Below are 72,089 nucleotides of genomic sequence, written 5' to 3' on the forward strand. Positions count from 1 at the left end.
GGTGGCTGTGCATCTCTAAGAAGCATCTCAATACTACCCTTCCCTCCTCCGTAAAGCAGAAGCATGTGGATGAAGGTCCATAGTAATGATTCATTGAGTTCCTTCAATGTATTTAATAAATGTGTTGTTTCAGTTTTACTCCAGTTTAATTTTGCCGCCAACATTTTGCATTCTGACGACCCCTGACCGCTTGACGTGATGACGTAGACGCAAAGTAATCGGTTTAACTCGTTTACATGGCAGACTTTTTATTTTGTTCAGTTTATAGAAAGGTTTATCCCACCTCTCTCAAACCGATTACAATTTCATTCGGTTTGGGCATTTTTATTCTGATTGAGGTGTTTATATGGTGTTCATTTTCATTCGGATTGGACTTTTAAACCGATTACAATGCTCCATGTAAACGTGGCTAGTGTTGGGGGGATGGGAAATCGAGTGCCAAATAAACACAGAGATGGACAGGAAAAGGTCAAAGCCATCAGGTTCCCAATTTAGAAAAAAAAAGAAAAGAAGAAGAGGAGAAACGAGCAAAAGATAAAGGTATGCAACTATGTTCTCTCTGTATGATTATTACAGTATCCATGTCATGAACGAAGGGCTAATGTTAATTGGTGGGTATAACTCTTAAGTTTGTTAGCCTTTTTGCTATGATGCTTGCTATGCTTGCTTATACAACAATAATTTGGTTTTAACTCAACAAACACGAGATCTAATTTCACCATAATATTCAGGGCTCTCAAGTCTCACGCATTCACCGTGAGACACACGCATTTCAACCATTTCACACGCTCACACGCCACACCTTGTATTGCTCACGCTGAGAAGTAAGGGATAACTTGTCCCTCTATATACAATTATAGGAGGAGGCTATTATACATCGCTCGTTGAACTATTATAAGCACCAAGTTCCCGTACGAACGGAACGGACCAATTATCTGCGCAACATGACCGAAGCCCAGTTTATTTAATTGTGCATGCGTGGCGCGCGAATGGCTGTATACTCTGCGCGCGTTCACCAGTGCGCTTCAAAAGTTTGATAAGATTTGATAAGATTTCCTATCGCGACGCTGAGAAAATATCATCCTGCACCAACATAAAATAGAAAGACCTCCTATACTAGAATTTACCTATTGTATTTATTGTGGTAAATTGACTAACTTGTAGAATTTATAATAGATTATCTGTTAAGGGAATAGATTTTTACCAAAGATTTATATTACAACTGTGGCATACTGTGCTATAGTTACTATGTGTATAGGCTGCTTTTACCTGTAATTATATCCTTATTGTAACAAATTCTATAAATATGTTACAAGACAATTACAAGAACTATAGTTTTTCAAAAGGCCAAGTACAAGTTAGAATTAAGACAAGAGCACAATTGATTTTCCCCATGTGTAAAATGTGTTCTGCTAATAATTACAGATATTAGGAAAAACCTAGCAGATGACAGGAAATTAACATTTTCAATAGAACCGTTTAAGTAATGTTCTTTAAGTAAAATTCTGTCAAAATGCTTAAGATTTTAGATGCTTAAATATAAAATACATGCAGCTATGTTAACCAACTTTGTATGTGGATGTAACCACAAAAAAGACCATTTTGCAAAAATAAACAAATAAGCGCACAAATAAATCTCATGAGGGAGCATGCCCTGTGACCCCACTAAACCCCCCAATGTTCAAACCAAAACTACACCCAACCCCTTCATTTTTTTTTTTAGCATTTTGATTTTACAATTCCTAGAAGAAAACACTTGCCTGTGATCAAAAATAGTGAGAGCTGATGTTGGGGAATATAGCCAAATTCATGCTAAATTATTATTGATGCCATCAAAAACTCTCCCAACTGCTTTAGCTTAGTTTGGCTATCTGAAACTAAGGAAAGTACTAGAGATGTATTTCATTATTTTATTTCAAATTCTACTGTATTAATACTCTTTTCAGCAATGTTAAGACTACATCTCTTAAAGCAGAGCTCTCTGGCTATCATTTCAGTAATATTTAATTTACTGGCAATGCATACATTAATCATTGCATTTGTCTGTTTCAAAGATGTCAGAGAAAAAGCAAAAGAGTATTATTTCATTCTGGGCACCAAAGGGTCAGCCCCCTAAAAAGGTTGCTAGATCAGAGCAGGAGACAGTGGAAGAGGTGGAGGCAGAGACAGTGGAGAAGATAGTAAGAGTGACAGTTGGAGAGAAAGTAGAAGAGACCATAGAGGAGACAGTGGACAAGACAGGGAAGAAGAAGAAAGCATTAAGTGGAGCAGCCACCAGGTGTACTTTAAAAAGTGAGTGGTCAACCAAATGGCCATTCATTACCATAGGCACCAGCAGCTCCTACAACTGGTGCTCTGTTTGCAGACAGGAGAACTCAGGTGTGAACAGGCATATAAAACATAAAGGTCATCAGGCCAAAGAACAGGCACTTCAGTCAACAAGCACCATAATTTCTATTTGTGCCGGTCAATTGTGAACAACACTGTAGGTAAAATTAAACTGCTAGCAAAAACTTGAGAGAATTTGGTGGGGCAGAGGGGCCGCTGCTGCAAATATTTGAGTGGCTCCTCCCCTAATAGATGTAATCTCACTCCAAACTTTTAATAAAACTTGAGAGCTCTGATAATATTGTGCTTTGCAACAAAACTGTTGAACACACACAACGACTTCAAGACTCCACAGCAAGTCATGTAGTCTGAACAGCACAGCGATCTGCCGACTTTTAAAGTCCTGTAGTGTAAACTTGGCTTAAGCAAACGCCATGATCCACACTCCAGTCCAGTCGGTGGCGGTAATGCACCAGTAAGTCGGGTTGCCAACCGCCAATAAACACCAAAGAAGAAGAAGGGCGTGCGGAAAGAAACATGGCAGCGCTGTACGAGGGATACACGTTGTGTGGAGTTGGACCAGCACAAAATTCCTCAATTTCAGGGATTCTGGGGATTGAACTGGGCAGAGATATCGATCATGTCCTCGTCACTGACTCTTCGAGATCTGTTACTGTTTACAAGGTAAAATGAGTTAGATATAAATACGGTTTGTCTTGTAAGAAACAATTGCACGCGGTGCTGGGTTAAATTCTAGCGTGTAAGCATGAGCGTTACATCACAAACAGGATTCTCCAACGATATCAAATGTTATTTAGTAAGAGATGTATTAGCTGTTTGTGTTACTGTTTATTACTAGGTGTCTGATCAGAAGCCTACGGGCAGTTGGACAGTAAAACAGGGGCAGATAATCACCTGCCCCGCTGTTTTTAACACGCAGTCCCAGGAATATGTGGTCGTAACTGATAATAAGGTAAGAAGACATGATGTTTCCCATAAGAATAATTTACTTTCACATGCCGGGAACTTACCCATGCTTTTTATGTTTTAGGTTGTCAGAGTTTGGAAAGAAGATGATGTCTACATGGAAAGGGCTTTCAAAGCTACAGTAAGTGAAGTTAAAATTCATAAGGTTTGAATTGAGTGGATGGTAGCTGCCAGGGGCAGATAAACGCATAGGCTAACCTACACTGTAGCCTAGGGGCCCACGTGATTAGGGTGCCTCCCCACCCAGCAAAAACTAGTTGAAAAGGCAACTTTGCAAGATGTCTCAAAAACGTTGAGATTTGGGTGAAAGGTGAAATCTTTTTCTGGTCAAAAGACGTCGATAAAAAGACATGCCTCTATATCTAAATTTAGTTGCTGCATGAAGTTTTTTTTAGGCTGTTTGAGCTTTAATTTAACCTAATTTCAACCATGAATTCTTGCTTGTTTTTTGTTTTATATTCATTATATTATCATATTCATAATTCCTGTCAAAAAAACAGTTGACAAAAGAGTAATACCACCCCACTCATAATTGCCATCTCTATTTTTTTTTATTTTATATATTTTTTTTTAATCTTGACCAGACTTGAGTTTATGTATAACAGTATTTTACGACCACAACACATGGGATACTTCTCAGGTGCACACAATAATTTCGCCTCAGTGCCAGGCGCAAATAAAACAAGAGCGTGGAAGGAAAAAAAAACACTGGTGCCGAGGGAGACTCTGCGTCCTTTGACGGAATGTCTGACGGCCCCCAACGCAGCTGACGTGAGGCGACAACTAGGAATGGGCATTTTAAGCAATTTTTAATTTAGATCATCGATAGGTTTCAAAAACGAGTAATCAAGTACTCGGGGGGGCGGGGCATGGCCTTCATGGAAGTAGTAGTAGTGGTAATAATAATAATAATAATAATAATATTTGAAGACTGTTATGAAAATGAATGTTAAAAATAAAAATGACATAACTTGTCTATGAAAACATGAACACGTGATTAGAACACTGTTAGATTATGATTATGATGCAGCAATGTTATTAATAAAGAATATTATGCCAATAAACTGAAGCCTGTTCTATGATACATCCTAGGGCTGGGTGATACAGCTAAAAAAAATTATCATGATATAATGTTTCATATTGATTGGTACTGATAATTATTGAGAAAAATAGGAAAAAAAAATGTCCTAGCCAATGCACTTAAGGCAAACAACAAATCATTTTAAAACAAAGCAAAATAAAATGTAAACAAATCTTTCTGATTTTATATGAAGATTAATAAGTGTTAAAGAAACTTAGAGCTGCACAATTCTGGATAAATTGAGAAACTTTGTTTCAAACTGAGATCACGATTCTGAATGACAACAAAAACAAAATAACATTTAATTTACTAGAGGTTCTGACAAAATATTAATTGCTGCAATCTATTTTAAAATTTTACATTTATTTGAATTATTGAAAGAAAAATCTGTATGATTCAATTACATGTAAGTACTCTTACATGAGTACTCTCATAAGTACTCTTGTTTTATTACTAGATGAATCGGTGTATTTGAAAGAGTTTGTTGAATGAAGAGTCAACGTCAAATACATTTAACAGTCACTTGTCGCCACCTGGTGGTGAAACAATGTAATTGATAACTTGGCGCTGAAAACGACGCATTTTCTTTCAAAAGCTGGTTTGCTCTATTTTGATCGATAACATAGACACTAGTGTTTTATCTGAACTATAAACTTTTATCTCAGTTCTTCTGTGATAATTTGAATATTTGTAACACAGAAATAAAGATACTGTGTTGTTGAAAGCCCTGTTTGTGCAGCTGTTAATACCGACATAACTGTTCTCTAAAGACGAACTTTGAAGTAGATCAACTGTAAGACGTAAGGAAACCATGAAACTGCCACACTGAGGAGCTTTTTTATTCACAATCTCCTTGTCGCCGGCAGGTACAGCATTCGTTTTCATGTGTTTGTGTGTTCTGATCTCACGTGGCGATTGCGCAACTGAACGCCACAGCAACTTGTTTGCGTGTCACTTGTAGCGCGTCTGTTTGTGATCCAGGGACGGAGTGAGCTTGAGAGTTGTTCATGCAACCGAACTTCATGTCTGTTTACATTTTAATGCATTTAAGTGAAACTATATCGAGAGTTATATCGCACATTTTTTCTATCGTTATCGATTAAGACGTACCGTCAATAAATATCAATACCGTTTTATCGCCCAGGCCTAACACATCCTATGATATTAATCAGATAACTTAGATACATAACATAGACGTAACATAACAACTGGTATCTTCAAAAAAGCATGCAAATGCCAGTGAACTTTAAGTTACACGCTATAGCGAGAGTGAGAGCTCCCGCCGTGATGCACTTTCATGACAGCGCGCTGAAACACGGGCAAGGACAGAATTTACTATAGATTTCTATAAAGTTCTCATTATAATGCTATGTTTATGGCAGATTTGTGCTATATTTTCATCTACATTATTAATGATTCCATAAATCGCCTGTGCGTTTTTGAAGCCATAGGAATTAGCCTATGCCATTGAACAAATATGACGAAAAAGCACTGCTGCATTATTATAACATCTGTATTTTTATTCAGCATGTTAATAAATGTTGATATCCCAATACATCCTATATTAGATTAATCAGATGTAGCTATTACATCTGCAAAAAGTTCGCGAATGCAAACGTGAGCTTGAAAGTGTAACTCCAACTGTGCTTTAAAAATGCAGCCAACGAAAGCACAACAAATGCAATATCTATTAGGATACATTACTGTCACTATTGTAAATTTTTTTTTTTTTTTTTTTTTTTTTTAACTCTAAAATTTCAGCAATATTTTGGATTCAATTTGCACTTTCTGAACAACCAAAATGTTTTACCATATGAAAATCACTGATGGTTATCGCTTAATTAACTATGAATAGAATTTAAAAAGGATATTTTCAGCACAAGATAAAAGCTTGGCGCTGCACAGCTTGCATTGAACTGTATTTTCATCTATCTTGTCAAAGTGAAGCCAGACATCACTACGTGATTTCGAGGCCATTCTCTTTTGACGCATGCTGTGTAGGGTTGGGTATCGAGAACCAGTTCCATTTTAGAACCGGTTCCAAATTTCAAAGAACCGGGGATTCGATACGACGCGCGCATTTCGATTCTGTTTATCGATTCCTGACTTTTTTCAGTCATTCTCGCACGGCGAACGGCAGTGAGCATTTTACAGTTATTTCTATCTGCTAGGACCTGCGACAAAGACCTTATCTCATTACACGCGGTTCATTACAATCGGCACTGACTTTTGCTTCAACACTGCATTAATCTGAAGGGAGCCGTTCACATGTCGTGTCTAAAAATGCGTGGAAAGCGCTCCCGCGGCGTCTGTCGTTGCTATGCAACCATGAACTTCGCTCAAGATGAAAGGAAGTATCAGCAAAGAATTAATGGATTTCTAGCCCTGGCATTAGCTTTACAACTAGATATATTTATGGAGATGAGATATAAAACCCGTCCTGTACAGCTATGATCAGCTGTTCGGCTGAGCTTTCGATGTTGTTACGGAAAGGCCGAAGCTGATCGGTTGGTTCTTGTCACATGACCTGCGGTGCGCTTGCAGCATTCTGAAAAGTTGAGATGTTTTCATCTCGCCAAGGTATAGGCGCACCTGGAAACATTTGAAATAACACGCCTACATTTGAAATAACGAACTTGCACGTGCAAAAGACGCGATATGTGAACAGCCCCTAACTCTCCCAGCCGCGAGTCCTGCTACAAAGCACCAGATACAGCTACAAAACGCAGATGAAAAGGTACAAAACACAGATGAAAAGACATTCACCTTTGAATTAGAGCTGCATAATTCTGGATAAACTGACAATCAGCTTTGTTTACTTTATTTTTTTTTTTAAATGGTGATCACGACTAAATGCATTCGGGCAGCTACAGGACATGTTTGTTTATTTAAAATTATTAATTTGAATCATTCATTCAATCACTTTTTAAAAATTTAATTCTGTTTTCATATACTTGTTTAGTTAATAGACATTTTGAACGACTCTTGAATGAAGGATTAAATGAAAAATTAATTTTTAAACAGTCACTTTTTGCCACCTAGTGGAGTACTAATGTATTCAATATTACTGACTTTGCATTTTAATCTCTTACGTTACTGCCTCCAATAGCAACTGCCTGCATGTTTTTTATTTTGTTTTTTGTTTTTTATTTAAGTTGCATTTTTTTTATACTTAAATAGTTTTGGTTTGTATTTGCTTCTGATCATTCCTTATTGAAAGCAGGGCTCTGAACCGGTTCAAGGAACGAAAACGAAAACCGGAAACGAACGAAATTTTGACCGGAACATAATTAGAAACGGAAACAAAATCAAATTTAATCATTCTGAACAGAGACGCTAATTTGAAATGGCCATTAACCGGTTAATAATGTTATTTTATCGTTCTGTTTAATATTTTGATTTGGCAGTCAACCAATCACAAATTCAAATAGTACAGCCTATGCAAATATGACGCTGATGCATCCAACGTGTGTGAAATGCCCGGTTAGGTAAGTCGCAAAGCTCTGCCATTAGTTTTTCTGATGATATGTCACCAATGGTCAAGCATTAGGCCTACATTTAAGTGAAAATGAATGTCAAGTAGGCTAATAGCTTGTTGTGCGTTTTGAAACCAGCGAAATCATGCACCTGCAGCGCTTCTGTGAATGGAGAACAAATGGAGAATGGAGAAACTTCTGTGAATGGAGAAACAAAATAAATATATAGGCCTACATAACACAAAATAAAAGAATATTTAAGCCTATAGGCTACGCAAAATATTTCAGGTCTACAGATTAACAAAACGAAAGTGGTTCATTGTGGCGCACTCCAAAGATCTAGGAAAGGAAACGGACATTCTGCTTGTTTTCGTTATTTAAGTGTCTTTTGTAAATGTATGAATTATGTCTTGCTTTTACCTGTATGACCATAAATTACGGAGTAGAGTTTACTGTCTTATGGGGCGTCACAGCAGACGCGACTTGCGTGAATAAATTGCGCTATTCGCGCGTAGTTTGACACTTGAACATTTTGAGTTTACTCGCTTCATTCGCGCGTGAAATTCACTTCACAACAGACGAGAATTCGCGTCATGAGAGGGGCTTCTGCCAGGTGGCTCGTCTCGTTTCTGCGCACTTCCTCTGAATAAACACATCAACTCGTCAGCGGGAAAGTAGTTGTAAAATACGGCGAATAAGCTCAATTTGCCGGCTTTAGCTAGCTTGTAGTCTCTCTCTCTCTCTCTCTCTCTCATATATATATATATATATATATATATATATATATATATATATATATATATATATATATATATATATATATATATAATGTGTGTGTGTGTGTATAATCTCAAATTGATTAAGGAGCGTTTTTTACAACTTACCAGATTGTCCGACCTCCTCACTCGCTTTCTTCCAAGCAAGATCCTTTTTATTCCTGTATCTATAAAAGTATGAAAATGGATCGTACAGCGATGATGGTTTTGTCCTCCATTCCCAGCCGGCATTTCAACGTTGATTCACCGGTGAATCAACGTCGGGTACCATGGTTGAATCAACGTTGGATTACCTTTCGGTTTTGCAAATTGGATCAACGTTAATATTGTGACGTTGTTTCATCGTTGAAATTACGACGTTGTTTCACCGTTGATATCGCGTCGTGCTTTCACCGTCTTATGGTTGAATTAATGTTGGATTACCTTTCGATTTTGCAAATTGGATCAACGTTGAAAATGCGACGTTGTTTCACCCTCTTACCTTCAACATGGATGAATACACTATTTTACATGAAATTACAATCTAGTTTGCGTTTGTACTAACATGACAATACTAAATAATTACTGTACATGCACTAATAAATACTAAAAATACTGTATAAAACAAATAAACATCTCAACTTTGCAATGTTTAGAGGTAATATTAAAAACCTGTAGCATACAATATGAAAATGAAAGGGTTATTCTTCTACAATTACAGCACAAACCTTAAATCAAGGCTTTTCTAGCTCAAAATGATGCAGAAGTAAAATCTGTATTATGTACCCACATTCATGTGTACTATACCTTCAACTAGATTAAAAAAAAAAAAACTCTTTACAAGCACAAATTCTTAAATATTTTAATTATTTTTTTATTTTATTTTGAGAACATCATATGCAGTGTCTTTTTGTAAGACCGATAGACCTCAGTCCGTCTAGAGAGGGATTGCACTCCATAAGAAAACTGTCAATTTTAAAGATAAATCAAGAAATGCAGTATTCATCTTCCTACAAAGATGGTTGATGCTGTGGACCAGGGACCTTGACTTGCGTTGACTGTGGTGGTTGTGAATGTGATGACTGGCGAAGGATGTCGAAGAGGGAGGGTACCGATATTTCTGACCTGGAACTGCCCTTTGTGCAGTGGAGGTGCGTGGAACAGTTTGAGAATGGACACGGGCCAGGAGCCTGCAACAGAACTGTGTTGGTGGAAAAGGGGTATGGGAGCATGTGACTGCCTGCCTGAGTTTTGTTAATAGCTAGAGACAGCATTAGATTTGACAGAGGCAGCCACCTAGTAATTCACTATGCAGGAAAAATAAAACCCTGCCTTAAATTAAATACATTTAATATTTAAGGAGAAAAGCCTTGTTCAGTGCTTGGACACATAGTGTAGTTGTGGTTTGGGTGATCCAAGACAGTCGTAAGCTCAAGGTCCTTTCTGATGCCGTCCCCTCCACTCTCTTCACTTGTCCACTGTCTTTACTGCTGTGTATATTAAAAACAAACATACATCAAAACATATTATCATTTTTAATACTTACACTTTACAGTTCATTCAGTTGCATCTACCAATGCAGGTTTATATTGTTTCCTCTGGGGGCTCCATATATTACTAATTATATGGAGAAACATTACACAAAGTAATCGAAAATCACAAAATGTTAATAAATCAATTAGAAAAAGAAGTGACAGTGATATAGACAACAATCTCCTACCAAATTGCCAGTAATCAGCCAGATGTTTGGTGAATCTACATAAAGGAAAGAAATGGTTCACTGAAAAGTCCTTAAAATCAGGAATTAAATTTTTACTATAGACCTTTTCATATTTCCGGGTTTCTCAGAAGTGGAAGTCGTTATAGTTGGGTAAAAGTCTGCGGTGAATGAGGGAATAAATTAAATATATTTTTTGTGTTCCAGTTTTCTCAAATAGCAAAAGAAAAACTAAACAGTGTTTTCACAACTTTCAAAAAGATGAAAAAATAGAGAGATTGATAACGGCAGTCAGTAGAGAGAAAGATGTCAACTTTACCGTCACTCCCATAGCTGCTACAGGAAATCGTATTGGCTATAAGTGAAATACACTAGAAAGTCTTTCAACAAACAAAGGTGGATCTTTAATTTCTTTATAATGTAAATGTATGTTTCAGAATGGGGCATTTGTATGATTTGTACATATAAATAACCCAGTCTGTCTAACTGCATCACTATATACAGACATTACAGCTCAAACCATTCTGATGTTCTTTTTATCTAAATAAACAACATATTATATGACTCTTAAAGGGTTAGTGCACCCAAAAATGAAATTTCTGTCATTAATTACTCACCCTCATGTCATTCCAAACCCATAAGACATTAAGTAAGTTCATATAATAAGTTCATATAATCTACAGAACACAAATGAAGATATTTTTGCAGGCCCAGAAAGATAGTAAAGACATTGTTAAAATAGCCCATGTGACTACAGTGGTTCAACCTTAATGTTATAAAGCGACCACAATACTTTTTGTGTGCAAAAAATAAAGCCGTTTTTTTTTCTGCACACAAAAAGTATTCTCATCGCTTCATAACATTAAGGTTGAACCCCTGTAGTCACGTAGACTATTTTAACGAAGTCTTTACTACCTTTCTGGGCCATAAAAAGGTAATAACGTTGCAGTCTATGGAGGGTTAGAAAGCGCTCAGATTTCATCAAAAATATCTTCATTTGTGTTCCGAAGATGAACAAAGGTCTTACGAGTTTGGAACAACATGATTAATTAATTAATGACAGAAATTTTTGGGTGAAACTAACCCTTTAAGATACATGGCATAAAAAAAATCAGTGTTATATTTCATATACCTCAACGGAATTGAGGTAATTTGTTTTATTTGTTCTTATTTTATTAATGTCTGTTTACTTGTCTTTTTTGTAAATTCAATTCAGTTTGAAATCAAGCTTTCTTGTGCTGCATGTGAGCTATTGCAACAAAGTTACCCTACTGTAAAGAGACAAATACACAGAGTGAGCAAATATTTAAGTGAGAATGGTAATTGTAATTGAGCAATGTTTAAATATGTAAACAAAAGCCTATATTAAAATCTGTTCATCATATAAAGCGGACGTGTCTCTTCAGAAGACTTGAATTAAACCGCTCCATTCAAATTGATTACTATACTATAATTCATGCACTTCATAAATAAGGTGAAAGTGCTTTATTGAAAGTAGCAATTTTCTACTTAGATCTATGATTTGATTGAATATTGTTTGGTAATTCATTAAATATCGCCGGCTAAAAAGTAATTAGTAATTTGTAATTTGAGTAGTTTTTGAGAAGAGTAATTTGTACTTTTTACTCGAGTACTTTTTGACACCAGTACTCTTACATTGCTGAAATAATACTCAATTACAAGTAAAAGTACTTGTACTTAAGTACACATTTTCAGTACCCTTTCCACCACTGAAAGTCTCTAACGATAGACATTTTATTTCATGGTAACGATATATAACGTTATATCGCCCAGTCCTAAGCAATAATAAATGTCCAAGCTTATCGATACTGTGGCATTTCATAATTTAGCCCCAGGGCCCATTTAATAACAGGTTTTGGTACCCTCCCTACATATAAGTATATAAAGGATGAAAACCTGTTGTGTCAGTCTCTTGATTTGTGACTGTGCAGCTATTGTGAAACTCACCATCTTCATGTACTGAGTGTGAATGGCATCAAGACCTTGTCCTGAAGAATCTCAGCACCAAACGCTAGAGATTACATCTCATCTGGTAACAAGAGTAAACATAATTTTAAGAACTCTGATATCTTTACCCCCTGATATTGCATTGGTGATATAATTCAAACATATCAGAGGCAAAGAGTATGAGCAATGAGTAAGTTGGCCAAATTTCTGTCGAAAATAACTTACATGCTTAAAGTTGTCGACCCCCTGAACCACAGTCAGCATCTATAAGTAAAAAAAGTATTTAAGTAAAAAATAAAAAAATGCATGTATACAAACAAATAAATAAATACATTTGAGTGGAACAGTATGGCGTCTGTCTCACTAGCAAACATAACTACAAACAGACATAGAGAAATACAATAAAATAGATTAATGACCATGATATCCTGTTATATTAGTTAAATAAATGATTATAACTACAAGCATTATAACATTTTATTTGTCACCAATGTTCCCCCATTTAGCTGATTATTTAGCCTACAGGCCTTTCAAGGACAATCTCACTGAAACAACCTGGGGTTAATGATTTTAAAATGTGAGACTTCTTTCAAAAACATGTAAAAATCTTACAGGCCCACAACTTTTCAACAGTAGTGTACTGTATGATTGAGGTTTTGCTTACTATTATCATCTGGTTCATAGCCTTTGACAGGAGGTCGCTTAGCTCTGCTGGGGTGCAGGAGGCCATCAGCATGGAAGGATCTAGGAACATAACATGCAATTTGTCACAGAGCCAACATTATTTAGTATAAAATGCCAGGTTTATTACAAGGAACCATGCTAGAGCAGAGGTGGAATGCAGAAAAGAGAAAGAATAATATACATAATAAAAAAATAAAAAAATAAAAAAATTATATATATATATATATATATATATATATATATATATATATATATATATATATATATATATATATATATATATATCTATCTCTTAAGATAACATTTATATTTTTAGTTTTCGAATTCAGTATCGTACATGTAGTGTCACTTACGTTTGGATGTCGAAGACTTAACTAATAAGAAAATTGTAGATGCATGGTGATATAGGTTAGATATATTGTGAAATAAATGCATTTTAATGTATTTAATGAGCTTTCTCAGTTCACCTGTGTTTCCTCCTCCTCTGTCAGCTTCCCCTTTGTCGTAGAGGGGGTATTCTGTCGCCCCTGAAATTGCAGAACATTTTTTATCCATATTTGTTTACCATTAGAGATCAAAACGTGTTTGAAATAGTTTAATTTTCGCGCTCCATGTAAGTGACGTCACAGATTAACGGCACAGCAACTTTAACATTAAATAAATTAGTTTACTATCATCCATTAACAATTTGCCAGCAAAACCTTTACAAAACTATTATAACATCTCATCTACACATAAAGATGCGATTAAAAGCCCAAACTTTCATTAAACAAGAGCTCAAAATACAGAGTTTGTTAGCCAACCGCTTCTGAAAACGGTTGAGATGCTAACGGACTTTTTCGATGACACTAAATAATTTCTTTTAAGTAAATATTCAACAGAAGTGTATCAATTACACGTAAGAAAGGTATCAGGAACAGTTTTATATATTATTTGTGTGATTTTATGGACTAAACTTACCTAAAATCAGTGAAAACAACAGCGAGACGGAGTCTTGCTGCTTGACGTTTCCCCGTTTCCATGGTAACTCAGATCTGCTCCAGGCTCTGGTGTTTGCCTCGTGGTAGTCTCGTGTAATCTCGCGATATCTCTTCAGACCGCAAAAAATGAAAATGAGCACATAATTTCTATTTTCTGAAATAGACGTACCAACAAACTGACACAGAAGTGGCAAAATAGGCCTAAATGACACATTTTTATTTCATATACATTATTACTATTATTATTATTATTATTATTATTATTATTATTATTATTATATAATATGGTTACACTTGTTTTTTTTTAAGGTACAGTGGGTACGGAAAATATTCAGACCCCCTTAAATTTTTCACTCTTTGTTATATTGCAGCCATTTGCTAAAATCATTTCATTTTTTTCCTCAATGTACACACAGCACCCCATATTGACAGAAAAACACAGAATTGTTGACATTTTTGCAGATTTATTAAAAAAGAAAAACTGAAATATCACATGGTCCTAAGTATTCAGACCCTTTGCTCAGTATTTAGTAGAAGCACCCTTTTGATCTAATACAGCCATGAGTCTTTTTGGGAAAGATGCAACAAGTTTTTCACACCTGGATTTGGGGATCCTCTGCCATTCCTCCTTGCAGATCCTCTCCAGTTCTGTCAGGTTGGATGGTAAACGTTGGTGGACAGCCATTTTTAGGTCTCTCCAGAGATGCTCAATTGGGTTTAAGTCAGGGCTCTGGCTGGGCCATTCAAGAACAGTCACAGAGTTGTGAAGCCACTCCTTATTAAAATAATCCTTATACGTTATTTTAGCTGTGTGCTTAGGGTCATTGTCTTGTTGGAAGGTAAACCTTCCGCCCAGTCTGAGGTCCTGAGCACTCTGGAGAAGGTTTTCGTCCAGGATATCCCTGTACTTGGCCGAATTCATCTTTCCCTCGATTGCAACCAGTCGTCCTGTCCCTGCAGCTGAAAAACACCCCCACAGCATGATGCTGCCACCACCATGCTTCACTGTTGGGACTGTATTGGACAGGCGATGAGCAGTGCCTGGTTTTCCACACATACCGCTTAGAATTAAGGCCAAAAAGTTCTATCTTGGTCTCATCAGACCAGAGAATCTATTTCTCACCATCTTGGAGTCCTTCAGGTGTTTTTTCATGTGTCTTGCACTGAGAGGCTTCCGTCGGGCCACTCTGCCATAAAGCCCCGACTGGTGGAGGGCTGCAATGATGGTTGACTTTCTACAACTTTCTCCCATCTCCCGACTGCATCTCTGGAGCTCAGCCACAGTGATCTTTGAGTTCTTCTTTACCTCTCTCACCAAGGCTCTTCTCCCCCGATAGCTCAGTTTGGCCGGACGGCCAGCTCTAGGAAGGGTTCTGGTTGTCCCAAACGTCTTCCATTTAAGGATTATGGAGGCCACTGTGCTCTTAGGAACCTTAAGTGCAGCAGAATTTTTTTTTTTTGTAACCTTGGCCAGATCTGTGCCTTGCCACAATTCTGTCTCTGAGCTCTTCAGGCAGTTCCTTTTGACCTCATGATTCTCATTTGCTCTGACATGCACTGTGAGCTGTAAGGTCTTATATAGACAGGTGTGTGGCTTTCCTAATCAAGTCCAATCAGTATAATCAAACACAGCTGGACTCAAATGAAGGTGTAGAACCATCTCAAGGATGATCAGAAGAAATGGACAGCACCTGAGTTAAATATATGAGTGTCACAGCAAAGGGTCTGAATACTTAGGACAATGTGATATTTCAGTTTTTCTTTTTTAATAAATCTGCAAAAATGTCAACAATTCTGTGTTTTTCTGTCCATATTGGGTGCTATGTGTACATTAATGAGGAAAAAAAATGAACTTAAATGATTTTAGCAAATGGCTGCAATATAACAAAGAGTGAAAAATTTAAGTGGCTCTAAATACTTTCCGTACCCACTGTATAGTCTGAGCTTATTTCAGCATTGATTTATGTGATTTTTCTTAACCTATTTCAACCATTTTACATTTAATAATTGTTTCACTGTTGAAACATCAACTGACATTACTTCAACCATATTTCAACGTTGAATTTCGGTCATGTGTTGACTGGGCTTCAACCGTTTAGCATTCAATGTTGTATCAACGTTGTTTCACCGTTGAAAAAACAACTGACCTTATTTCAACCACATTTCAACGTTGAAGGTCGGTCATGTGCCGGCTGGGGTAGGCTATATGCAAACAAAAAAAAGTAAAAAAAAAAAAAAAAGTTAACCGTTATTTTTTTTTCTAAACAAACCGGTTTCGGAACGTTAACGATACAGAAGGAACGCTGGAACAGAAAAGTTTAAATACTAGTTCTGCTCGGAGTGAAACGATTATTTTATTTTATTTTTTTTCATTTTAAGCCCTAATTGAAAGTGTTATTTATTTCATTATTAGACGAATTATCACAGTTAACAGTTACAGCCTACTGGTTTTAGCCTAAATGTGGCAACAATAAAAGGTAAAAACATTATTCTTGAAGTTTTATTTATTTATTTATTTTTCTCTCCATAAAAAAAAATTGGAATTGGAACCGAGAATTGATAAGAACCGGATTCGATAAGCAGAATAGGAATTGCTAAAATTAAAACGATACCCAACCCTAATGCTGTGGCAAGCTAAACAATCAGAGCTCAGGGCGCCGCCCAAAGTGCTACTAACCAATCAGGAGTGGAGAAAAAAACCAAAAAACCCAAAAAACATTTTGAACATCATTTACATGATTGATCGTCGCTGTCACGGTCGAGTGCTCGATTGCTGTTGCACATCCCTAGCGACAACACCGTCGGCTTTTGTTGCCGCTAGTTCTTTGACATTGTGTTGGTGTGTCCCGGCCTTAAGACGTTTCTTACATTTACCGGATAAGAAATGACAGTAATAGGTTACTGTGTCCAGAGTGAATGTGGAACATTCCTCTCATCTGTTAACACTGAGTTTGTGTTTTTATTTTTCTTTATTATTTTTAATATTATCTTCATTTTTAATGTAGGGATTTAAACTTTTTGCTTTATAGCTCTTTTGCATATAGCATAGATAAATTCATTATATGTTTTCATAGCATTCAGTTGGCACGTTTGCCAAAATCGATCCATCGATGCATCGCGATTCTCTCTTAAACGATTCTGGATCGATTCTGAGCTAATAGTTTTTATTCAGATGTGCGGTGACGCTGAGTGTGCTTTACAAATACCCGGACTCTGCTTGCTTCCAATTCCTCACACACATACACCACTCGAACCCTCTGTAAAATAATCTTTCATAAAGTTGAAGCAAATGACAATGACTTTCGCGGGCTTCACTGCACAGGATGAGCTGTGAGAGACGCGCTTTGTTTGATGTTGCTGTGCACTGTCTCGACCGTCTGTATTTTCATTACAATTGATCTACGAAGGCATGTCGTTTGGAATGCAGTGGACTTATATATTTAAAATATGAAATTCACGTACAGAAGGCTGCTTTCAATTTCAAATACTGATGCGTTGTTTGTGAAGAGTGCTCATGCATGCGGCTGTGTGCGACTCCGTGTAAGTGGTTTAATGTACTTGCATCTCAAAATGGATTTTGCAAATTAATTGAAACACAGCCAGTTTTGTCTTAAGGGATTAAATGGACAGGACAAACCGCATTACTTATTATATTTCAAAAGAGATCCGTGCGTGAATGCAACTTATTAGATCTCCTTCTGTCTGGTAACAATCAAACGACAGTAAACATGAAAAGGAAAACGTTCAGATAATCTTAAATACTGAAAGCACTCTTTGTTTATTGCTTGTAATATGTTTTGTTGCTCCTCTTTATTATTTGCTACTTGCTTGTATGTTTTGAAGTTATATTAGGCCTAGTTTAAAATTCTTAACATACAATTGTTTTAATTTGTTAATTTTTTTTCAGTTTGTAATTATTTTAAAAAGTAGGCCTACATATAAGTACTTATGTAAGGATATGTAAATACTAATTTAGTTTACCAACTTAACCTTAAAATCCTGTATAAGAAAAAAAAAAGTAGATCAAGAATCATTTTGGAATCGGATTGTGACTCTCAGAATCGGATCGGATCGTGAGGTGACTAAAGATTCCCACCCTCTATATATATATATATATATATATATATATATATATATATATATATATATATATATATAAATTACTCACACACATATATACAGTATACCCCTCACATTTTTGTAAATATTTTATTATATCTACAGAAATGACACTTTGCTACAATGTAAAGTAGTGAGTGTACAGCTTGTATAATAGTGTAAATTTGCTGTCCCCTCAAAATAACTCAACACACAGCCAATAATGTCTAAACCGCTGGCCACAAAAGTTAGTACACCCGTAAGTGAAAATGTCCAAATGGGGCCCAGTTAGCTATTTTCTCTTCTCGGTGTCATGTGACTCATTAGTGTTACAAGGTCTCAGGTGTGAATGGGGAGCAGGTGTGTTAAGTTTGGTGTTATCGCTCTCATTCTCTCATACTGGTCACTGGAAGTTCAACATGGCACCTCATGGCAAAGAACTCTCTGAGGATCTGAAAAATAGAATTGTTGCTCTACATAAAGATGGCGCAGGCTATAAGAAGATTGCCAAGACCCTGAAACTGAGCTGCAGCACAGTGGTCAAGACCATACAGTGGTTTAACAGGACAGGTTCCACTCAGAACAGGCCTCGCCATGGTCGACCAAAGAAGTTGAGTGCACGTGCTCAGCGTCATATCCAGAGGTTGTGTTTGGGAAATAGACATGAGTGCTGTCAGCATTGCTGCAGAGGTTGAAGGGATGGGGGGGTCAGCCTGTCAGTGCTCAGACCATACGCCGCACACTGCATCAAATTAGTCTGCATGGCTGTCGTCCCAGAAGGAAGCCTCTTCTAAAGATGATGCACAAGAAAGCCCGCAAACAGTTTGCTGAAGACAAGCAGACTAAGGACATGGATTACTGGAACCATGTCCTGTGGTCTGATGAGACCAAAATAAACTTATTTGGTTCAGATGGTGTCAAGCGTGTGGTGGCAACCAGGTGAGGAGTACAAAGATAAGTGTGTCTTGCCTACAGTCAAGCATGGTGGTGAGAGTGTCATGGTCTGGGGCTGCGTGAGTGCTGCTGGCACTGGGGAGCTACAGTTCATTGAGGGAACCATGAATGCCAACATGTACTGTGACATACTGAAGCAGAGCACGATCCTCTCCCTTCAGAGACTGGGCCGCAGGGCAGTATTCCAGCATAACGACCCCAAACACACCTATTGAGCATCTGTGGGGCATCCTCAAACGGAAGGTGAAGGAGTGCAAGGTCTCTAACATCCACTAGCTCCATGATGTCGTCATGGAGGAGTGGAAGAGGACTCCAGTGGCAACCTGTGAAGCTCTGGTGAACTCCATGTCCAAGAGAGTTAAGGCAGTGCTGGAAAATAATGGTGGCCACACAAAATATTAACACTTTGGGCCCAATTTGGACATTTTCATTTAGGGTGTACTCACTTTTGTGGCCAGCAGTTTAGACATTAATGGCTGTGTGTTGAGTTATTTTGAAGGGACAGCAAATTTACACTGTTATACAAGCTGTACACTCACTACTTCACATCGTAGCAAAGTGTAATTTCTTCAGTGTTGTCACATGAAAAGATATAATAAAATATTTACAAAAATGTGAGGGGTGTACTCACTTCTATGAGATACTGTGTATATACAGGTGCTGGTCATTATAATTAGAATATCATCAAAAAGTTGATTTATTTCACTAATTCCATTCAAAAAGTGAAACTTGTATATTTTCATTCATTACACACAGACTGATATATTTCAAATGTTTATTTCTTTTAATTTTGATGATTATAACTGACAACTAAGGAAAATCCCAAATTCAGTATCTCAGAAAATTAGAATATTGTGAAAAGGTTCAATATTGAAGACACCTGGTGCCACACTCTAATCAGCTAATTAACTCAAAACACCTACAAAGGCCTTTAAATGGCCTCTCAGTCTAGTTCTGTAGGCTACACAATCATGGGGAAGACTGCTGACTTGACAGTTGTCCAAAAGACGACCATTAACACCTTGCACAAGGAGGGCAAGACACAAAAGGTCATTGCAAAAGAGGCTGGCTGTTCACAGAGCTCTGTGTCCAAGCACATTCATAGAGAGGCGAAGGGAAGGAAAAGATGTGGTAGAAAAAAAGTGTACAAGCAATAGGTATAACCGCACCCTGGAGAGGATTGTGAAACAAAACCCATTCAAAAATGTGGGGGAGATTCACAAAGAGTGGACTGCAGCTGGAATCAGTGCTTCAAGAACCACTACGCACAGACGCATGCAAGACATGGGTTTCAGCTGTCGCATTCCTTGTGTCAAGCCACTCTTGAACAACAGACAGCGTCAGAAGCGTCTCGCCTGGGCTAAAGACAAAAAGGACTGGACTGCTGCTGAGTGGTCCAAAGTTATGTTCTCTGATGAAAGTAAATTTTGCATTGCCTTTGGAAATCAGGGTCCCAGAGTCTGGAGGAAGAGAGGAGAGGCACACAATCCACGTTGCTTGAGGTGAAGTGTAAAGTTTCCACAGTCAGTGATGGTTTGGGGTGCCATGTCATCTGCTGGTGTTGGTCCACTGTGTTTTCTGAGATCCAAGGTCAACGCAGCCGTATACCAGGAAGTTTTACAGCACTTCATGCTTCCTGCTGCTGACCAACTTTATGGAGATGCAGATTTCATTTTCCAACAGGACTTGGCACCTGCACACACTGCCAAAGCTACCAGTACCTGGTTTAAGGACCATGGTATCCCTGTCCTTAATTGGCCAGCAAACTCGCCTGACCTTAACCCCATAGAAAATCTATGGGGTATTGTGAAGAGGAAGATGCGATATGCCAGACCCAACAATGCAGAAGAGCTGAAGGCCACTATCAGAGCAACCTGGGCTCTTATAACACCTGAGCAGTGCCACAGACTGATCGACTCCATGCCACGCCACATTGCTGCAGTAATTCAGGCAAAAGGAGCCCCAACTAAGTATTGAGTGCTGTACATGCTCATACTTTTCATGTTCATACTTTTCAGTTGGCCAAGATTTCTAAAAATCCTTTCTTTGTATTGGTCTTAAGTAATATTCTAATTTTAGTTATCAGATATAATCATCAAAATTAAAAGAAATAAACATTTGAAATATATCAGTCTGTGTGTAATGAATGAATATAATATACAAGTTTCACTTTTTGAATGGAATTAGTGAATAAATCAACTTTTTGATGATATTCTAATTATGACCAGCACCTGTATACAGTATCTCACAAAAATGAGTACACCCCTCACATTTCAGCAACCTTTTTATTAAATGTTCTCAAGGGACAATACTATAGAAATGAAAATTGGATATACTTTAGGGTAGACAGTGTGTTGCTTGTATAGCAGTACAGATTTACTGTCTAAAAATAACTCAACATACAGCCATTATTGTCTAAATAACTGGCAACAAAAGTGAGTACACCCTAAGTGAACATGTCAACTGTGTCCAAAGTGTCAGTATTTTGTGTGAGCACCATTGTTATTTAGCACTGCCTTAATCCTCCTGGGTATGGAATTCACCAGAGCTGCACAGGTTGTTGCTGGGATCCTCTTCCACTCCTCCATAATGACATCACGGAGCTGCTGGATGTTAGACACATGGCGCTTTTCTACCTTCCGCTTGAGGATGCCCCGCAGGTGCTCAATAGGGTTCAGGTCTGGAGACATACTTGGTCACTCCATCACCTTCAGCTTCCTCAGCAAGGCACTTGTCATCTTGCCAGTGTTTTTGGGGTCATTATCATGCTGTTCGGCCCAGTTTCTGCAGGGAGGGCATCATGTTCTGCTTCAGAATGTCACAGTACATGCTGGAATCCATGTTTCCCTCAATGAAGCGCAGTTCCCCAGTACCAGCAGCAATCAGGCAGCCCCAGACCATGATGATACCACCACCATGCTTGACTGTAGGCAAGACACAATTTTCTTTATACTCCTCACCAGGGTGTCGCCACACATGCTGGACACCATCTGCGCCAAACAAGTTTATCTTAGTCTCATCAGACCACAGGACATGGTTCCAGTAATTCATGCTCTTGGACAGGTTGTCTTCAGCAAAACTGTTTGCGGGCTTTCTTGTGAGCCAGAGGCTTCCTTCTAGGACGACGGTCATGCAAACCTTGTTGCAGTGTGTGCTGTATGGTCTGAGCACTGTCAAGTTGACCTTCTGCTTCTGCAACCTCTAAAGCAATGCTGCCAGCACTCATGCATCGTTTTTTTTTTTTTTTTTTTTAAAGCCAGCTTCTGCACCTGACGCACAGCACAAGGTCTCAACTTCTTTGATTCAACTTCTTTGGCCTGTTCTGAGTGGAACCCGTCTTGGAAAACCTCTCTGACCCTGGCCACTGTGTTGTAACTCAGTTTCATGGTGTTATCGATCTTCTTATAGCTTAGGCCATCTTTGTGGAGAGCAACAATTCTAATTTTCAAATCCTCAGAGTTCTTTGCCATGAGGTGCCATGTTGAATATCCAGTGATCAGTATGAGAGGATTGTACTCAAAGCACCAAATTTTAACTGTTCTAATACAAGATCCACACATTTGTATGGTCCTGTCAAGCAGACAAAAACATGAACATGATGAACAGGACATGTGGCTTTGCATGGTTAAACGACATACAGCTGTTATCACTTGGGGTGTACTCGCTTTTGTTGGCAGCTATTTTGACTAATGGCTGTAAAGTTATTTTCAGAGGACAGTAAATCTATACTGCTATACAGCACATTGACTACTCTAGAAATGAAACTTGAATATATTTTATAGTATTGTCCTTTGAGAAGATATACTAAAATGGTTGCTGAAATGTGAGGGGTGTACTCACTTTTGTGAGATACTGTGTGTGTGTGTGTGTGTGTATATATATGTGTGTGTGTATATATATGTGTGTGTGTATATATATATATATATAAAATAAAACATTGTAAGGACAAATGAAAATGAGAAGTAATCAAATCAGCTCAAAGCTAACAATTAAAAATGTAATCAAATCACAATTTTATTATATTATTAGTACTTATTATTAATATAATTAAAGTTTTACTGTGTAATTTTCAATGAAGACCTTTGAATTTTGCGTTTTAATAAACTGAATTATCACTATTAATTAGAGGTCGACCGATATATCGGGCCGATATTTATCTTTTTTTAATATATCGGCATCGGCCGATATCCGTGTTTAATAGCACCGATTTAAAGCCAGGCACGTCCGCGGGCAGCCCTGTGTTGTTGCGGTGAAATGTGCTGCTGCCGCATGTGAATTGAAACTTTTGGAAGATTCAGCAACAGTACTGGGAGATAAAGGTAGCCTAAGGCTTAAATTCTGATATTTCAAAGTCCTATGGCCATATATTTACTATATATTACTAGTAAACTATGAAGTGTTGCTTCACTTAGTGAAAGAAACAACGGATAGCATAGATCCGTCGGGAACTGGTATAATGCTACAGCTGGTTGAAGGTTCGCTTACTTGTAGTTAACTTTAAGGACTGTAGTCCAAAACTACCAGCAGCTTGCTTGCTAACATATTAGCCCCAATGTTATAAGTTCTGTTTTATTTTTCCTGTATCGGAGTCAGAGAATTTCACTCTGTGCTTGGGGTAGAGAAGGCGGCAGCTCTCACAAACACTGCAGCGTGATTGAGAGCTACGTTACTCTGACAAATATTGGCAATATTAAGAGGATTTGGCATTTCCAATTAATGTAAGCCTGTTACATTCTTCTAGTCTATTATTATTACTATTAGGTAAGCTACTTTTATTATTAAATTAATATTATAATAAATTTGCCCTGCAATAATTTCACAGCGCATCACCGCATAACTGACGTGCTGTGAGGATAATAAAAGATTAGGCTATCAGCTCCTCTTTGAAAATGTTTTAAACATTTTTTAGGTCTATTATACAATGAATTAGACCTATAATTATAAACAGTCTATAATATTTCCTAACACTACAGTCATAAATGGAAATTAAGAGCAGCTTTAGGCTAGCTACTTCAAGCACCAACTTTAAAAAAACAAAACAAAAAAAAAACAAGCTGTTTAACACGAAATACTACTAATTTGTTTCACTATATGTACGGGCAACAAGAGAAATAATGGAATAAATTAAGACAGTTATATACCATTATCAGCATATTATGTTGAAATTCGTCTCTGAGAGAAAATGCTCCGTTAATGCAGCGTCAGGCAGCTCCGTCACTTTTACTTTCACTTTGAATACTGATCGAGGTTAAGCTTTTACCTGCATAACTTTTCCGCAAAGTTTGCACGTTGCTTTTTGTGTGATATCCATTGGCTCCCCTTCTTGGCTAAACCCCCGCGGATTTGTGCTACGCCACTGCGCAGAAGTGTATGACATTTGTTCGGAAGCATGGTTTGATGCAGACAATAACCGGGTTTCCATCCAACTTTGCATTAATGAAAATTCAGCTCAAGAATATGCGCATGCGTGTGTTTCCATCAACTGTGTAGTGCGAAATGGACATCAGCCTAATAAAGTGATGTGTTCCGACCAACGACTATATATATATATATATATATATATATATATATATATATATATATATATATATATATATATATATATATATATATATATATATAGTTGCATAGTTATTATCCTCATTAAACCTGTCTAACGTTAACCATCAAGAATGTCAGAAATCACTAAGAGTTTAGCACTGTCCTTGCATACAAGGCTGTGCAACATGACAGTTTTTAATTATAAAGTTATTTATTTTATTTAAATGTATATTTAAGTTTACGTTTATGTTCCAACAAACTTGAAAAATTCAGCTTGATAAATGCTCTAAAACTTTTATGTAAATCAAGTCAGTGTTCAATAAATAAGTTTAGAAATGTTGTGCATCCACTTATTATTAGTGTGACATTTTAGCATGCAAACGAAGGGAAAAACTTCAAGATATCGGCCCTAAAAATCAGCAGCACATATCGGCCATCGGCTGACCCTGACCTCTAAACATCGGCATCGGTTATAGAAAAACACATATCGGTCGATCTCTACTATTAATTGAAGTACACTCTACTGTACAATAGTAATATGTTACACTGAACAAAATTATAAACGCAACACTAAAACTTTTTCTATGTACACACAAGGGCTATTTCTCTCAAATATTGTTCACAAATCTGTCTAAATCTGTCTTAGTGAGCACTTCTCCTTTGCCGAGATAATCCATCCACCTCACAGGTGTGGCATATCAAGATGCTGATTAGACATTAGGCTGGCTACAATAAAAGGCCACTCTAAAATGTGCAGTTTTACTGTATTGGGGGGGTCTGAAAACCAGTCAGTATCTGGTGTGACCACCATTTGCCTCACGCAGTGCAACACATCTCCTTCTCATAGTTGATCAGGTTGTTGACCTGAATGTTGGTCCACTCCTCTTCAATGGCTGTGCGAAGTTGTTGGATATTGGCAGGAACTGGAACACGCTGTCGTATACGCTGATCCAGAGCATCCCAAACATGCTCCATGGTTGACATGTCTGGTGAGTATGCTGGCCATGCAAGAACTGGGAGGTTTTCAGCTTCCAGGAATTGTGTACAGATCCTTGCAACATGGGGCCGTGCATTATCATGCTGCAACATGAGGTGATGGTTGTGGATGAATGGCACATAATTACCACGAAATAAAATGTCTATCGTTAGAGATTTTGCTATATCGTAGTATGTAAATATATTGCACTATTGACACTTTAGAGTGATGAAATGCATTAATAAGAATATAAAGAGTGGGACGTGCTTGATGTTAAGAGTTATAAGCGCAATATATCCTAAAAAAGAACTCTGTGCAGTGCTCTTGCTGACTGGCACACTGCCAAAATGCACGCATGAAACCTGCCTCTCTCAGAAGGCGATCGTGAATTAGAGACGTGCTCGATGTTAACGTGTATTAAGCACAATAAGTAGGGGTGGGTGATATACTGGTAGACATGATTAGCCAGTTGAAATTTGGCAACTGGTAGAGATTTTGGACGATTGTCTCTGTCGCATAAGGTTGCTATGCTGTGCGGTCACGAAAGCTTATAATTTGCATGAGTTTTTAAGCATTGTGGTTTAAAAACAAGTGGTTTTAAACCGTTTAAGTGCAATTAGCAGCGAAAGACGGCTCATTTCAGCATATGCACGCTCTGAGAGACTGTTTCCCAGCGCCGTCTGAGAGACGCACGACATGAAGCCGCTGCTCATAGAGCGCGTGAGGGCTGAATGGAGTACTTTTTGATGCTTAATTGGGCTTGAACGGGTAAATACACATACCTATGTGCCAAAGTGACCACGTATTTGCAAGTAAACAGAACCATTTATGTTTTAAGTGAAGGTACAGTTGAAAAAGACAAAGCTCGAGTTAATGGATCGGTGCAGTCAATCTTAAAGGGACAGCATCCAAATGTACCTGCTGTCATTATTAATGCTAATCAAACAACAAAAAAAGAGAATCTCTCACTGCTTGCTTTTGTAACTTTAATAAGAATAAATGTATATTTATTTACACAGTCAAGACTTTGCATTGTTTTTTTTTTATATACTTTTGATTACTTTATACATTTTCTAGTGCTTGAAGTTTTTTCATGTAGGTCTATTTCGTCTGTCTTTGTAGTTTGTTTTCTTTGCTCTTATCACAGTTTATTTGTCTTCAGTAAGCTTGAGAGTTTTTTAGGCTAGTATTAATTTATCAATTGATAATGATTATGAAATTTCACTGATATGGAAAATGTTTATCATAATCTTATTTAAAGCAAAAATAACTATATCGTGGTATAAGATTTTGGTCGAGACCCCGATGAGGACAAGCATACAGATGAGCTTCCCTGAGACGGTTTCTGACAGTTTGTGCAAAAATTCTTTGGTTATGCAAACCGATTGTTGCAGCAGCTGTCCGGGTGGCTGGTCTCAGACAATCTTGGAGGTGAAGATGCTGGATGTGGAGGTCCTGGGCTGGTGTGGTTACACGTGGTCTGCGGTTGTGAGGCTGGTTGGATGTACTGCCAAATTCTCTGAAACGCCTTTGGAGACTGCTTATGGTAGAGAAATGAACATTCACGGGCAACAGCTCTGGTGGACATTCCTGCAGTCAGCATGCCAATTGCACGCTCCCTCAAAACTTGCAACATCTGTGGCATTGTGCTGTGATAAAACTGCACATTTTAGAGTGGCCTTTTATTGTGGCCAGCCTAAGGCACACTTGTGCAATAATCATGCTGTATAATCAGCATCTTGATATGCCACACCTGTGAGGTGGATGGATTATCTTGGCAAAGTAGAATTGCTCACTAAGACAGATTTAGACAGATTTGTGAACAATATTTGAGAGCGAGGCCTTTTGTGTACATAGAAAAAGTCTTAGATCTTTGAGTTCAGCTCTTAAAAAATGGGGGCAAAAACAAAAGTGTTGCATTTATAATTTTGTTCCATGTATTTCAAGTTATGCTGAACTTTTATTTTGACAGGGTGTTGTGAAGACCTTTGACTTTCTGTGTGCATATGATACAACAAATGTTGATAGTTTTATCAAATTAAATGGTTGAAATGTTCATGAAGTGACTCTTAAGGGCAGCTCTGCAGATGTTCATGTGTCCATGTATAGGGAGACAGCAGACACTGAAGTAGACGCTCATTCACACAGACACGGCAGAACGTAGATTTCAGATTTCAGTAGCAGTCGTCTTGAGCTTTAAAGGGCACCTATTATGCCCATTTTTATGAGATGTAATTTAAGTTTCAGGTGTCCCCAGAATGTGTTTGTGACGTTTTAGCTTAAAATATCTCAGATCATTTATACATCCATGTTGTAAATACCCATTTCTGACTACAGTCAAGAATGGAGCTGCTGCGTGCCGCCTCCTCTCCACGATCACAGTCGATCCTCAATCGGATTCTCTGCCAAATACTAACAAGACGTCTGCTTGGTTTTGATTATCATCTATATTGTCATGTGATCATTCTCACAGATAGCATAGTTCTTTCAATCATTAAAGTGTGTTTCCATGCGCTTTAAAGCTATATCAGTTTAAACTTCTAATGGATCGTTTTCTGAGCCCACTTATCTGAAAGCATGCGCACACTGGCTGTTGGACGTGAAGTCTTGTGAGTAACTTCTTTCACATTTTTTGTTTAAACTGTCAGATACACAGTTCACAAACAGTCAGTTATGTCTGTGAGTAAATACATTTAAGCAATTATAACAAGTTAAAAATAGCTCGCTATTTGGCAGGTATTGTTAAAGTCACCCTTCTTATTCATGCAGTTATAACTGCTTATCAACATTTTATAATGCATTTGTAAATTACTTGGTCATTAACAAACACCATTATAAACACTTTACAAAGGGAACCTTAATGTAAAGTGTTACCATGTTATCTTTACAGAAAACGGTACACGGTTTGTAATAAGACAATCACCTTAATGCATTGTTCATTATAAACGTGCAGTTATGTATTGAGAAGGTTCTAAATAGAAATGACGACATAACTCTGTTCTCTGAGACTGTTAACTTGAGCCGCATTCGTCATAGAACTTGCTAACTGGCACATTATTAAGAAAGGCTATTCGACGACTGCTATGTTCATTCTTACATCCAACAACAAATGGCAGTGTCTGTCAACAGTCATGGGAAGGGCCTGTGCAAAGTGACATCACTTTGCCCAGAATCTGCAAATGGCTTGTTCTGAGACACTGCTTATGGTTTATGGGGATTTAAAAAAAAGAAAAAAGCACTGGGTGGATTTTTATCATTTATAGGGTGGTTGTGTACACACAATGCCAACACACATTTATGTTCAAACACCATGTAAAAGTGAATTTTGCATAATAGATGCCCTTTAATAATTCAGAGACTAGTCCGTATCTATCTTTTTTCATCTTAAAGATTTATTCATCCAATAATTGCCAAATGCTGTGACATTCCTCTTTATACAGCAAGTTCCATTTGTGACTGGATTTTTTTCTGGTTTTCTGCGTTGTGGAAATCATATGGCTCTACATGGTATTTACAGTATTAAAGAGTTAGTTTTGTGAGTTATTTGTTTGTCAATCATAACGAGAGGTAACCAAAGCTGCACTCTATCGAAAACTCCCAATATTATAATCAATGAAGTTGTCTACGCTGTGCAGTGAATCTCTTATTTGCATCGTGTTTATAATTTTGTTGGTCATAATGAAAGGATTCGCAAGCATGCAGAACTCGCAGGGAACAAAACCTCTGCCGTGTTGAGCAGATTCTGACAAATCTCACATCTGATTGGCTATTCACATGCTCGACAGATATATCTGTGATTGGCTACACACTTCAAAAACGTTGTAAATAGAAACCTTTGATGCTCTTCAGAGAGCATTTGCACAAACACTCACGGGAGCGTTTTAAAGCAGCCAGCTATCAGCAGGTACCTGTACTGCAGAACAGCAGGTATCATCACATTAAATTATCAAATAAATCTTTTGCGAGAGAGATTAAATTTGGTGGTCACCAAAATATTTTCAATGCAGCAAAACCCTGTTAATGTTATATAAACTCAAACACCCCTTTTATAAGACAATGAAACCAGAATTTGCTAAAACTAAACTTAACTGGGTAGAGCAGATTGTGATCTGAATGCAAATGTTCAGCCAAGACACATTACTGTTTACCTTTGGTATTAAAGTGCCACTATTATGCCTTTTTAAATGTTCCTCATTAGGGCGGGGCGATACAGCTAAAAAAAAAATTATCACAATATAATGATTCATATTGATCAGTATTGAGAATTTTTGTAGAAAAAAGTTTGAATTTTACCAATGCATTTTTAATTAAGGCAAACGACAAATAATTTTTAAAAGAAAGCTAAATAAAATGTAAACAAATCTTATATTTTATGAAGATTAATTAATAAGTGTTAAAGAAACTTAGAGCTGCAAAATTCTGGATAAATTGAGAATTTTTTTTTTTTGTTTTTCAAACCGAGATCACAATTCTGAATGTCAACTAAATGAAATAATATTTTGTCAGAACCTCTAGTAAATTACGTTAATTGCTGCAGTCTTTTTTTTTCATTTCAATATATTTGGATGTATGATTCAGTGGCACACCTTTAAATACTCTTGTTTCATTACTGGATGAATCTGTGTATTTGAAAGAATCTGTTGAATGAAGATTCAACGTCAAATTTTTTTTTTTTTTTTTTTAAACAGTCACTTATCGCCACCTGGTGGTGAAACAATGTAATCGATGAATGTGTCATTTTCAGCACATTTGTTTCTTTCAAAAGCTGATTTGCTCTTTTGATCGATAACATAGACATTAGTATTTATATCTGAACTACAAACTTTTATCTTAGTACTTCTGTGATAATTTGAATATTTGTAACAGGAATAAAGATACTGTGTGGTTAAACACTTTGTGCAGCTGTTAATAACTACATGACAACTGCTCAAGACGAACTTTGAAGTAGATCAACTGTAAGACGTAAGGAAACTGCTACACTGACGAGCTGATGTCCTTTTTTTTTATCTCCTCGTCACCAGCAGGTACAGCACTCATTTTCATGTGTTTGTGTGTTCTGATCTCACGTGACGATTGCGCAACTGAACTCCACAGCAGCTTGTTTGCTTGTCACTCGTAGCGCGTCTGTTTGTGACCCAGGGACGGAGCGAGCTTGAGAGTTGTTCATGCAACTGAACTTCATGTCTGTTTACATTTTAATGCATTTAAGTGAAACTATATCGAGAGTTATACCAAACACTTTTTCTATCGTTATCGAATAAGACGTACCGTCGATAAATATCGATACCGTTTTATTGCCCAGGCCTATTCCTAATATTGTTTTGGGAGTCTCCTACAACAAGCATGCAAGGTCAAAAAACACTTTTTTGTTTTCTCAATATACATTTAATTTCACCTCAGTTCTCAATGATAAACGATTCATTAGAAGCAGTTCAAAGAATCAGTCTCTCTAAAACCCTCCTATCTTTGAGCTTACACTGCTCTGATTGGTTAGATGGCCCAATCCTTTGTGATTGGACTGCTGCACGCACCGCGCGCCCATTGCCATAACTGAATGACCGCTATCAATTTGCAAGACACTGTATACAATGTATGGACAGAAAAGATGGCATCAATTTTACCATATCAATTCGAACCCGAGTCCAGTGATGAAACGTCTGAAGTAGTCGATCAACTAGAAACTGATTTGCATTCACGACTCTAGTACGACGTTTCTATAAGGTAAGTGTCACCCTGGGGCTGGGCGAATTATTGTTTTTTTTTTATTTTTTCTCTCTCTCGATTAATTCGAATTTAATGTTTTGCCTCGATTTTATTTTTTAAATTGAGATCGCGATTTTGAATAATGTTAGCAAGCGTTACAATTAGACATGTTGACAATACAGCAGGAGAAGAAAATGATCTGATCTCGTGATGGCGCCGGCGGGCCTGATTAACCGCTCTCATGTGACGCTCTATGAGTGAAGAACACATCGCTATTCTTAAGCTATTCTTATGCGTTATTGCGTTATAAAAATGAGACGCAGGCAGTGGAATGAGGGGAAAAAAGGCAAAGATATTAAACGCGAGTTGAGCTTTTTTTTTTAACTTGACCGCCGATGCCGTTTCATGGGTGAGACGCTGCAAAAGACGCAAGACACAAGTGCAACACCTAAACATGTCCGCCAAACATAAAAACAATTGGACAAATAGCGCAATGGAATGCATAAACCTCATGTTTGCATGATAGTGACAGGCTGAAAACTGCCGTTTTGTTTTTACAAAGCATTTGCTGTTAATAGCCTATTACTGGTGTTATTTATTGCTATTACTTTTTGGCTAAGAAATATTTAGCATTTTCTTATTTTATCTTATTTCTGAGTATATAGGATGTTTAAGATAAGTTTGTACAACATTTGCCTTCATATTTCAGGCATATTTTCTGCAAAGATATTTAACAAATTGTTTTAAATTTACACCATGTTGATCACTTCATGTGTGGTGCACTTGGAATGGAACTTTTTTTTTTTTTTTTTGAACCAGATTAATAAAGAGAATGTTACTTAAATCATATTGTAGTTAAGTTTTTAAGTTGACTAGTTAAATGGTAAAAAAAAAAAAAAAATCGAAATCGTGAATCGGTCAATCGTTCTGAAAAAATAGAGATTTTATATTTTTGCCATATCGCCCAGCCCTAGTGTCACCTTAGTTTGCGTTATTTATAGCAGCGTCACTGTTATACTTAATGTAGGTGCACCAGTGGGAACTGTATCAGAATGCCAAGTGAAGCTGAAAACCTCTAACATAAGAAACATTTAGGCCAGATTTGTACACAGACTTTTGTGTCATAACTATTAACAAAGTAAAAAATGGCTATATCATTGTTTGACATTACAATGGGTGTTTACTGTTTACAGAGAGAATACTTCAACTAGTTTGTGCGGACTAGCATCTTAGCATCCTATTACAATACAGATAGAGCTCCACTCTACTGTAATAATAAAAACGCAGAGGAAAAAAAGTTTGTTTTGCATGTTGTAAACTCCCACTTAAGCCGAGCACAAATGTGAATAGCTGGTAATGCATTACACTTTGTAAACAAAAGTCGTGCTCCATCCTTGATCATTACTCCAAGTAATAAGACAAACTGCATTAATCGACAAATTTTTAGACAATATTGGACCCACATCTGAATAGCAGAACTACAGAAACATGACTTAAGCCGGGGACACACTTAACGATTGTAAGGCTGATTATGAATGTAAATTGATACTTATGACTAATCAAGCTCAAATGCGTCCAGTCAGAGCCAGTTGTGTTCAGTCGGCCATTACATTCGGTGTTCAAATTCCATGTGTACGTATGTAAATCTGCTTCAGTCGAAGGAAACAGTCTTTGTGTGTTGAGCTCAGTCTTAGAATGTTTCAGCTAGTCGTTAAGTGTGTCCCCGGCTTTAGCCAGTTAGCAGGAGACATACAGACTAGGGTGTGCATTACACAACATAACGTACAAAACTACGTATTTTGAACGATCGCTAGAACTAGGGCTGGGCGATAAAACGATAACGATATGTATCGCGATAGACACGTGATCGATATCAATAAAAAATGTGTTCGATAAAACGTTCGAGATTTTTTATTCTTCGTCGGAAGAAAACAGAGGTTGCGAAGCAAGTTTGGTTGCATTAACAAAGGCACTCGCTCTCTGGTAACCTAGCAACGTAGGGAGTGAATCAATCATGTAACAGTATCAGTTTAGTTGCGCCATATCGTTGTCTCGTGCTGGTCTGCTGGATTCCTCTTCAGTAACCGGCGACTGATAAGCAGAAAATGAGTGCCGCAGCGAGCGAGGAAATTGTAAATAAAAGAGGAAAAGTCAGCTCGCCAGTATGGCAGTTTTTTGGATATTATAAGTCTGACCGTAGTGTAATGCGGTGGTTACGGAGCAAACAGGGATAGCTCACTATTAGACAGACTTCACAGAGGCGATTGTATCACATAACCGGCGCTTTATTCCCCATGGAACTTTGGTGACTGTCTGTCACAAATGTTGTGCCGTCCACAGCATTACTTGATAAATAACACAAACAAAGGAGCAACAGAAAAAGACTGAAAATAACCCGCATACATGCGGTGCTCTGATCACACATACCATGCAGATCATCAACAGTTTAACACGAGCGCGCAGTTCTTAAAGGGGCCACACTATATTTCTACTCGTTACAGTAGTCAGACCAATGTCGTCTGCAAATTATGCAAGACCGTCGTCCCCGCCAAGACTGGTAATACCACGAACTTGATGTACCACCTTAGCTGCGCTCACCCTTTGGAGCACAGCCGTATTCAACCAACAACATCTGTAGCTGCAACACCGCGCAACATTTTAATTATTTGAGTTTTCCATGGTTGTTGACATTTCTGTCTTAATAACTGAGGGGATTATGATCAGAGGAAGGTTAAGTTTAAAATAAAAATGTTTAAATGTAATATATTTTTCTCCTGGTCCTTATTTTAAATGGGTCATAAAAAATATCAATAATTATCGATATCGACCGATATGAAACACTGATATCGTGATACAGTTTTCAGCCATATCGCCCAGCCCTAGCTAGAACATATAAACATCAATTATTAATCATACTTACAGGTTGAGATTCAGAGGAGCAAGCTGGTGCAAATAAATTGGGCATTGATCCATATTTTGAGACCAAGCGTTTTGTGAATCCTGTGTTAAACTCCCCAAGGTTTGAGAAGCAGTCGTCAGTAAAATGATAACACAACAAAAGATTGTACTACTGTGGTATTGTTGAAAATTAATTTTCACTGCGATAAGTGGGCGGGCAATATGGGGATTCGTTTTACAAACGACTCGTTTAATGCACTTCAGCTCATACTCGTGAACCCTGTTCACTGCCATTATAAAGCTTGGATGCGTCAGGATATTTATTAATATTTTTTTGATTGTGTTCATCAGAAAGAAGAAAGTCATATACACCTAGGATGGCTTGAGAGTGAGTAAAGCTTGGGGTGATTTTCATTTGAAAGTGAACTAACCCTTTAACATGTCTTCTTCAACCATTTGTTCAGATATGTAAAGAAAAGGACTGTATTGATTTCATCGCAGCATACAATACTCACCACGTCAAATTTGTATGCACAAAAGCACAAATAAGCCAGAAAAGTCTCACTGGATCTCATTGGCTACGTTTACATGCACCAATTTTCGTCAATCCGAATGAATTCAATCCGATTGCAGATCTGTTTACATGTACTCTAAACATTGTAATCTGATTCAAATATCCGTTTGTTTTTTATATACATTCTGATTAAAACTTTTGCGCACGCACTCTGCGTGTGACGTCATATCAATCACACTTGCGGTAACCCGGGTTGCGTCAACAGACAATGATCATGTATTGACGATAGCCAGAGATATTGTCAAAAGCATCAAATTTTGGCAATATTAAGCGGATTTGGTATTTCCAATTAATGTAGGCCTGTTACATTCTTCTGGTCTATTATATCTATTAGGTTCGGCTTCTTTTATTATTAAATTAATATTATACGTGCTGTGAGGATAATAAAAGATTAGGTTATTAGCTAGGCTATCTTTGAAAATGTTTTAAACATTTTTTTAGGTCTATTATACAATGAATTATAGGCCTATAATTAAAATTAAGAGTGTAGGCTATAATATTTCCTAACTCCGCAGTCATCGATGAAAATTAAGCGCAGCTCTACTTCAAGCACCGACTTTAAAAAAAACCTGTTTAACACGAAATACTATTATTTGTTTCACTAGCCTATATGTACAGCCACAGGTGAAATAATGGAAAAAATTAAGACAGTTATATACCGTTATCAGCATATTATTTTGAAATTCGTCTCTGAGAGAATATGCTCCATTAATGCAGCGTCAGACAGCTCCGTCACTTTTTACTTTCAATTTCTGTAGTGAATACTAACCGAGGTTGAGACTTTTTCACGAGCATAACTCTTTTTCGCAAAGTTTGCACGTTGCTTCTTGTGTGATATCCATTGGCTCCCCTTCTTGTTTTAAAACGGAAAGATTTCCAATATTATGATGAAGGGATACAGCTACGCCACTGCCTGTTGGCATACATCTTTACAACTAAAGACGTGAACTTGCGCATTGCCTAATGCTTGTCAACATTGCACTGCGCATGTGCCCCAGAGACTTCTGAATACGATTGAGAAAGTAGTCGATTCAGGCGTTTACATGGTAATTTTTTGCTGTTGGATCGGATTATAAAAGGAATAAACCACCCCTTCCAATCCGATCGAAATTTCATTCGGATCGAGCTCAATCGGATCGTTTAAGGTGTTTACATGAACGTTTTTCAATCCTATTGAGCTGTCAATCCGATTACAAATGGATTATTTGGGTGCATGTAAATGTAGCCATTGATCAATCTGACGTAGAAACGAGCAGATCTGAGTGCAAAAACCCAGCCAAGAAGAGGAAGTAATCTCATGAAAGAGAAATTTATTTTACACCACAAACACCAGTTAGCCTCGTAATTGCTAACAATTACATTAATTTATACGTATATTTAATACCGGTAAATAAAACGAAACATTCATAGGACTATTAGTTTAATGGTAGGCTATTCAGAACAGAACAAGAATGAAAAAGAAGTTATAAAATTATTAAACTAAAATAACTATAAAAAAAAAAATTCATATTAAAATAAAATACTATAAATTATTAAAGCGGCAATTGCTTGAGTGGTGGGTGGGTTCATTATTATTCTTAATGAAAAACACAACAACAAAACAGTACAATGACAAACTCGCTTAAATATGCGCTTTTACATTTCGCTTGTCAACCAAATCTTCATCCCTCGTCTTGTCATTCAGAAAAGTGAGTAGAAATGCTCCTGCTGCTCACTGAATTGAGCAGACGTGCTTCGTTTTAACTGTAGTGTCTATTTTCTAACTAAACTAAATGATTATTATTACTATATATATATATATATATATATATATATATATATATATATATATATATATATATATATATATATATATATATATAAAAAAAAAATAAAATAAATAAAAACGATGGTGGGGCCGGTGCCGTGGACAAGTGATATAACCGGTGTTGCGGCTGAACACCGTAACACAGTCGATCTCAGCAAGCCTAAGCTGTAAGTTAAGTACTATCACACGAGTATACTCCTGTTTTTCCGAGTATTGGCATGATTGCAAATGTGATACTTACTGATCTGATTGAAGTCCAATAAACAATCTGATATTAAGTGACAATTTTAGTCACAATACTGTTTGTTTTTGCTCTATTTCGTGAAAATAGTTTCAAACAAAGCCACACTAGAGCTGTTCCACATCTCCAAGCAACGGTGATTCCTGAATGAATCTGCGTTTTGAAGACTGATGAATGACTCGCACATTAAGATTTACCGCCACCTACTGGCTGTTTTATTTTCATATTTACATTTTTCATATTTGCACTTTACATAGACTGTTTTTACTTAAAATATTAAACTTTTAAAGATTCTTTTTTTTTATACATATTTCTAAATTCAAAAAATTATATATAAAAAACATTCGTACAACATTATTTACCCATGAGCTTCATTAAGCAGTCTATGTAAATGTCTAAATAATACCACTTCAAATGGAGCTTCTGTGTCACTTCTGCAGTGCAAAGATTGATTTTTTTTTTTTTTTTTTTTTTTTTTTTTTTTTGATGATTTCTTTCGATTGGTAACAGTCCGATTGGGTCTTGTTGTAACTGAATTTATTGTTTAACATTTAAAATAAATTTTCTATTTTAATTTAAGAAATTGATTAAATATGATGCATACATTTAATAAGATTAGAAAAATTGCTGTTATAATGGTACAAATGCCCCAGGAAATTAATTTAAATGGCCAAATATCACCCTGTAATTTGAAAGTTAATGTCTGTTATTGATCAGAAAGTGCTCCTAAATTTTTGACAGTGCTCCTAAAGAAAAATGTTACCGTAGAGAGCTGTGTATATCAATTTCCCCTGTTATTTGGTTACACAAACCAAATGTAATATATTTATAAATTTATTTCCGTATATTTATATTTATTTTCATTTAATACAAAATAAACTGTAGCTTCAGGAAGGAAAGTCTTAGAACAATATTTGACATATTATTCAATATAAAGATTTTACTAAGCATCAGGGTTAACAAAAACCATTAAAAACATTTTTTCATTGCTTGAAATGTAAATACTGAAATAAAAATGTATACAAACTAAACAGACATGTTTAAAAACAACAAAGAATAAAAATAAAATAAATTTATTAAAACTTCATGAAAAATGAAAGCAGAAAATATAAAAATCTAATCGGATTCAAAATATTAACAAAAACTATAATATTAAGTGAAAATAGTGACATTCATTTCCCAGAAAAATTACAAGATGAAAATGATGAAACTGTGAAGGGGAGATATATAAACACAGCAGGATGATTAGAAATAAAAATTAGATTTAAAAATTTAAGTTCATTGTTGTGTGGCTCTTAATTATTTGGCGCCTGTTTTTTTTTTTTTTTTTTTTTTTTTTGGTCTGGAGCCCTGCCTGACGTGAGATTTGTTCATACTGGAAACCGCCATACGCACTGTTTTCTGTCGTTCGTCCGTTTCATAAATGAGGCTCACTGTTTCTCCCCAATATACAGGTGCTGGTCATATAATTAGAATATCATCAAAAAGTTAATTTTTTTTTATTATAAATTATTTTTAAAAATGAAACTTTCATATATTCTAGATTCCCTACATGTAAAGTAAAACATTTCAAAAGTTTTTTTTTTAAATTTTGATGATTAGAGCGTACAGCTCATGAAAGTCCAAAATCCAGTATTTCAAAATATTAGAATATTTCCTAAGATCAATCAAAAAATGGATTTGCAAAACAGAAAAGTTAAAGTTCTTTAAAGTATGTTCTTTTGTGCACTCAATACTTGATCAGCAGGACATATTACAGCAAATGACTTGCTCCTAGCACAAATGACTGCATCAGTGAAGTGTGGAATGGAAGTGATCAGCCTGTGGCACTGCTGAGGCACTATTGAGCCTTCAGATCATCTGTATATTGTTGGATCGACTGTTTCTCATCTTTCTCTTGAAAATATCCCATAGATTCAGGGCAGGCATATTGGCTGGCCAATAAAGCACAGTAATATCATGGTCAGCAAACCACTTGGAAGTGGTTTTTGCACTGTGGGCAGGTGCTAAAGTCCTGCTGGAAAAGGAAATCAGCATCTCCATAAAGCTTGTCAGCAGATAGAAGCATAAAGTGCTCCAAAATCTCCTGGAAGATGGCTGCATTGACTTTGCACTTGATAAAACACAATGGACCAACACCAGCAGACGTCACGCCCCCCCCAAATCATTATTGACTTCAGAAACTTCACACTAGACTTCAAGCAGCTTGGATTCTGTGCCTCTCCAGTCTTCCTTCAGACTCTGGGACCATGATTTCAACATGAAATGCAAAATTTACTTTTATCTGAAAAGAGGACTTTCGACCACTGTTCACTGTCCAGTTCTTTTTCTCCTTAGCCCAGGTAAGATGCTTCTGACGTTGTCTCTGGTTCAGAAGTGGCTTGGTAGTCCTTTTCCTGAAGATGTCTGAGTGTGGTGACTCTTGATGCGCTGACTCCGGCTTCATTTTACTCAATGTGAAGCTCTCCCAAGTGTTTGAATCGGCTTTACTTGACAGTATTCTCAAGCTTGCGGTCATCCCTGTTGCTTGTGCACCTTTGCCTACCCAATTTCTTCCTTCCAGTCAACTTTGCATTTAATATGCTTTGATACATCACTCTGTAAACAGCCACCCCATTCAGTAATGACCTTCTGTGACTTACTCTCTTTGTGGAGGGTGTCAATGATTGTCTCCTGGACCATTGCCAAGTCAGCAGTCTTCCCCATTAGTGTGGTTTCAAAGAACAAAAGATACCCGGAATTTATACTGTAGGGATTGTCATTTAATGAAACTCAAATGTAAATATTCTAATATTTTGAGATACTGGATTTTGGACTTTCATTAGCTGTACGCTCTAATCAACAAATTAAAAAAAAAAAACTTTTGAAATGTTTTACTTTACATGTAGGGAATCTAGAATATATGAAAGTTTCATTTTTTTAAAAATAATTTACAATAAAAAAATGAACTTTTTCACGATATTCTAATTATATGACCAGCACCTGTACTTACGTTTTTAGTTTCTGGTTCATATCTGTAATCAATTAAGTCTGCTTCTATTGGCTAATCTCATTGCTCTTTCACAGCCAAGTTGAACAAAGACGGTATTATTTGACCATCAAAGTGTGCCTTGGGACCTATTGTTGGATTCCTTTAGCAAAGAGTTCTTTTGACCAGACATATACACTACAAATTCAATGAGGTCACTTGTGTGTGGACAATTTCAAATGAATTGTCTTGGACTGATTTTAATACCATGTGTAGCTTTTGAACTTTATTATCTGAGAGAGAATTTTTCTGCCTTTCAGGTTTCTGCTGATGTTCTCAGAGTGCTGTTAGCTGCTGACTCTGAGCCTGTGGTGCTGTTTTGTTGTGGGGCTGTCAGGTTCCTGGACTCATTGCTTGCTTCCCCACAACAGCCTATAGAAGATGTTTTGGCAGAGGAAGAAATTATCAGGTCAGAGATTGCAGGCTTCTCACTATATCATCCTTTTTTAGTGGGGCTTTACACTGTGTTCCAAATTATTATGCAGATGACGTATCAGTGGGATTTCAGTACAATAAACATTCAGATTTTAATTTTTTAAAAAGTTTTATTTCTCCGTATCTTTTTAGATAACTAAACCCTGCTTAAAGATGTTGTTCCACATTATTAAGCAAGTCACAGTTCTCATGCAATATGGGGAGGAAGAAAGATCTTTCTGAAGATGAAAAGCATGAAATTGTGCAATGTTATGCAAAAGGCATGAAAACAACTAATATTGTGTGAAAAGTGAATGGAGATTATGGAACTATCATAAGATTTGTGAGTGATTTAAAGCACAGCAGAACTCGGTCAGATAAAGGCTTAACGTTTCTTTCAAACAAGTTAATTGTATTAAAAGGACAGCTGTAAAAAAAAAAAAAAAAAAAAACAACTGTTGAGCAGCAGGTATTTGAAGCTCCTGGTGTCTTTGGAGTCTCAACTGCCAGCCTGCATGGAGAGGTTCTTATGTGTAAAATTGCATTTCAGCCACCCCTAACCAAACCTCACAAAGAGAAACATTTACAGTGGGTGCAGAAATACATTTTCAAACAGTTTTATTGCTGTGGTGTTTTTTGCAGCATGGGATAGTGCATAGTGCATTGTATTTCAGAAGGCATTATTTTTCTTTTTATACCAAAGCTGAAAATGGCCAGTTATAAACTCCACATATCTTGCAGAAGTCATTTCAACACCCTCAGAGACCCTAAAGGGACCTTCCATCTCACTTCCCAATATTCCAGCCCAAATCATCACCCGCCAGCTCCCTGCTGACGTCACAGTCTTGTTGGAACGTGGTGGCCACTCGCCAACCATCCAGAAATCCATCCATCTAGACCATCCATTGTAGTACGGCATTTGTCAGTGAATAAAACTATTTTCATTTCTTAATTTATTTCTACACCCACTGTAAATGTTTCTCTTTGTGAGGTTTGGTTAGAGGTGGCTGAAATGCAACTTTACACACAACTGCCAGCCAGCATGGAGAGGTTCTTGAGACTCCAGAGACAACAGGAGCTTTAAATACCTGTTTGCTGCTCAACACCGGCTTTTTTTATTATTTTTTTTTATAGCTGTCCTTTTATCACAACTTTTTTTTTTTTTGACAAACTTTCCTTAAAAGTTCTGCTGTGCTCCAAGTCACTCACAAATCTTATGATAGTTTGATAATTTACATTCACTTTGCACACAATATTAGTTGTTTTCATGCCTTTTACGTAACATTGCACTATTTCATGCTTTTCATCTTCAAAAAGATCTTACTTCCTCCCCATATTGCATGAGAACTGTGACTTGCTTAATAATGTCGAACAACATCTTTAAGTAGGGTTTCCATTTACCTAAGTAGACCTGGCAAACTGTTTTGTCTGAGATTGATAACGGTTATCTAAAAAGATATGGAGAAATAAACCAAACAAACACTTTCTTTGAAAAACTAAAATCTGAATGTTTTAGTGAAATTCTCCTGATGTCACTTGCATAATAAATCGGATGATTTCAATGTTGCTGTTTGAGCATAAACAACATCTGCAAAGTTACGACGCTCAAAGTTCAATGCAAAGGGAGATATTTTCTTTTAAAGAAATTGCTTTTTAAGGACTACAACAAATGGCTGGTAGGGGCTACAACAAGCTTCTTCCCGGGTTAGTGACATCACTAACCCTAAAATTTACATAAGCCCTGCCCCCAAGAACACACAACAAAGGGGTGAGGCCATGTTATTGCAATACAGTATGTAACACAAATGCAATAGCATGTCATAAAAGCAAGATGACAACATAAGTTCTAACCATTAGGGCTGGGTAAAAAATATCAATTTCTCGATTTTAATCGATTCTCATTTTAACAAACCGATATCGATTCTTAAATCCCAAAAATTGATTAGTCTGTTTTCATTTGATGAATGAACAGAACATGTAGCGTGCCTCCCATCCAATAAATCACAATAAGCTTTGTGCTTTGTTACTTTTGATATGAAGCAAAGTCTCAGATTTCAAATGATGTACATCTTATTATGAGATTCAAAAAATAAATACCGTTTTGGCGCTGTTTAACGTGACGTGACAGATCGCTTTAGCGCCTCAGTTAAAGAGAAGCGGCAGCACGGAGCGCATGTGAACATCCTCTCCTCCACTTTAATACCAGTTACAGCGTGAAATAAACATGACTAAACATCTGAAGGTATGTTAAAATATACAGTACAACTTACCGAAATCCGTATCATGTCTCTTGTAATAGTTCAATCGGTGTTTCAACCTCGGAAAAACTTCAATAAAACAGCTTGTAAACAATGTCACGTAACGTCACATTTACCTCAGAATTCAGTGACCATAAACCCATTAGTCAGCTAGAAAAGTGAACTCTAGAAAGCAGCATTCTGATAAATATAGCTCTGCACCATTACATATTCATTATAATGTTCTTCAATATTTAATGCGTGTTTGAGTAAATCAGTTATGACAGCCACGATTTAAATGTTTATATATAAAAAAAAAAAAAAAAAAACCCGAATTGGAGTAGAAATATGATTATGTAATTCTAAACTTTATTTATTAAAAAAAAATTCATTGTGTAATTTAAGTGTTTGTATATAAATAAGATAATTTTAACCTTCTATATATATATATATATATATATATATATATATATATATATATATATATATATATATATATATATATATATATATATATATATATATATATATTAGTAGTACCAACTGATTGCCATGTGTAGTTTACAGCATTAGTTGAGAAATTTTTTTTTTCCTCTAGAAAATTTGCCATGTACTGTAACTGATATACTACATCCACAAATAATCAGTATCGAATCGTAAGCATGTGAATAGAAATCGAATTGTGAAAATTGTCAATACCCAGCCCTAATAACCGTAATTAAACTAAACTATACCTGTTCCATCTTCATGCTGCATATATTCTCTGGCTCTGTTGACATCTTAAAACAGTTCCCACTCGAGCGATTTTATAGATTATCATGACAGAATATGCTAATCAATCACTTTAAGATAGTTAACTCCACATCAGCTACATAAATTCATCAACTAACCATTCAGAAACGTCCTGTTGCTTTATACATGTTGTCACTTCTTCTTCTTGAGTCTCTCCATCATTGTCCGACTTCGGTTTGAATATAAAAGGCTGAACAGTTTCTGACATTTTCAGTGAGTCTACGTGAGGTAATCGTAGCTGGTAACACAAGCTTTTGAAACTCTACCCTCTTCTTGGGAGCAGCAGCTCATTGCATTTATAGGGACACACAAAAATGGAGCATTTTTGCTCGCCCTCAAAGTGACAAATTTAACATGCTATAAAAAAAATTATCTGTGGGGTATTTTGAGCTAAAAATTCACATACACACTCTGGGGACATCAGAGACTTATTTTACATCTTACAAAAATGGCATTATATGACTCCTTCAAATAGAATTCTGAGAACTTACTGGCTGCGGATATTGCGTACATCAACTCCCACGTTCAAAATGTGTGAAATTCCCACAGCCATTTATTTTCTTGAACATAGAGACACAATCTGCACATCTCTCCCTTTCACATGGACAGCTTGATGTTGTCACTTGATGTTAATTTCTGTCAATCTCATGTTAATCTTGAGTACCTATAGAGTAGTAGTGCATCCTTCATATCTCCAAAAATTCTTTAGTTTTTTTATATTTATAAAAGATACATACGCTGTACCGAGTCTTTCCGAAAACAGCCGAGTGCCTGGAGGTGTGCCGTGGGTGAAGCTAAAGAGTCACAAGCACACGCCGCTTTTGCATAGCAATCGCCTGCAAGCTATCAATGGTCAGCTAAACGAATGTATTTAAACACACACAATACACCGTCGCATTATCCCTGGATAACTTTTGAATCACTATAATGAATATAGCGTATAGTGAATGATGAATAATGAATTTATGAATTCACTACGTTCGTGTTGTTTACATTATATGCACTTAGGCGCCTATTGACAACAAAACAGACATTTGATGCAGTTTTACTTACCACCTGCGGTTCCGACTCATGACCGGGATCATTATCGCTGTGACCGCTTCATCTTTCAGTTTCAAACGATCTGTAAATCCAGCGTAGAACTGGGCCTTGTTTATAAAACAAGTGCCGATCCTGAGGGCTCGAGCAGCCATGGAAAAACACTTGTTTTATAACCATTATTAGGGCCCGAGTACTGATGGTGTGAGGACCCTATTGTAATTGCTCGGTCAATTATTCTTCTCTGAAATGAATCGTATTTTTGAGGGCCTAAACATGCTCAAACTCATGAAACTTTGCACACGCGTCAAAAGTGGTGAAAATTTACGTCTGAAATGGGTTTTAGAATTAGGTGTGGCAAAATGGCGCGATAGCAACGCTTAAATTTCAAATACCTAACAAAAAAGTCTGTGGGAGCAAAATCTTAAAACCCAACAGGAAGTGAAATATTTTGAATTTTCTCTGCAAAATTTTTGCAGTTTTTGCCATTGCCAGACGTTATACTTTAAAGGGGGGGTATCACACACAGTTTCTGCCAATCATGTTAATCTTGAGTACATATAGAGTAATATTGCATCCTTCATATCTCCAAAAAGTCTTCAGTTTTATCATTTATAAAAGATACGCCATACCGAGTCTTCCTGGAGGCGTGCCTGCCGTCAGTGCCGTGGGCAAAGCTAAAGAGTCACGAGCGCGCACAGCTTTTACGTAGAGATTGTCTGCAAGCTGTGACATCGTTATAAATAAAAAGGGAACAAACTTTCGTGTGGTTTACATTTTATGCACTTGCGAGCCGATTGCCAACAAAACACAGACATCTGGGGCCTTATTCACAAAACATTTTATCTTACCACTAAGAGTTTTCCTAAAATGGCAGTAAAAGTTCTTAGTTAAGAGTTTTATCTTAACCTATTCACAAAGCTGCTGAGACAAACTTTTACTAAGGAATAGAGAGAAGTCTTAAGCTAAGTCTTAAACCTCGTTGCTATGGAGTATACACACAGTGATTGGCTGATGGGGGAGGAGTCTCTGTCATCGATTTATTCGTAGAAATATTTTAGAATGAGGTATCATGTTGCCATATTCAAATAAAGGTCTTAAAATGTAGGTTAAGTGTCACTAATAAAACTAGTAGGCTATATGTTCAGCTAAATGTCCACCTCTTACATGTATCGAGAGATTGCAGAATTCAAGCGACAAATGATGTTTTTTAAACCGTTTGGGAGGAGCACGTTCAAACGGTCTAATCGGCTTGAGAGGAGGTATATATATTCAAAAGTTTTTTTTTTTTAATTTGTTGATTAGAGCGTACAGCTAATGAAAGTCCAAAATCCAGTATCTCAAAATATTAGAATATTTACATTTGAGTTTCATTAAATGACCATCCCTACAGTATAAATTCCGGGTATCTCTTGTTCTTTGAAACCACACTAATGGGGAAGACTGCTGACTTGGCAATGGTCCAGGAGACAATCATTTACACCCTCCACAAAGAGAGTAAGTCACAGAAGGTCATTACTGAATGGGGTGGCTGTTTACAGAGTGATGTATCAAAGCATATTAAATGCAAAGTTGACTGGAAGGAAGAAATTGGGTAGGCAAAGGTGCACAAGCAACAGGGATGACCGCAAGCTTGAGAATACTGTCAAGTAAAGCCGATTCAAACACTTGGGAGAGCTTCACAATGAGTAGAATGAAGCCGGAGTCAGCGCATCAAGAGTTACCACACTCAGACATCTTCAGGAAAAGGACTACCAAGCCACTTCTGAACCAGAGACAACGTCAGAAGCATCTTACCTGGGCTAAGGAGAAAAAGAACTGGACAGTGAACAGTGGTCGAAAGTCCTCTTTTCAGATAAAAGTAAATTTTGCATTTCATGTTGAAATCATGGTCCCAGAGTCTGAAGGAAGACTGGAGAGGCACAGAATCCAAGCTGCTTGAAGTCTAGTGTGAAGTTTCTGAAGTCAATAATGATTTGGGGGGGCCGTGACGTCTGCTGGTGTTGGTCCATTGTGTTTTATCAAGTGCAAAGTCAATGCAGCCATCTTCCAGGAGATTTTGGAGCACTTTATGCTTCCATCTGCTGACAAGCTTTATGGAGATGCTGATTTCCTTTTCCTGCAGGACTTTAGCACCTGCCCACAGTGCAAAAACCACTTCCAAGTGGTTTGCTGACCATGATATTACTGTGCTTTATTGGCCAGCCAATATGCCTGACCTGAATCTATGGGATATTTTCAAGAGAAAGATGAGAAACAGTCGATCCAACAATATACAGATGATCTGAAGGCTCAATAGTGCCTCAGCAGTGCCACAGGCTGATCACTTCCATGCCACACTTCACTGATGCAGTAATTTGTGCTAGGAGCAAGTCATTTGCTGTAGTATGTCCTGCCGATCAAGTATTGAGTGCACAAAAGAACATACTTTAAAGAACTTGAACTTTTCTGTTTTGCAAATCCATTTTTTGATTGATCTTAGGAAATATTCTAATATTTTGAAATACTGGATTTTGGACTTTCATGAGCTGTACGCTCTAATCATCAAAATGTAAAAAAAAAACTTTTTAAATGTTTTACTTTACATGTAGGGAATCTAGAATATATGAAAGTTTCATTTTTAAAAATAATTTATAATAAAAAAATGAACTTTTTGATGATATTCTAATTATATGACCAGCACCTGTATACACAAACAAGAGCCGACTCACCTATAGTTACCTTGACAATTTTCTGCATCCCTCCGCCACCCCGGTCCTCACTCTTGGCTGGGGTTCCGGGTAGAACTCTGGATTTAGACTAAATTCCAAGCTCGGAGCCCACGATCCACTTGGACAGCACGCCAAATACGCTTAATATATATATTTAGGCCATGGGCTATTCGATCATTTGTAAGTGTGAACTAGTGAAACAAAACTGCCACAAGTAATCAGACATTTTATTAAAGATTTATTTTTGGTGTTTTATCATAGATTCAAATCTATAAATCAAAATATGTATTGCATTTATGAAGAAAAGGTTCAGCACCCAAGGCTCTATCACTATTGCCTCAATGATGTTCAGTGTCTTAGTGCACATTGCTGAGGCGGATTGGCAGCAACGGCCATTAGGATTGTTTGTGATTTGGTCTTAGTGATTTAGGAATCCTCTTGACGACTAACGTTTCACAGATTTAGAGCTACTTTTAGCCTTAAGATGTTTTGTGAATATGGGCCCTGGATGCAGCTTTACTCACCACCCGTGATCTGCAAATCCAGCGCTGAACTGGGACTTTACAAAGCATTTATCACCGAAATCCCAGGAACAAACATACGTGCACAACTTCGTTGCTGCCCCGGAAGAACAAACTTCATCCACTGTTCCCTTAATGCTGGGTTCTTTGGGAAGCTGAAAAAGGTAATCTTTCCCTCACAACCAAAAACACACTCCTTTGTTGACCGGAGCTGCACCTCATTTCGGAGGCTGTATCCTCCGGAGGTCGCATTTGAGGGCTGCATACGTCATCAAGGATGTCATATTTAAGAAAAGTAACCGTAATAAAATTGACTATTCATTGTGAGGTGTGAAATACTGTAATTTCTTTCTTTCTTTGCAATACTAGAAACACATCTGTCATGTTGCACAAAAAGAGACTGAGAGTATAAAGCAATGATGTAAGACTAGGATGTAAGACTAGGATTTTGTGCCAGATTTGTCCTCTCAGCTAGGGCTGGGCAATAAACTATATCATATCGAGATCACAATAAAATGTGCATTGATAACAATGAATAAGCTCTGGGCATTTTTACTCAGTATGGATTAATCTAAAGGTGATGATACACGGGGCAACTTTTTGAGCAATGTTGCCGGGCAATGTTGCCGAGCAACGTTGCTTGGGCACTTTCCCTCTGTAAATGAGCAACAAATTTATATCTAGATACGTTAGATCGGTCGTGGGCAATTTTTTGAGATCCTCCAATCAGAATGTTAGCAGCCGATCAAGTGATCGGTTCGGAGATTTCAGAAAAAATTCAAACAAGATGGCGGCCTCTCAGCGGCAGTGGAGTGGAGAAAAGGAGCATGAACATATCTTTTTACTCTAGTAAGTTGTCATGCATCAACCCAAAACAGGGAATTTACCTCATATAATGCTTAAAATACCAACAACTGTCCAATGTAATGCGTGTAAGCTGTAATTAAGCCATCGAATGTTTTCAGTTAAATACTAAAAAGACGGGGCCTGTTTAACATCTGTAGTAGCGTAGGCTGTAGGGCATATGGCATATGAATATAGCTTTTGACGCGGGTTCGAATCCGCCTTTTGCCGAACTTGCTCTTCTCCCTTTTCCTATCACAAATCAGATCGGAAAAGCATTTATTTTTAATTAAAATGAAGAAAATATTTGAAAAGTTGAAATAAAGTGCCTAACAAGTTTATAATAAAGTATTTATTTGGGTTGGCAATAGATTTGCTCCTCTCTGATTAGTTGCTGCCAACTGTCCGTTGGCCTAATTAGTTGCCCTGTGTCTCATCAGGTTGCCCATTGACGGCAACATTTCCCAGCAACATTGCTCAAAAAGTTGCCACATGTATCATCACCTTGACAGCTTGTCACACAGCAGAAATAAAAATGACAACAGCCAGTAAGTGCGTGTCAGCTATTAAGTGATTTCTGCGTGTTTTTGTGAATGAATAGCACAGTTTCGTCTAATACACAACCTCACACTTGATGCTCTGTGTTTTTAGCATCTGTCGTGTCAATATATGAGCATATGAACACATGAACTTCTCCAGAGCTGCTTTAAGAGTCACTTCACAAGCTTTTCACTGTTTCATTTGAGGAAAAACTACCATCAAATACACACTGAAACTAAAACTGAAAGATCTTCACTACAAACCATCAAAATAAGTTTGGTTTTAAGAAATTGACAAATATTTCACTAGTACTAAATACTAATGTACTTCTCAAAGTAATTTAAGTAACTTTAATAAATAACTAATAATTTTTGTAACTCCAGAAGTATTTATCTTAAGGTCTTTTTCATATTTTTATTAACCTAATTATTAAACTAATTATATAAAACTGTAGTAAGTGTACTATAAAGGAACTGATTCTATGATTTTTTTTTTTTTTTTTTTTTTTTTTTTTTGTCATTCAAACTGACAGAAAAAATTAGGCCTAAGAGATTTCTTATCTTGTAATGCCGGCAAAAGCACGGCAATGAATGGGTTTAAACTCTAAACCATCAAGACTGAAAAATAGACACGCATATACAGAGAGAGGCAGTGTGTGATCTAAGGATCAGTTGGAGACTTTATCAGTTGGTTGAGCCAGAATATTCAGTAAAATTAAAAAAAAAAAAAAAAAAGTCTAATCTCTGACAGAAAATTGTCTGTGAAAAATGTCTAAAAATTTCCAAATGTAATACCTAATAAGTCATTATGTCTGGCCACGTTGTTTTCAGCAACAGTTTACAAATAAGGCTATGCTGTGTATTAAATTTGATGTAATTCATTTCAACCAAATAGCACTAATGCCTTTTTTTTTTTTTTTTTTTTTTTTTTTTTTTTTTTGTACTTGCACATACTGCATTAATTGAAAATTTTAATATTTGTATTTTTATTTTAAAATGAATGGTGTATAATTTGTTTTGAAGATGAGACGTTTCCTGTTTACCTTTGTCATTTACTGTAATCACTCGCAATAGCAACACTATTCAAGATTTCCATTATCTTTGCAATTTAGCCATCCTCAATGTCTTGTCATGTTCAGAAAGTTTAGTGTGAATGGCATAAATCTCCTTGGAGTAGTAAAAAATTTAGAGATTTATGAATTCAAGATTTTTTTTTTTTTTTTTTTTTATAGTACACTTAATTAAAAAAAAAAAAAAAACCACATTCAAACCAAAATAGCCGACTTCCTGTAAGTCTGGGCTAATGACTGTAAATTATAAAGTTGCCTCTGAAAACAATATATGTACCAAGTTTGGTGATGCTAAAAAGGTCAAAAGGTGGTGCTGTAGAGTTTGGTGGCAATTGGATAAATCCTCTAGGACAGTGGTTCCCAAACTTTTTAGAGTGGAGTACCCCCTGAGGCATTTACCATTCTTCTGCATACCCCCTCTCTTCCACTTAGACTGCAACTTTTCCATTAAGGGACAATATTTGCCCCCTTAATTGACTTTCCAGTGCATGCAAAAGGCCTTTATTAACACTCTGGAGCCGTATGGATTACTTTGATTATGGATGATCCCTAAATATGCCCTAAAATGTGTGTTCACTTGCAACAGTGACATGGTTTATGCACTTATTGTGCAATTATTTTGAAGCTAATACTAACAAATTACTGCATTAGCTCACTACTTGATGTCCAATGCTATTTTCTATCAAGACTTGTATAAATTGTCAGTTTCCTTGTTTAATTTTTTTTTTTTTTGTTCAATCTTTCACAGATGGAGTACTGTTCTCAAGGCAGAGCACCAGCTTGTTGTTTTGTTCAGCACAGAACAGGTTCTCTCTGAAGTCTCTTTGATTCATTGTGGATCTTTTTTTCTATCAGTGCATAATAAGGAGAGCCTGTAAATAAACTTGATAAGGTTTTGTTTGTTTCAGAGAGGAGAGCACTGGCTGTATGCTCATAGATTTAACCCCAACACTCTTGTGAAACACAGACTTGAGACTGAACCTGGTCTCTCTGCACCTATCAGCTTCTCTGCCAGATGCAGGGGTAGTAGCATACACCTGTTGTACTTGTGTAAGTCTATTTTCATTCATTCTGTCTTCTTACAAGAAAGACAGTTTTGTACTACTAGCAACCCAATTACTCTGCATTATTTTAGATTTGAATGGCAGCTTGTATGAGAGTGTGTTGCCACTCAGAAGTTCAGCTACAGGAGCTGAAGGTGTCCAGGCTCTACCTCGCTCCCTGCTTCTCAGTCTGCCTCTGGGAGAGGAAGAACTGATATCTGGTGCTGCTGTTATGCTTGATGAGGCACATGTAGCTGTGGTTGGATTCCCCCACCCCTCTGCTGGACATTGCAAAGGTGATGCTCCTTCCTTAATCCTGATATTCCATCTTATTCTCTAAGGGTGTGCAATATTATCGTTGATGATATATATCTTTATTATGCAAGCTGATATTATTGACCATGTCACTCACTTTGTAAAAAAAAAAAATCAAACGATACCTTGAGGGCCTGCATCACTGCGTGATATGGCCTAGTATGATAGACTAGAGCCGCGTTTCCACCTCAGGAACTTTCCCTAGGGACTTTGGGGTGGTACTCTGTGTGTTTCGAATAGGGATGGGTACCGAGAACCGGTATTTTTTTTGGACCGGTACATAATTGGGTCAATACCGGACTACCGATAAGCTTCAGGACAAACGATACTGTTATTGATACTTGCGTTGTTGTATCTAGTGTTGTCACGGTACCAAAATTCCAGTAGTCGGTACAAATTCAAGTAGTCGGTACCAATACCATGAAAATTTTACGGTTCTTGGTACCAATTTCAGTACCACAGCAAAATCTGTTGGAACTATTTTACTGTTTTTATATAGATTTTTAAAACATATTAAATATGATTTGGAGCATGTGTGTATGTTTGTGTGTATATATAGGCTACCTCAATGAAATAAATTTTGAAATATAAAAAAAAAAAAAAAATGCTCAAACATCCATTTTGTACTGTTGAAAAAACCAGCATATGCTGGTTAAGGTAGGTTTTGAAGCTGGTATGCTGGTTTGAGCTGGTTTATGCTGGTCAAGTGCTGGTCCTATGCAGGTCCATGCTGGTCCTATGCTGGTGCTGGTCCTATGCTGGTCCTATTTTGGTCCATGATGGTCCTAAGCTGGTCCTGGACCAGCATGGACCAGCTCAAACCAGCATACCAGCTTCAAAACCTACCTTACCAGCACATGCTGGTTTTTTTCAACAGGGGTTACAGACGTGCGTGTTTATTTTAGCTATTCCGTCAGTGAAACAACACACTACAGCCTGTAAAACTATGAAATAAATTTCGGTAAATAATGGTAACCTAAATAATAAGAAAGTTAAATATTATTTAAAAACATGCGTTTTTTTTATTTCCACACAAAGTTGCATCATATAGCCTACCACTCCGCTCTTTGAGAGGGATGTGGGACACGAGCAGGAAAGAGACCATTTCTCTTTAATAATATCTTCATGTTATCTCCTGATGTTACAAGCAACTGACACTTGTTGTAAAAGGTCTGAAGAGCAATTTTATCCTCCGCAGGGGCAAAACATTGAGGCTATGTTTGATTTTGCGCTGCCAGAAAAAAGCGAAAGTAAAAATCACCAGCGTGTGTGAAACGCGCTATACAAATAAACTTGACGCGCCTTATAAAGTCTAATAACAAGCACAAACTGTGTTAAATAGAAATTGACGTGCAGGTAAAAAGGTTTCTGTCCTACGGTGTTTTTCCTACTTTACCACAGTAAAGAATGCAAATATCCTATAATAGGCCTAAATGCGAACGAAAGAAAGAAACATTTGTAATCCCCTTCGTGAGTGAAGATTTAGGAAAAGAAACAGAGATTCCATGTTCAGTGGAATAACTAATGGAATATTGTTAAATTCTCTGCTAATCGGGTGACCAAATTTCCGATTCGCAAAACAGAATACAAAGCTAACATTTATGGACTCGCGTACCACTCTCATTCGGCATGAACCAAAATGTTTCCATGGCTGCGATGTCACATTTAATTACTAACCTATTATTTCTGTTGTAAACAAAGCTTGGTGCTTCTCTTGTGTCATATTCAAGTAAATACTGGCACAGCCCTATGGGTACCGACTATACCCGGATTCTCGGTACTACCGGTACTACAGAAATGCGGGTATCGTCACATTTTAAAAATTTCAGTACCGAAGCACCAGTACTTTTGACAACACTAGATGTATCTCCGTATATTTCGGTGTTAATGGCAAATTAGAAGCTGATGCTTGTCATTTATCAACAAAGGAGGCGACACCAGTAATATAATGAAACATTTACAAACAAAACACGCCATCTACCTCAACCAATGCACTGTATTTATGTCTCTGTCGTCTCCCAGCTCAAACTCTCCTGCCTCAGGCGAAGGTAACATACATTATAAAACAAGTCTTTAGTTAGTACTAGTTAGGGTTGGGAATCGAATAATTGAGGTCAGGAATCGGATGCTTGTTATAAAATTAAAATTTGGATTCCTCCTAACGATTTCTTTGTGTGCATTTCAATTTGACTTTAAACCATTCAAGCGCGAGACGACTCGCACGCTGTTTTCTGTGCTGCACACACATCCAACGCGCGCTCACAGAAAAAGTGATTTTAAAGCATTCACACACAAGACATCTTGTGCGCTGTTTCTGTGCTGCACACACATCCGAAACGTGCGCACAGAAAAAAAGTAATTTTAATGTGAAGCGCAAGACGACATGTGCTCTGTTTTCTGTGCTGCATGGTTGTGTAACAGTGCAGATCCGTGCAGCTCTTAAAGTGACAGCACTAATATTCCTGCTGCCGTCTCTATAACAACACTAATCAAACAAAACACAGAAAATTCACTCGTTCTTGACTGAGTAACTTTTGTAACTATATTTGTAATGTATATTTTATTTATAAAGTGCAGTGTTATTTTACATTTGATTAGTTTCTGTACCTGAATACCTGAACACATATCATAAGTTTATTTCAATCATATCTTTGTTCAGTTGTATTTATTTGTTGCGATAGCTAATTTTTTATTTGTCCTTTTTTTTTAATTACTGAGTGTTTTACTTGTCTTTAATAATTCTTGAAATTTACATTAGGCTAGCTGTTTTTGCTATGGTATTTTTAAACCATAGGCCGTTTCCTTGTGTAAGTGTTCTTTAGCCTGTTGATTTTTGTTCATGACTTGTTCCCTGAGAAAGTCAATATGTTGATTTTTCTTGATATCTGATTGGTGCAATGATCATTGGAATGTTGTCATTCATAGATTACCTTTGCATCTGGAACACACATTTCCAAACTCTTCAGGCTAGTAAAGAAATGGCTGGAAGGATCTATAGTCAGGTTTGATTTATTATTGTATTTTATTTATTTATTTATGTTTATTTTTACTTTTCACAAAGATAATACACAAGTTTAATACTGCAGTAAAACACATTGTTTCTCCTGAATACAGTTGTGGTGTTATTCTGGGAAGCTATACGTCCCTCATGGGAAGATGCTGTCAGTAATTCCTTTTGAGTGCCAGAAGTCATCTCTTGCAGCTACAATGGGAAAACTGAAGCAGAGTCAGAGTGGTAAAGACTTTTCTGCTGAAAAATGAAACATATGCCGTATTCTTTTCTAGAGTGACATATGAAATTTGGCAAAACATGTCATGATGTTTTGTCTTTGTCAGAATCCAAGTCATGCAGCCTTTTGTCTTCCTGGACTGCCCAGCCTCATGGTGACATCACCCAGACACCAGGAATCAAGAGCAGGATGTCAACAAGAAATGTAAGAGACACTCAGCTATACCAGTTTTTCCTAGAGTTCTGTTTTTGCAGTGTGGAGGTTCATGCACCACTTTCAAGGTCCAGAAAGGTACTAAAGACATCGTTAACAGTCGACATAACTGCAGTGGTTCAACCTTAATTTTATGAAGCGACAAGAATACTTTTTGTGCGCAAAAACAAGACAAAAATAACGACTTTATTATTGATTGTATGTTTTGAAGCTACTGTTAATTCTTAACATACAACTGTTTTGATTTGATCTAAACTTTAGAAGCTTAAAATAAACTTCTAGGATTTAAAATAAATATTATGAATAATGTAAACAATACAATTTTAGATTCTGCTCTGTTTCTGTTAACCAAATAATCAAGTATGTGATTGCCCATTATGCTGGGAGAACATGGGTCATCAGGTTTTAACTTAAGTTAAACTTAAGAACTTTATTTTACAGAAGTTAACTACAGTGTATTTTTTGTATGTATGTGCACTACAGTATATTGTATGGGACTGGCTCAGTTTTTAAATGGAAAATAAAAAAATGCACTTTGTTGAACGTTGCAGACCCCTGTGCTAAACAAACTATAAACACAAATTTAACCCATTGTAGTTTTTAAAATTTGAAATAGCATATAATTACAACGTAACTTGTGAATATATTGAACTATGTTGTCTTTTTTTGTGTGTGTGGTACTATTAGTAGTATGCAGAAAACATTCAACTGTAGTGCATAATCAATTTATGATCCATCAAGCATGTGTCTTAGTACTTTGAATTGAAATCAGAGCTCATTGTCAAACATTTGAAGTTGTAATTTATACTCTTTTGAAATTGTTTTATGTTGATACCCTTTAATCTTTTAATAAAGTAAATCCAAATTTAGTTATAGAATTTTATTAAAAAAAAGGTCTTAAACATCTTTAATTTGTAATTTTATATTTTAATAACTTGAGTATGATTTTTACCATGAAAATATCCAAATATAATAATCCAAATTGTTTGTATATAAATGTGCACGGTTTCAAATGTATTGGTTCTGACTCTTTTTGTCACTTAATATATTCTTCTTTACTTTTTCTTGCAGACATCTATTGTAAAGTCTGCACTAACAGTGGATCAACTTATAGAACACATTAAGGTATAAAGCTGCCTCTGTCATTACTAAAATGGCAGAAACTTTTTTTTTTTTTGGTCACTTGAAACATTCAAGATAAGTTAGACCTTGTAATCACACAAATTCCTACATGGCTAATTCGATAGTTCAAATACATGTGCACAGTTGTGTAGTAGTTTGTGTTAGCTTATTTGCAATTATATTTTTACTAAGATGTGTACACAGTTGTACTTAAGTTTGTTACTCAGTGTCATTAGCAATTCACATAACAGACATTAACTATTTATATTAAATTTCTGAACAAAATAACTGAATTTACACATTAGCTGGTTCAACGTCTTGGTTCTTATGGTGGTGTGTAGCTTCCCCTGATTAATGAGTATTTTTTTGATAGTTGTGCATGACACCGTGTTTACACTGGACATGACAAAAGCAAATAAAACCCATTATAATCAGTGATGCTACAAATTCCTGACAGTAAACTGATGCCCCGTTCTATTTTTGACATACTTCATGCACTCGCGCTGCTATTGACACGGAAGAATAAATTGATTTGCAAAGGTCGCTTTGTCGCGTCACAGCCTTTTCAACAGCCTTTGCAAATGAATTATGTTCAATGGTTTGTAAAGATGCAGTGTGTGTTTTTTGCTAGACTGGTGCAGGAGAGGATGTACAAGCAGAGGTGGGTGAGTTTATTCGTCTGACTCCTCAGACTGACCTCCAGCTCGCAACAGGCAGAATGGCATTAGAGCTAGTGTCAAGATCCCAGACAGATGCCAACTTCTACCCTCAGTGTGCATTTTTGCAGCTGTTGGAGACTCGGTACCTCTGCTACAGGTTTGACCACACATGATCGGCTCTGTGGACACATTTGTCTTTTAGCTCCTAGTGTTTTGTGTGTGTCTATCCTCATTGTCTTGTTTGTTGTGTTTTGTTTTTTTTGGAATGCAGTGTGTGCCCTGAACTGCTGTCACTGGCCATGGTGAAGAAAGACTTCCATCTCTGTCAGATTGCTTTCCAAATTTTTCCTGACATTCCTGAAGCTGTCACCTGTGCTTGTCTTAAAGCTATTCTCAGGTGAGTCCTGTGCTTACCTGCTTAATGACATTCACACCTTTACACTCATAATAATTAAGCCACTGTAACCCAATAACACTAAGCTTTAGTGCATTTGCACAAATGTCTTTTTAAAAAGGACTGATGTAAAACTGATTTTATAAAAAATCTTGTCTGACTACAGTACTCCAGACTCAGAGATTGAGACTGTGAATCTTGACACAGAGAGTGTCATCTTCATGAAAGTGCTGACTCAGACACAAAGTAGATTGGAGGAGGAGGGTGGGCAGCAGAATGGCTTTTGTCCCCCAGCACTAGAGAGTGATGTCTCTGATACCCCCTGCAGCAAGCTACAAAGAGATCCCTTAGCCCTGGATATGAGCTGTCCTGTGGGGTTACACAAGGGTGCTCTTCTGTATCCTTCATCAAAACCGATGTATTAAAAAAAACAATGTATGACTTTTGTTCTTTTCCATTTTTATTTGTTGTTCTGGTTGCATGTTTTCTTTAACCTATAGGATAGAAATGAGATTCTGCAGACAGCGTACAGTGACAAGCCCCTGCTACCACATCTAAAAGATCTTACGGTTCCGGAGGTCATTGTGAGTATCTGACACCAATACATCTAGCCTATGTTGGTATAGAGTTTCCCATTTAGTAGTGTACTAATTTGTGGAACAGAGGTAGATGCCTTTTCCCCCCTCTCCCCAATGAACATTGACCAGGTTTTGTAGGGTCAAAAGAAGTTTTTGTAAAGTGAAGAGTTTGGACCTGTCCCAAATGGCACCCTAAGCCCTTGCAGCAGAGTCCATGCTTTCATGACATAATGCTGCTTGTTGGGTAGATATCTGCTACGGAGCATGCATCAAGGGAGCATATAGAGGCCTTAAATGGGGTGCTTGTGAGCACCCATCTGAAACTCAAAATGACAAATGGGACTCCCTGCAGTCTTATGGACTTCACAGACATGTGTACGCAGCATAAGTGTGCAAGACCCGCACAAAGCTCTAAAAGAAAATGGTGTCATTGTCCAGCTTAAGCAAGTTCAGTATTGATTCATCCCGTTGTAAAAATCATTAGTTATTAATTTAGTTTTAAGTAATTTAATTTAGTTTATCTATACAACAGCTCTGAAGAAAACAGTGATGTCATCGTCCAGCTCCATTCAATTCGCATACAATGGTGTCAATGCAGGCAGATCAAAAACATTTGCTGAATAGCAAGTATCCACAACTAAGCAAGCCAGTGGCAACAGTGGCAAGGAACCCAAACTCCATCAGGTGACAAAAATGGAGGGGAAAAAACCTTGGGAGAAAGGCTCAGTCGGGCGGCCAGTTCTCCTCTGGCCAACAATGAACAGTGCATGATTATGATTCGGTCTTAAGTCAGAGTGGGATCGGAACAGTGAATATATTTAATACAGTTCCATCTGGTTGAAGATTGGATTCATCACGCCGGTATGGAAACGGTTTTGTTGAGGATCTGTGCCACTGGCTGTCATGTCGATGAGGCCTTCACAGGGGATAGTTGACACAATCTAGATTACATTTCAGAGATGCGTTGTGGTCGTGTCTAGGTGCAGGTCCTCCATCTGATCTGGAACGGCTACGGTAAACCTCGGGATAAACAGAGACTAATATTAGTGTAGATGCCAGTCTTCTTATGATGTAACGAGTACATCGGGTGTTAAAGGAAGTGTTCCCGGTTCCGGCTGACCTAATTTATGCAGCCTAACAATCCTTTAACGTGAAAATGTTAAAATATAAATTGATAATGTTGTGTATGCCAGGTTAAAGATGCGTTTTTAGTCGAGATTTAAACTGACAGTGTGTCTGCTTTCTGAACAATGCTAGAAAGGCTGTTCCTAAAGTTTAGGTGCCAAATAGGAAAAGGATCTACTGCCTGCGTTTTTTTTTTTTTTTTTTTTTTTTTTTAAATATATATATTCTAGGTATTATCAACTGGCCAGAATTTTGAGATCGCAATAGACGTGTGGGACTGTAATGTGTTAAGAGCTTGCTTAAGTACTGGGGAGCTAAACCATTCAGTGCTTTTTAAGTAATTAGCAAGAATTCAAAATCTATATGATGTTTAATAGGGAGTCAATGCAGTGTTGACAGAACTGGGCTAATATGGTCATACTTCTTGGTTCTAGGAAGAACACTAGCTGCTGCTTTTTGGACCAGCTGGAGTTTAAGTGCATTTGTCATTGAAGAGCATACGTCGTAGTTTAGATATATTTTAAGATGGAAGAATGCGGTTTTACAGATGCTAGAAATGTGGCTTTCAAATGAAAGATTGGTATCAGAGCACATCCAGGTTCCTAACTGACGACAAAGACTTAACAGAGCAGCAATCAAGTGTTAGACAGTATTCTAGGTTATTACGTGCCGTGGTGTTTGGTCCAATAATTATAATCAGTTTTTTCTGAGTTTAGTAGTAGGAAATTACCAGTCATCCAATTTTGTTTATATCAGCTATGCATTCTGTTAATTTTGTGAATTGGTAAGTTTTGTCAGAGCGCAAAGAAATATAGAGTATCATCAGCGTAACAGTGAAAACGAACACCATGCTTCCTAATGATATCTCCCAAGAGTAGCATGTACAGAGTGAAAGGCAATGGTCCTAGCCTTGCCAGTTTGTAGCAGTAAATGAAGAGATTCGGACCTTTATCTGTGAAAGTGTCTCTCTGGACATTGGGCAGGATGTGGAATGTTTTCTTATAAAGCATATTGCTTATTTGTTGATTAATTATCAGTGGTTTGTTACAGGCCTAACGGGAAGATTGCAATTTTTAATGACCTTTGCTTTCTCAATTTTCTTTTTTAGGTCTTTTTACAGTATCTTCTTTTCCTTTATCTCAAATATTCTCATGATGCCCACAAACAAATCCGAGCTCTACGGACCCCAAGTTTTTCTCAGGTCTGTAACCAAACAGTTTTGTACAACTATATTTAGTTTGCATCTGTCTAATGTTTTTGTTTGTTTGTTTTTGTTTTATAAAGATCATAGACTGGATTTGCTTATTACTAGATGCTCATTTCACAGTCTTGGCTGTGGCACCAGAAGCCAAAAGACTGGTGTCTGATCTTCACAAGTTTGTGAGATCACAGGTATGGTACAGATCCCTTATTGCTGATTGGAAATGACAGTTCTTGTATTGTGTGAAGCTGAAATAACAATGTAAAGTGTCTTGCAACCCTTTTCAGGTAAAACTGTATGCTGAACTGGGCAAAATTGAGGGAAGTCTTCAAGTGCTAAAAAAGTCCAAACAATCTGAAGATCTTGGCATGTACTCCATAGAAGTAATTGAGCTCTTTTAGATTACGTGCACAGATCATTTTTAATAAAATGCTGGCACTGGCCTACAATTTCTGCCACTTGGCAGTTTTCTTGGTTTGTTTTTAGAAAAAAAAAATGGATTGAAAGCCAAGTTTTTTTTTTTTTATTAATCATCTAAAAAAATTATGAAATAAAGACTGAAGGCTTTCCAGATTGTTCTCTGAAATTTCATGCAAAATGTTGTTCAAATGTTTTCAATAAATATGCAAAATGTGTTTTCAATAACTAAAAATATAGTACAGACATGTTTAACACTCTTTATTCATGTTCTATAAATTAAATGAACACCAGAAATGGCCCCTACTGAACTTTTATAATTTGTGAAATCTACACTATATTGCCAAAAGTTTTGGGACGTCTGCCTTTACATGCACATGAACTTTAATGACATTCCATTCTTAATCTGTAGGGTTTAATATGGAGTTGGCCCACCCTTTGCAGCTATAACAGCTTTAACTCTTCTGGGAAGGCTTTCCACAAGGTTTAGGAGTGTGTTTATGGGAATTTTTGACCATTTTTCTAGAAGCGCATTTGTGAGGTCAGGCACTGATGTCGGACAAGAAGGCCTGGCTTGCAATTTCCACTCTAATTCATCCCAAAGGTGTTCTATCGGGTTGAGGTCAGGGCTCTGTGCAGTCTAGTCAGTTTGCTCCACACCAAACTCGCTCATCCATGTCTTTATGGACCTTGCTTTTTGCACTGGTGCACAGTCATTTTGGAACAGGAAGGGGCCATCCCCAAACTGTTCCCACGAAGTTGGGAGCATGAAATTGTCTAAATTGCCTTAGTATGCTGAAGCATTAAATGTTATTTTCACTTGAACTCAGGGGCCAAGCCCAACCCCAATCACTGAAAATCAAGTCGCAAGAGTCACGCATTTAGGTCTGCGCGTGCGCATTAGCTTGATCCAGCCTGAATAATAATGTCAGATTTCATTGGTGATTTCAAATATTTAATCGAAAGATTGGCAAACAGCTTCAGAGAATTTGATGTTTCCCCATTCAAAGAGATAGGAGCTGCACTACAAGATGGCCTCAGAGTGAAATGTCTTAAAGTGACTTTGACTTAATGCACCTGGGACAAGAATGTCAAACTGCTCTAGCAACCACCTTCCTGCAAAGTTTAGCTTCAACCCTAAATTAACAAACTCAGATGCAGGGTAGGTTTAGAGTTCACAAAACCCACACAGATTCAACATTGTTTAGATTGGGTAGACACTCAAGTTGACTTCACAGCCCTTGCAGTTTTACAAATGTATGCTATAAAACCTTGCTACAAGTTTTCTGTCATTATATGAAGTTTTTGTTAAAAACGGACACTTTTCAGACATCTTCACTATTCATTAAGTGAAAGTATTTAACTCATCCAGTTAGTGTACACACATAGAGTACGTATCTGGAACATTTCTTGTTTATTATAGCCTTAGGAGGCCATACTGACAACATTGTGAGTTGGTAATTTGATGGTAATAAAATTATGGCCACATGACTTTGCGGTTACGTTGCCAGTAAGTCATAAAAATTACCAAATTATTACAAATAGAATACGGAACATTCTTGGTTATCTTACAACATCGTCAGTACATCCTCCTGATGTTATGAGTTGGTAATGTGATGGTGACGAAATTACGGGCAATGTCGTAATTATGTTGCAGTGCTGCATTCTAGATGAGGTTGGACCTGGGAATATCTCAAATTAAATGTCCCAGTTCAGACCTCAGCTACATGTCACGTTCACATGATGTGATCATAACACAACGACACGAGAGCATATCGTGGTTATGGCAAAAACAGAATAAAAATAACAAAATCGCTTTGAAAACAGCTGAAGAAAGCAAAATGAATGTATCATTACATAAACTTAATGGCTGTTAAAGTTTATTTTTAAGTTTGTGCTCATTGGAAGCAGGACTAGCCGACATCTTGGAAGTGATGTCTGTAGCAACTCATAATGTAATAACTGTGCATAATGTAAAGCCTTACATTATTGTATTAAAATGTTGATGTAGTAATTTTCTCAATGTAATAAATCTTGAGCTTATAATGTAATGACAATTTTTACATTATGAGAAATTCATTACATTATAAACTCTCCAAAAACATTGTTGTATTGTCAAAATTGTTACAGCTTTTAAAACATAAAAAATATTAGTATTCCCCTTACAGTACATTTTTAAAAATCTAAATCCAGTCTTAAACTACTGCGAAATGCAACAGATTTAAACATTCATGCAATTATTATTATTATTTTTATGGGTTCAAGCGTGTAGTGCTGAAACCCTAATGTTAAAATTTCCAAGGATCAGCATTCTCCCCTAAAAGTGATTAGGCAGACCAAACCTTAAGTCATAGACTTGAAACTTTGAGGGCTGTAGTAGTCAGACTATCTACAACATCAGCAAGGATTGGCCTGACGGGGGCACTACAGCAGTGAAAAGTACAAAATGGCTCATAACTCCTGAACCGTTAAGCCTAGGCTCAAGTGTCTTATATATCATTAGAATCCTTGGCTCAAAACAGACAAATGCATCAGATTAGCTCGTTGTGAAATTTTCGGGTATTTTGGATTTTTTGAAAAACCTACTTTTGCAAACAAGTCCTAGGTTTGTGGCCTGAAAACCCAGTGCAGTGAGATTCTCCAGAGTCTGATTGTCAATAATTATCAAAAAAAATAATAATAATAAAGTTGAAATTTCGATTCACGGCCCCTAAGAGCTGCCAAAACGTTCGAAGTGGGTGGACCCACTTTTAATAAAATGACTATAGCTCAGAAACAGAATGGGATATTTTCACCAAACTCAGCACTCACCTATGTAAGAGCACATTCTGTGGTCACATGACAAAGGACGCGGCAACTGGCTACTTGGTGGCGCTATAACAGGATAATCGCACGAAAATGGCTAGAACTACTTCACTGTTAGGCCAATCGACTTGAAAATTGACATGCAGTGTCTATAAGGACGTTGAACTATCTCGAAAAACATGTCCGCCATCGGCCAATGAATTTTGAGCAGCTATCAGACCAGGTTAACGGAGGCAGATTGGAACGTCCACATGTTTTTAAGAAATTACAGTGGCTGTAGCATTTACATCATAAGGAAGTGGTCAAATAATAAAGATTAAGTAAACATTTGGCCAATATTAAGGATTTGAGCTGCTGCATAACAACAATCACTAGGCTGTTTGTGCCCTCTGCAGGCATTTGTTATAATTCATAATGCATTTTCTATTTTTATTACCCACAAAAAAATCTGATTACTTGATTAATTGTCAAAATAAACGATTACTAAAATAATCATTAGTGACAGCCCTAATTTTTATTAAACAAAGCATTGGTATTCCTTTGCAGTACATTTTAATCCAGTAAATCTAAATCCAGTCTTAACCTGCCTACAAAATCCACCAGTTTACTTGTACTACTACTAATTATTACTACTACTACTTATATATTAAAGGTACACAAGGTAAATACCAACGCTGTGTAAAAATGTTGTTGTAAAAAAAAAAAAAAAAAACACTCACAGTATCAATATAGCAATGATGCGTGTGTGCGAGATAATCACATTATCTGCTTCAGCCAACGGCAGCACGGACCGCAAGTTTAAAAAAAAAAAACATTTCTTTGCTTTTAATAATTACAGCAAAACAAAGCCTGAATGTACATCAGAGGGCATGTTGAAAATGCAGTACAACTTACAATTATGTGCAGTGGTTATAAAAAGACTACACACCCCTGCTAAAACAGTTAGAAAGATGAATAAAATCAGAACTTTTGCAAAAGTCACAACCCATGTGCCCATGCAGTGTCCTCATTATCTTTATCTTCATAATCTTCATTGAATAAGAATTCAAACAACAATCATAATCAAAATAACTTGCTCTCTCCCTTGCAACCTGCACTCTAAAGACTTTTTCTATGATTTATTAATTTTTTTTTTTTTCTTTGGTGAAACATTTTTACACTTAAAAATATTGAATAAATTTTAAAGCAGTGAATCAATTGCAATGATCAATTGCATATACCATATGAACTGAGTAAATGTAAATTAAGTAGATTTGGGTAACTGCATTTGGTACCATAAATAAAATTAAGTGGAAATAATTGGGTAAAAACATTTAAAGTGCTCCTATTATGTCTTTTTTGAAGTTATATTGTTTTAATATTGTTTGTTTTTTAATATTTGTTATTGAACTAATATTGTTTTGGGAGTCTCCTACAACAGGTTTATATGCATGCAAGGTCAAAAAACACTTTCATTTTATCATAAAATACTTTTAATTTCACCTCAGTTCTCAATGATTCGTAAACGATTTGTTAGAAGCAGTTTGAAGAATCAGTCTCTCTAAACCCCTCCTTTCCGTGAGACTATACTGCTCTGATTGGTCAGATGGCCCAATTCGCTTTATTTACCTCAAACGTTCTAAGGAGCTTGAGGGGTACACCTACCACTTCCGGGAATTCTCGCGTCACGATTTCTCTTAGCGGCAATGGCGCCGCACTGCTGTGTTCCCCAGTGCACTTCGTTACACAGGAAAAAATCAAACAGGACAAACCTTTCACTGTTTTTTTTTTTTTTTTTTTTTTTATAATAAATTTAATATTTATTAAAATAAACAGTCAAATCATGTGTAAAAATGGCTATTTTACACTACTGTGTATATACACTCATACATAAATATGCCATAATTTAAAGCTCAATAACATCTGAAGGGAATAATTTACAGTCAAAAAAACATGTCAGCTATGATGCACACCTTTTATATGTTTAATATTTATTAAAATAAACTGTTAAATCATGTGTAAAAATGGCAAGATTCGTAGTCCACAAAGTTTCCATTGCTGCTACTGATTTATAGTACCGTATCGGAGTCCAACTTCCGGGTTTGTGTACCCCTCAACGGCGTTCGAGTTTTCAAAATGGCCGCCAGGTGAATAAGGCGAATCCTTTGTGATTGGTCTAACTGAATGACCGCTATCAATAGGGTACCTCAGGGATGACGTGTTTTTGTAGGCCAACCCGGAAGTTAGCAGCGCATGGGTTCCCTCGATCGTAAGCCAATGCATTTTTCCCATAAACTTTTGGAAAATAGCAAAAAATAAGCTCTGTGTTTAACAAAGGGTTATGACACTTACACGTCTTGTCTATCAAGATAATCTTTACAAGTTAACACAACATTTATACATTTTGAAGCCTAAATAAAGTCGTCAGATATAAAAAGCTAACAGTAGGCTATAAACGGACTACAGCACACCATGGTCGCGGATCAACGTCACCACCACCAAGCTTCCTCAAACTTTATTTAGAAAACAACTTTATTTAAAAACATGTTAGCTGATTATGATCTGCGCTGTGTATGATCCACTGTATAGAGCAATACTCTAATGGAATTAGTGGGCTAAAGTCATTCACATCTCGACTTTCTTCCAAATAACGCACATTTCATTCATAATATTATAAATACAGGCCTATAGTTCCTGCACATTTTTGTTTTTCTGAATTGTGTGAAATGGCTAATAAAAATAATACAAAACGATTATGTGGTCACCAAGGTGAAATGGTTTAGTCTTGACTTCTGGTCGTGAGTGACAATCTGTTGATTGTCGAGTGCCAAATAAACACAGAGATAGACAGGAAAAAGTCAAAGCCATCAGGTGCCCAATTTAGGAAAAAAAAAAGAAAAGAGGAGAAACGAGCAAAAGATAAAGGTATGCAACTATGTTCTCTCTTTATGATTATTACGGTATCCATGTCATGAACGAAGGGCTTATGTTAATAACTCCTAAGTTTGTTAGCCTTTTTGCTATGATGCTTGCTTATACAACAATAATTTGGTTTTAACTCCACAAACACGAGATCTAATTTCACCATAATATTGTGCTTTGCAACAAAACTTACAAGTTCAGTTATTATTTATTTCCATCAGTTGGGTTAATGTTAGGCCCTGTAATTAGCCAACGGAATTTTCAAATCTGTGTAATTATAATTTAAATCGGACTACTTTTCAAATTGTATTTCATAAACCAACATCTCAGACGTTATGTCAAAACGTTATGGGGTTTCAAATCAAAAAATGACTGTTACAGAACAGGGCGTTGATTTCATACATTTTCACTGTAGAGGACATCAGGACTTAAAGCATGTTTATCAGGCATTTTGGGAGACACAACAAGTGAATATGGAAATAAATTATACATCAATATTCCTATGAAATATTAGATATTATTATTAAAATGTTGCCAATTATTACACTTCAGTTTTTCACTGCGGTCAAGCCAGCCACCACCGCGAAATGCACGGTCAATCTAGCCGCCACTATACTTTGCGGTTCGCGCATACACTGGCTATTACGGTAAGACCGTCAGAGAACTTATCTGAAAACAAGTAATCTTCTGTCAAAGCGATTTCACATTCATTTATTCAGTCAGTCTGTCTGAATAAATGAAAATAACTAAATAAATACATATTTTACAGCCCAGTTTTACCTAAAAATGATAGTACACCTCACAGCCTGTCACTATGATATGCTGAAATCCAAAATAAATGTGTGCCTGAATAATAATAATAATAAAAACAGGCCTAAATAAATATAAATGAAAAAATATATATATTTCACAGCCCAATTTCACCTGAAAATGATAGTACACGGCGGACCCTGTCACTGTATGATATGCTGAATTCCAAAACAAAACAAAACAAAAGTCTCCCTGAGTAAAGGAAAAAAAAGGCCTAAATAAATGAATATAAATAAAAATTTAACAGGCCAAAGTCACCTGAAAATAGTACACCTCAGTCTGACACTGTCTGCTGCTGAATTCCAAAATAAAAGCCCTCCAACACTCATGTATATGATGTTTTGTCCATACATTCTAAAACTAAGAAAAGTCCTAGTTTCCACAGACCAAATTCACCTCAGATGGAGAGTACATTATCTCACGGTGTCAACTACACTGTTTCAGGACATTCTGATGTTGTATTCCAAAATAAAAGCCCCCCAAACTTCATATCTTTGCGCTGTTTTGTCTATACATTCAGAAAATCATAAAAGACCAATTTCACCTCAGATGGCGAGTACACCTTCCCACGGTGTCAACTAAACCATTTCAGGACATTCTGATGTTGTATTCCAAAATAAGAGCCCCCCAAACTTCAAATATACGCTGTTTTGTCTATACATGCAGAAAAAAAATCAAAAGAAAAGTCCTAGTTTCCACAGACCAGTTTAACCTCAGATGGAGAGTACACCTTCTCAGTGTCAACTACACCTTCTCATAGTGTCAACTACACCGTTTTTGGTCTGTGGAAACTAGGACTTTTCTTTTTATGATTTTCTGAATGTATAGACAAAATAGCGCATAGATATGAAGTCTGGGGGGGCTTTTATTTTGGAATACAACATCAGAATGTCCTGAAACAATGTAGTTGACACCGTGAGAAGGTGTACTCTCCATCTGAGGTGAAATTGGTTTATGGAAACTAGCACTTTTATTTTTGATTTTCTGAATGTATAGACAAAACAGCGCAAAGATATGAAGTTTGGAGGGCTTTTATTTTGGAATACAACATCAGAATGTCCTGAAACAGTGTAGTTGACACCGTGAGAAGATGTACTCTCCATCTGAGGTGAATTTGGTCTGTGGAAACTAGGACTTTTCTTAGTTTTAGAATGTATGGACAAAACATCGTATATATGAGTGTTGGAGGGCTTTTATTTTGGAATTCAGCAGCAGACAGTGTCAGACTGAGGTGTACTATTATTTTCAGGTGACTTTGGCCTGTTAAATTTTTATTTATATTCATTTATTTAGGCCTTTTTTTCCCTTTACTCGGGGAGACTTTTGTTTTGGAATTCAGCATATCATACAGTGACAAGGTCCGAGGTGTACTATCATTTTCAGGTTAAATTGGGCTGTGAAAAAAACAAACTATATATATATATAATTTTTATTTATTTAGGCCTGGTTTATTATTATTATCAGGTGAAACTGGGCTGTAAAATATGTATTTTAGTTATTTTCATTTATTCAGACAGACTGACTGAATAAATGAATGTGAAATCGCTTTGACAGAAGAATACTTGTTTTCAGATCAGTTCTCTGACGGTCTTACCGTAATAGCCAGTGTATGCGCAAACCGCAAAATATAGTGACGGCTAGATTGACCATGCATTTCGCGGTGGCGGCTAGCTTGACCGCAGTCTTTTACCAAAGGGGGTCTCGCCCAGGGTGTAATTCAATGTAGAACCGTCACTGGAAGTAGTCAATCAACCAGAAACTGATTCGCAATAGTACAACGTTTCTCTATGGTAAGTGTCACCTTAGTTTGCGTTATTTATAAGACGTGATAGCAGCGTCATTGTTATACTTTATGTAGCTTCCCTGTCAAACACATATATACTGAATAATATATACAGGTGCTGGTCATATAATTAGAATATCATCAAAAAGTTGATTTATTTCACTAATTCTATTCAAAAGGTATATTATATTTAAAATTTATATTATATTTATTCATTACACACAGACTGATATATTTCAAATGTTTATTTCTTTTAATTTTGATGATTATAACTGACAACTAAGGAAAATCCCAAATTCAGTATCTCAGAAAATTAGAATATTGTGAAAAGGTTCAATATTGAAGACACCTGGTGCCACACTCTAATCAGCTAATTAACTCAAAACACCTGCAAAGGCCTTTAAATGGTCTCTCAGTCTAGTTCTGTAGGCTACACAATCATGGGGAAGACTGCTGACTTGACAGTTGTCCAAAAGATGACCACTGACACCTTGCACAAGGAGGGCAAGACACAAAAGGTCATTGCAAAAGAGGCTGGCTGTTCACAGGGCTCTGTGTCCAAGCACATTAATAGAGAGGCGAAGGGAAGGAAAAGATGTGGTAGAAAAAAAGTATACAAGCAATAGGAATAACCGCACCCTGGAGAGGATTGTGAAACAAAACCCATTCAAAAATGTGGGGGAGATTCACAAACAGTGGACTGCAGCTGGAGTCAGTGCTTCAAGAACCACTACGCACAGACAAGACATGGGTTTCAGCTATCGCATTCCTTGTGTCAAGCCACTCTTGAACAACAGACAGCGTCAGAAGCGTCTCGCCTGGGCTAAAGACAAAAAAGGACTGGACTGCTGCTGAGTGGTCCAAAGTTATGTTCTCTGAAAGTAAATTTTGCATTTCCTTTGGAAATCAGGGTCCCAGAGTCTGGAGGAGGAGAGGAGAGGCACACAATCCACGTTGCTTGAGGTCCAGTGTAAAGTTTCCACAGTCAGTGATGGTTTGGGGTGCCATGTCATCTGCTGGTGTTGGTCCACTGGCTTTTCTGAGGTCCAAGGTCAACGCAGCCGTATACCAGGAAGTTTTAGAGCGCTTCCTGCTGCTGACCAATTTTATGGAGATGCAGATTTCATTTTCAAACAGGACTTGGCACCTGCACACAGTGCCAAAGCTACCAGTACCTGGTTTAAGGACCATGGTATCCCTGTTCTTAATTGGCCAGCAAACTCGCCTGACCTTAACCCCATAGAAAATTGTGAAGAGGAAGATGCGATATGCCAGACCCAACAATGCAGAAGAGCTGAAGGCCACTATCAGAGCAACCTGGGCTCTTATAACACCTGAGTAGTGCCACAGACTGATCGACTCCATGCCACGCCGCATTGCTGCAGTAATTCAGGCAAAAGGAGCCCCAACTAAGTATCGAGTGCTGTACATGCTCATACTTTTCATGTTCATACTTTTCAGTTGGCCAAGATTTCTAAAAATTCTTTGTATTGGTCTTAAGTAATATTCTAATTTTCTGAGATACTGAATTTGGGATTTTCCTTAGTTGTCAGTTATAATCATCAAAATTAAAAGAAATAAACATTTGAAATATATCAGTCTGTGTGTAATGAATGAATATAATATACAAGTTTCACTTTTTGACTGGAATTAGTGAAATCAACTTTTTGATGATATTCTAATTATATGACCAGCACCTGTACGTTTAATGCTGCATTAATAATTTGACCAGCAATGCATCTGCCTGATTTGATGCTAGTCCAATTTATGTCATAATTTCAATTATTTTAATGTGCTATGCATTGCGTTTTGAACCATGTTAAATATATTTGTAGGGCTGTCAATACCGGAAGAGGAGCATTCCACGGACACGAATCCATGAAACGCATTATTAGACAGTTTTCTAAGGATGCACGATTTATTAAAACAATTTAAAAATCATAATACAGCATTGCATAATGCTATCACTCTTGAATCTATGCTTACGCAGGGCAATACATCAATAAAAGTTTAAACCCTCGCTCTGAGTGTGCATGTTTTGATGTCCACATATTCTTGTTCAATAAATTACAGAGGCTGTAGCATTTCTATCATAAAGAAGTGGCCAAATAATATTATTATTATTATTATTATTATTACTTAACTAATATTATATTTTTAATTATGCTGGTTGGCCAAAAACAAGGATTTGATCTTGCTGTGTAAAAACAACAATCACCAGGCTTTTGGCGCCCTCTGCAGGCATTTGCTATAATATTTATTATGTAATTCAAGATTAGGAAATCTTGCCCCTGGTTTCACTGACAAGGCTTAAGCTAGTCCCTGATTAAAATGCATGTTTGAGCTGTTTTAAATGAAAGCAACTTATACTGACATATCAGTGACAGTGCCACTATTTTGTCTCAAGATGCACACCAGTAATGTTATTTTTTTAGTGAACGTTTATAAAAGATGCTTCAATATCCTAATTTAACTAAGGTCCAATCCTGGCTCAAATATGCTGAAGATGCTGGAAATCAATGAATTTGCAGGACATTTTCTGATTTTTCTGAAGAACAGAGCTCAGTTTAACTGCTCAGTCAGGACAAACAAGGGACTCATGAACATCCATCACAAAAACAAAAAACAGTCATTGATCATCCAGGTAATGAGACACAGTATTAGGAAAGAAGAGTATGTAAACTTTTGAACTGGGTAATTTTTATAAATTTGGGGGATCCACTGTATAGAGCAATACTCTAATGGAATTAGTGGGCTAAAGTCAGTCACATCTCGACTTTCCTCCAAATAACGCACATTTCATTCATAATATTATAAATACAGGCCTGTAATTCCTGCACATTTTTGTTTTTCTGAATTGTGTGAAATGACTAATAAAAATAAGTAATACAAAACGATTATGTGGTCACCAAGGTGAAATGGTTTAGTCTTGACTTCTGGTCGTAAGTGACAGTGTTGGGGGGATGGGAAATCTGTTGATTGTCGAGTGCCAAATAAACAGAGAGATGGACAGGAAAAGGTCAAAGCCATCAGGTGCCCAATTTAGGAAAAAAAAGAAAAGAAGAGGAGAAACGAGCAAAAGATAAAGGTATGCAACTATGTTCTCTCTGTATGATTATTACGGTATCCATGTCATGAACGTTAGGCCCTGTAATTAGCCAACGGAATTTTCAAATCTGTGTAATTATAATTTTAATCGGACTGCTTTTCAAATTGTATTTCATAAACCAACATCTCAGACGTTATGTCAAAACGTTATGTGGTTTCAAATAAAAAAAAATGACTTTCTTTTACAGAACAGGGCATTGAAGGGGGTCTTGCCCAGGGTGTAATTCAATGTAGAACCGCCACTGTTTCCTCGTTATAAAGAAAACTCTTAACGTAATACATTAAATCAGTATAAAGACCAAACTCGGCAAGACTATAAGCCTACCTTATTAATAAAGCATACTTCGTAGCCTACAGGCAAGCAGATTAAATCAGATTATGAACAAGATGTGAGGTTAGGAATTTTTCTCCCATAGAAAACCAT

The 72,089-nt window shown here is 36.9% G+C and overlaps 1 protein-coding gene across 1 annotated transcript; it reads left to right on the forward strand.

Moving 5' to 3' along the window:
• Positions 1–2,773: 2,773 nt before the first annotated feature.
• Positions 2,774–60,564, forward strand: nol11 (nucleolar protein 11). Its single transcript, XM_051895862.1, has 18 exons — positions 2,774–3,012; positions 3,188–3,301; positions 3,380–3,436; positions 40,057–40,205; positions 50,710–50,767; positions 50,870–51,011; positions 51,097–51,300; positions 54,245–54,321; positions 54,434–54,554; positions 54,656–54,753; positions 55,834–55,887; positions 56,516–56,700; positions 56,815–56,940; positions 57,104–57,334; positions 57,443–57,521; positions 59,749–59,841; positions 59,925–60,032; positions 60,129–60,564. Exons 1-18 carry the CDS (start codon positions 2,866–2,868, stop codon positions 60,240–60,242), a joined length of 2,157 nt encoding a protein of 718 aa, XP_051751822.1. The 5' UTR covers positions 2,774–2,865; the 3' UTR covers positions 60,243–60,564.
• Positions 60,565–72,089: the final 11,525 nt, after the last annotated feature.

This window comes from Ctenopharyngodon idella, chromosome 6, assembly GCF_019924925.1.
Source record: "Ctenopharyngodon idella isolate HZGC_01 chromosome 6, HZGC01, whole genome shotgun sequence".
NCBI classification, from domain to species: Eukaryota; Metazoa; Chordata; class Actinopteri; order Cypriniformes; family Xenocyprididae; genus Ctenopharyngodon; species Ctenopharyngodon idella.

Coding starts and splice junctions, on each gene's coding strand:
- nol11 (XM_051895862.1), top strand. CDS start 2,866: ATGGCAGCGCTGTACGAGGGATACACGTTGTGTGGAGTTGGACCAGCA. Junction 54,555..54,655: donor ACTGAAGCAGAGTCAGAGTG/GTAAAGACTTTT, acceptor TGTCTTTGTCAG/AATCCAAGTCATGCAGCCTT. Junction 57,522..59,748: donor TTACGGTTCCGGAGGTCATT/GTGAGTATCTGA, acceptor TTTCTTTTTTAG/GTCTTTTTACAGTATCTTCT.